This window comes from Biomphalaria glabrata, chromosome 9 (genome assembly GCF_947242115.1).
Source record: "Biomphalaria glabrata chromosome 9, xgBioGlab47.1, whole genome shotgun sequence".
Classification (NCBI taxonomy): domain Eukaryota; kingdom Metazoa; phylum Mollusca; class Gastropoda; family Planorbidae; genus Biomphalaria; species Biomphalaria glabrata.
In genome coordinates this window covers 44874698-44946786 of record NC_074719.1, presented here as the reverse complement: position 1 = coordinate 44946786, position 72089 = coordinate 44874698, and the positions used below count along the sequence as shown (strand labels likewise).

The 72089-nt window shown below is 38.6% G+C and overlaps 5 protein-coding genes across 10 annotated transcripts in view; all 5 read right to left on the bottom strand.

The window, feature by feature from the left end:
* The window catches only part of LOC106050445 (uncharacterized), a 5695-nt gene extending 665 nt beyond the window's left edge, over positions 1-5030 (bottom strand). Inside the window, exons 1-2 of one of the 2 annotated variants that reach the window (XM_013205408.2) lie at positions 4888-5030; positions 1-2865 (exon numbers count right to left, since the gene is read on the bottom strand). The exon at positions 1-2865 is cut by the window's left edge and continues 665 nt beyond it. In XM_013205408.2, coding sequence (XP_013060862.2) covers positions 965-2854 — 1890 coding nt within the window. In that variant the 5' untranslated portion in view covers positions 2855-2865; positions 4888-5030 and the 3' untranslated portion in view covers positions 1-964. Of the gene's footprint in view, positions 2866-4782 lie in introns of both variants that reach the window. The other variant, XM_013205407.2, reaches the window with a different exon arrangement.
* Positions 5031-23592: 18562 nt separating this feature from the next.
* LOC106050453 (uncharacterized) lies at positions 23593-31812 on the bottom strand. The gene is made up of 3 exons (XM_013205426.2): positions 31683-31812; positions 30433-30500; positions 23593-25674 (listed from the first exon to the last, which is right to left on the bottom strand). Coding segments are annotated over exons 1-3 (1866 nt in total). The 5' UTR covers positions 31685-31812; the 3' UTR covers positions 23593-23878.
* Positions 31813-38527: 6715 nt separating this feature from the next.
* LOC106050449 (uncharacterized) lies at positions 38528-43407 on the bottom strand. Of its 2 annotated transcripts, none has more exons than XM_013205415.2 (2): positions 43241-43407; positions 38528-40718 (listed from the first exon to the last, which is right to left on the bottom strand). In XM_013205415.2, the coding sequence occupies exon 2, from the start codon at positions 40705-40707 to the stop codon at positions 38890-38892; it is 1818 nt and encodes a 605-aa protein (XP_013060869.2). In that variant the 5' UTR covers positions 40708-40718; positions 43241-43407; the 3' UTR covers positions 38528-38889. The 2 variants fall into 2 exon arrangements, with proteins under 2 accessions (XP_013060869.2, XP_013060868.2); XM_013205414.2 differs by having other exon boundaries at positions 43297-43407.
* A 4202-nt stretch (positions 43408-47609) lies between these two features.
* On the bottom strand, positions 47610-51954 carry LOC106050466 (uncharacterized). 2 transcript variants are annotated; one of them, XM_013205437.2, is made up of 2 exons: positions 51585-51954; positions 47610-49909 (listed from the first exon to the last, which is right to left on the bottom strand). In XM_013205437.2, the coding sequence occupies exon 2, from the start codon at positions 49901-49903 to the stop codon at positions 48122-48124; it is 1782 nt and encodes a 593-aa protein (XP_013060891.2). In that variant the 5' UTR covers positions 49904-49909; positions 51585-51954; the 3' UTR covers positions 47610-48121. The 2 variants fall into 2 exon arrangements, with proteins under 2 accessions (XP_013060891.2, XP_055896499.1); XM_056040524.1 differs by lacking the exon at positions 51585-51954 and adding an exon at positions 51515-51536.
* Positions 51955-53872: 1918 nt separating this feature from the next.
* LOC106050463 (uncharacterized) lies at positions 53873-68221 on the bottom strand. 3 transcript variants are annotated; one of them, XM_013205435.2, is made up of 3 exons: positions 68084-68200; positions 58127-58227; positions 53873-56018 (listed from the first exon to the last, which is right to left on the bottom strand). In XM_013205435.2, exon 3 carries the CDS (start codon positions 56005-56007, stop codon positions 54043-54045), a length of 1965 nt encoding a protein of 654 aa, XP_013060889.2. In that variant the 5' UTR covers positions 56008-56018; positions 58127-58227; positions 68084-68200; the 3' UTR covers positions 53873-54042. The 3 variants fall into 3 exon arrangements, with proteins under 3 accessions (XP_013060889.2, XP_055896490.1, XP_013060881.2); XM_056040515.1 differs by lacking the exon at positions 68084-68200 and having other exon boundaries at positions 58193-58346; XM_013205427.2 differs by lacking the exons at positions 53873-56018; positions 58127-58227 and adding an exon at positions 63248-65436 and having other exon boundaries at positions 68084-68221.
* Positions 68222-72089: the final 3868 nt, after the last annotated feature.

Below are 72089 nucleotides of genomic sequence, written 5' to 3'. Positions count from 1 at the left end.
AATACTTCAAGCAATGGCTGAATAAAAGGAACAGTGAATAAAGAAGGAGGCTTTATTAAGCTCTATTTCTAGTACGCGTCTCAATATAGTATCCACCTGTACAGACGCTATAGTTCTAAGTTTGAAGGGTCTAGATCTATTATATCTAAACATTGCTATTAAATCTGGGGCTCAACTGAATAATCGACAAGTTTGCTACTTTTCCATATACTAGTAATGGTATTCTTCCTAAATTTTCGAGTGTGAATTTTAAGAGGATTTAGAAACTTATGTAAATACACGGTCACTCAATTTAAAATCAATGAGTCAGCATCCAACTATTTTTTATTTTTCAAAATGTTTTCTTTTAGAAGGAGACGCGATGGCTCAGAGGTAGAGCGATTGGCTTCCGAACCTAAGGGCCCCGAGTTCGAATATGGATGAAGGCTAAGATGTTTAATTTTGGCCTCCGGAGGGCGCCTCCGAGTCCACCCAGCTCTAATGGGTACTTGACATTAGTTGGGGAAAAGTCAGACATTTGATTAACGCTACCCCCGTTTAACGCCACAACCCAAAAAGCATCGTAATGATTTAGTGACGTGGAATATCATCCTCATCGTAGACGACAGAGTTAGTCTTAACCAAAATATTCTAATTAGAAATGGTCATCTAAACCAAATGAAAAGTAAATCTTAAGGATAATAACAGACTAAAGTAGAGAGCTGGGTTAGTTTCGAACTAATAACATGGTCAAGGCATGATAAGCCAAGTACGATCAATACTAATACGCCTAACCCGCTGGAAATATAAATCGTAAAAACTTACAACAGTTGCAATTATTTTACAATTCATTTTAAAACAATCAATTTTTGAAATGGAATCAGTAGTGGAATGAGCTTTGTTATACAAAGCAAAGAGACAGTAAAGTGTTTCCGAGCTCAGAGTTCATGTTATCAGACAATATAATTAGCCAATTATCCAGCATTTAGAATATATATAGATCCCTCTTCGAAACAGCGAAAGTAATAAAATTTGAAGACCAGTTGACATCGGGAATTTCCAGAAAACTTAAAGAGGAGAAAGGGCCAGGTTTTTTGTTGATATCTCTTTCCTCTTCTGGGAATCTCCCACAGACAATTAGATTGTTCCGAAACAGCACTGAGCCATTTATCTCTTTACAACTAAAACTCCACAGTCTTTCTATAAAGGTGAACTGAATAGTTTCATATTGTTTCACTTCGTAGAGGCGCCCGAGTCTATCTAAGATGTAGGTGGCTCTGTCGTCAGTGAAACTTGTCATACAATTGGCTGAGAACTCCAGGTCAATTAAATGGGACAAGCTGTTCTTGTCTGTATCCCAGCAACGAACTTTTGTCTTCAATGTTTCCTTCTTAAAAAGAAGAATGTCCTGGTAAAAACTGATAGCGAAATCGACTGGTCCTATATCAACGTCAACTTTACAACCTGTTGAAATGGGTTGATACCTATATACCAAAGAGTTCGGCGTTGTGATGATGTATATACTACAATCGTGTTGCAAAGAGAAACATGTGTGTTCCGCCATTTTCAAAACACTTACGGAAATTTGGTTTCCGAAACAAAACATCTCACTAGTACTCATGTAGTTAGCGAGCACGTAGAGTTGATTGTTCAGTATTTGTAAATTCATTATGATCACGTCTGCATTTCTAACGTACTGTAACAAACTGTCTTGGGCGAAAGAATAGGCCACAATTTTATTGCCACTGCAGACGACACCTACATTCTCAAAAGGACTACAATCGCGGTGAAAAGCAGCAGTTGGTAAATATCCGTTGATGTGTAGGGATTTCTTAAATGCCAAAGATTCAAACAGAAATTGTATGATCTGCGTGTTGTTTTGAATCTCCTTTTTTCGATAGAGATTCGCAATAGAAGCTTCAGAGAGCAAGAAATATCTGGAAGCCTTCAACAGCGGAAGTAGATGAACATTTCTTTGGTTCTCTATTTGATGCGTTGGTGCTGATGGGGCTCCTTCTTTTTGGTTTGCAGATGAGATGACACTAGTCTGGGTCAAAAAACTGTTTGACGCATCGATCAATTTACATTCTTCAGTGGCCTCCTTGAGTTCATTCACATTTCCAGCTGACACATTTATAGCTTTTTTGTCTTGACACAAATCCTCGAGTTTAGGCGCATGGGCAATAACCTCTGTTACAGATATGTCTTTAGGTGACGTTGTTACGCTAGAATTATCGTTCCTGACAGTTGAAGTCAATATTTCTCCGAATTTGATCCATTCGTAGACGGAGTGTAACACTAGATCTTCAGATGTAACAACCAGACCGTTACTATCGATAAGTTTTAGAAGGTCCTCAAACTCTAATCTCAAAAATGCCTCAGTGCTTCTGAGAGTCATAAAGTGTTCAAGCATGTATTTGAAAATTCCTTCCGAAACTCTCTTGGATTGAAGGATCTCTGCTTTTTTCTTGTAAATTTCCAAAGTTTCCAGAGAAATATTTTCCAAGGTAAAGTCTTCACAATGCTGAACTAAGAAATCAATTTGAAGCTGATGAACTGCAGACCAGACTTCCAAGACATTGTCTTTAGTTAACAAGTCACATCCGGTGTATAGAGTTTTGAGAATCAGCTGAAAAATATTCAAGGGGATGTTCTGTAAGTTAATTGCCTTTTCTACCTTCTCTTTGCTATTAGGTCGGAGTAAGCTTCTGAAATACTTGGAACAAGACGCAAGCATAAAACTGTTGCATTTGAAGCTTTCACCTTCAATGTTGATGTCCAAGTCTTCATTTTCATAATTATTCATATAATCCTTTATAGACTGAGTAATTCCTTTAGAAATATTCTGAAGAGGGACAGAGTCCCCACCTGACATTTTGAGATGATCTGAAACAAATAGGTTATAATTACTTTGAAGTTACAGTCAAATTATTTTTACATTCTTTATCCATCGTTCATCTATAGTGATGAACTATGTGGTATGCATGAAAAAAATCAAACATTTACTACATACAAATTCTGCTAAGGTAAGTAACTTATTGAGTGTGTGTGTGGCTAAGTGTTAAAACCCATGACGAGTCCAGGTTCAAGTATTGGTGAATACAAGGATTTTTAATTTTGGGGCATTTAGGACATCGCTGAGTCCAACAAAGTAAAATAAAACGGTTAACGAACAGGGTGTCATGTGGCCAGCACAACGACCAACCGCCTTTACTTTCGCCAGCTAAAGCCAGGTACCTATTAGAGTTGTGGACTCAGGGGCGACCAGAAAATCCGAAATTCAAAATGCCAGTCTTCACCAAGATTCGAACCCAGGACACTAGGCTCGGAAGCAAAGCATTGAAACACTCAGCCACCGCGACCCCTAAAATTAAAAGAGGTACCAAAAAGGAGTAAGGGAAAGTAAAGGCGTTTTTGTCTTTGTCTTGGTCACGTGACACCCTCATAAATCTTGGGCCATAGAAACAGAGTAGAAACAGGGTAGCATTACATTATCTGCTCTATAGGTCGCAAGGTCTGAAAGGAAGTACTATTTCTATTACTTGCCCAGGACCCCTTAGTATACAAACTGTTATATTATCATAATACACTAACAAACTAACACTAATACTGATGTTTAAAAGTTACACTCCATTTTTATGAACGCGAAACGAGGAGAGAGAACAACCAGCAGAGACTAATACACAGTGAATACACACTACTGACACACTTAAGAGTAAACCGTGAACACGGGAACATACTGAACAATAGAACAAGGGAGACTACAAGAAAGCAAACAAACACACACACACAACATACATAAACATAAATACACATATAAATGTAACACAAACAACATAAATGCATTCTAAATTAGTTCATCAAAGAATAGTAGGGATTCAAATTATCCGATGTTTACATAATAATAAAGAATTGACCTCCAGTCCAAAGATTACGTACAGGCGATTCCGTTCAAATTTCAGATCTTGAAAGATTCAAAGATAGAGACATTTTCTTATTCCTTACGCTAGAACACATTCGCACAAGTGCTCGTTCTTCGCTAGTGCCATTAGAGAATGGAATGGGCTGCCTGAATCAGCCAGGAAAACTAACGATTTAGCAGAGCCTAATTCATTGATTAACATGCATGAATAGTGACACATGAATTGCTTAGGGCGTAATTATCTTCTTTTTTGAAGTTAAGACAGTTACGTCTGTAATATATATATATATATATATATATATATATATATATATATATATATATATATACACACACATATATATATATATATATAAGATAAGATAAGATAATGCACGTGAATTCACAGACCAATCAAAATAAATTATAGCTTTTAAAAAGCGCAACTTGCATGCTCAAATTTGATTTGATTTTGATTTTAGGCACATCGGCAAAATTTAGGCCATGTCGTGCCTGCATTGCCTTAAGGACTACTCTCTCTCTCTACATAACAAGGGCTAAATTCTACACAGTTAAATCATTAAAATCAAGGTCTATTCACAGTTAAAAATTTTATAATTTGGTAAAAATTACAGGGTCTAATCTCTTTTGTTGACCAGTGAGGGGAGGGGAGTATCTAGGAGAAGGTTTTCCGTGCTGCCTTTAGGCTCTCAGTAAACACAACTCTGCTCGAGTCGGGTGTCGAACCTCGAGCCCCCTTCATAAGTAACCAATCCAAGCCAGGTTCAAGCCTCTTGACCCAGCCTCCCAAAATAAGCCAACTTTGAATTAGGTGAAAATTGAGGATGTGGGTTTGATTCGCGGTAAAGACTCGAAGATTTGACTTAAAATACTTAACGTACTTTCGTTCAAATCCAACTCAGACTGGATTACGATCTGAACGCAGGCATTCACATTAAAGTGGTTCACACTATAAGTTACAGCAACAAATATACCACACTATTTACCCCTGTGTGAAACGTTAAAACGTGAGTCTACATCACTATTAAACCGATTGGAGATAGAATCTAAATTCGAAGTCGTTAAAAAGAGAAAATTGCTGAAAAAAGTTGTTTCTACATCTCTACTGATAGAAGTTTTGTTCTTTTACAAAGCGATTTCCGTTCAAGTTTCACATCTTGTAACAAAAGATTCATTGGTGTGCTTTTTTTCTCAAAACATGTTTATCAGAGACGAACTAAAGTATTTAGAGTCCCCGATGCAGGATTTTTGTGGAGACCCCTACAATTTTAGAAAGCTTTAATAAAGACCCTCTTATGAATGAAACTACTAAAAGCATGCTATATTTTAAAAGAAAGAAATGGAATTCGTGCACATTTTATCTCCCTTTCCTCTAAAAAAAAATATTTAAAATGATATTGTAGTTTTAAAAGTATATTTTTGAGTTTGTGGAGAGTAAGGCCCTTGGTAGACGCACTGTCGTAAGTCCGGAGCTGTATTTACTTATTCCGAGCATGCTTCACGCCTACACTTCTAAACTCACGAAAAACAAAAATTACAATAAATAAATAATAAGATAAGATAAGATAAGATAATTTTTATTGATTCAATCAAATGGAAATTCAGTTTGACTACAATTGACAACCTCAGCGTAACTACTGTACAAAAATAATATTGATTAAAAATTCGAACAATATTCAGACACGAAACACATACACATTCACGACCAGCGCTTTATGAATTGTACTTCTATGTACTTCTCGATGACGACAGCTGATCTTGTAACACTCTGACCGAAAGTGGGATAAATAAACAACTGACACGTTTTTGACCAGTCTAAATTCTGATATATATATTTTTTTATGTGTGTGACGCCCACGGAATTGTAGCCCCTCCTGCCCTCCCTTTAATCCGCCTGTGTGTATCACGGAATATTTGAAATTAAGGGAAGATGTGAAAGAATAAAGAGTTGGAGAGTTCTCACAGAGGCCACGGGACAAACATTTGAGATCCCAAAAGACAAGACCTTACTGAAGACAGGCGCAGAAGACGAAGTTAAACCTTAAGTAGACAACGGCTTTGTCCTTCGGAAAAATAAGTAGGTCGCAGCTGGGTTCGCAGAGTCTTGTGAAACACTAAACTCGATCATAATCTTTGAAATAGAAGACACCGCAAATATTATTATATCATTCACCTGTATTCATTGAAATTCAATTCATCTTCTTTTCACTTTATTATAAAAGCAGCGGTTCTCAACCTTTTAGGCTCGGCGACCCCTTTTTACAACTCCCCACTCTGCCGCGACATCCCCTCCCCAGCCGCACACATACACAGCAACAGAAGAATGAACAAAAACAATTCATTTTTTCGATGTTCTTAGGCCACCCCCTAACAAATCGTCAATCGACGGAGTCGAGAACTACAGGTTGAGAACCCCTGTATAAGAGTTCCTCCTTCGTGATCGAAGATGAGCACATTTCTCATTTCCAATGGACTCCTATTAGACGTGGACTATATCTAACATTCCATGTCTAAATTATAATATTGATATATTCAATTCTTATATTTCTACGTAACTCTAATCTAGAATATATATATGTAAAATAAATAAATAAATTATGGCTTTTATATAGCGATACGTTCATGCTCAGTTAACACAACACTGCCCGAGTCGGGTGTCGAACCTCGAGCCCTCTTCATAGGTAGCCAAGCCAAGCCAAGTTCAAGCGCACTTAGCCTATCGACCACAGCGTCCCACAAATAAACCTAGATCTCTATACCATAGAGTGACAAAGTTTAGATATGCAAATGTCTTTTAGCTGCAGCCTATTCTGTCTCAACTTTTGTGCTATTTAGTTGAATCGTATGTACAGAAAGTGTGAGAAGCTGGGAAGCACTAGCTCTCGATCGCTCCTCATGGCGTGAAGCTGTGAGTCTCGGAGTCACGAGATACGAAGCAAGAAGAGAGCCAGGGTGAAAGAGCGCCGGTCCCCCCCAAAAAAAGCTGAGAGAAGAAGCAGGCCTATCTGCAACTGACTAGACCTACCCATGCAGCCGGCGTTTTAACGCGAGAATTGGACTTTACAGTCATACTCGAGTCCATAGGATATGAGAAATGTGTTCATCTTCGATCATATATATCGTATATATAGATACAGACAGTGTGAGTGAGAGAGAGAGCAACAGAGACTGAAAGAGGGGAAAAGAAAAGGGAGGAGATAGATCAAGAAAGAGAGAGAAAGCGAAACATTAAAGAAGCTTTTTTTTTAACGAAGCCCCATTCTATTACCCCCCCCCCCTTTTTTCCAATAACTAAATTTCGATTAAAAGAACATTAAAATGAAACACTAGCTTTAATGTAAACTTTATTAATAATTTGTTTAACCATTAGAATTCATAATCTTAACAAAATGAAAGCGATCGTTAAGTAAAAGACAAAAAAAAATGAAATTAGAATAAGGTCAGTTTCCCCCAATAACACTCGCACATTAGCGCAAAAGTCTCGACCCACTAATGCGTTGGACCTCTGGGTAAAGCGTACACTGAACCACTAATGTATTGGACCACTGGGCAAAGCGTACACTGAACCACTAATGTATCGGACCACTGGGCAAAGCGTACACTGAACCACTAATGTATCGGACCACTGGGCAAAGCGTACACTGAACCACTAATGTATTGGACCACTGGGCAAAGCGTACACTGAACCACTAATGTATCGGACCACTGGGCAAAGCGTACACTGAACCACTAATGTATTGGACCACTGGGCAAAGCGTACACTGAACCACTAATGTATCGGACCACTGGGCAAAGCGTACACTGAACCACTAATGTATTGGACCACTGGGCAAAGCGTACACTGAACCACTAATGTATTGGACCACTGGGCAAAGCGTACACTGAACCACTAATGTATTGGACCACTGGGCAAAGCGTACACTGAACCACTAATGTATTGGACCACTGGGCAAAGGTAAACTGAACCACTAATGTATTGGACCACTGGGCAAAGGTAAACTGAACCACTAATGTGTTGGACCACTGGGCGAAGCGTACACTGAACCACTAAACCAGCGAAACCATTGCGCCACCGGTTTATCGTAAGCAATAATGACAAGAACCATAATCCATCTTTAAAACACATAATCAAGACGACACTCTCTAGCAAGACTTAGTGGCAAAAAAAACAACAAACAAATGAGTCAGTGGTGCCACGCTGTTGTCAGATGTCTTTCTCTTGGAGATCACTCAGCATTTAGATCACTCTTCAAGATAGCACAGGGAATGAAATTCGAGGTGAACTCGGCGTTTAGAGTCTCCAGAAGACGTAGGGACGAGAAGACTTCCGGAACGTTTTCTTTATGGTCTCCTTTCTCTGAAAACTTGCCACAGACGAAGAGAGCTTTCCCATACAGAGCTGCTCCTTTCAGCTCATGAGCTCTTAAGCTCCACAGTCTATCTATAAAGATGAATTGAATCGTTTCGACTTGCTTCACCTCGTAGAGACGTCCAACTCCGTCCAGGACGTAGATAGCTCTGTCATCACAGAAACTTGTCATGTTGATTGCTGAGAGGTCTAGATCTCCTAAATCTGACAAAGTGTTCTTGTCCGTATCCCAAGAACGAACACTGGTTGTGAGATCTATGGTCTTAAAAAGTAGAATGTTCTGGTAAAAACTCAACGCGAAATCAACAGCTCCAATATCAATGTCGATTTTATAATTTGTCAAACTTGGCGTATATCTATATACCGTAGACTTTTTCGAAGCGATAATGTAAATATTGCTTTCATGTGCCAAGAATATTTTAATTTCTTTTTGTAATTTTAAAATTTGGACCCACTTTTGATTTTGTAAGGCAAACACCTTGCTTCCGCTTCCGTAGTTAACGCAACCAAAAATGTGATTGTTCAGTACGGTTAGCTTAAAAACAGTCAGCTCTGTGCTCTTCGGGAAACGAAACAATTTGTCCTTAGCGAAAGAATAGGCGGCAAGTTCGTTGACGTCATAGCAGACGACACCCATGTTTTCAAGCTGGCTACATTCACGGTGAATAGCAGCAGACGGCAGATAGCTATTAATATTGACGCGAGGCTTATATGCCAGAATTTCAAAGAGAAATCTGATGCTATTCACGTTGATTTGAATCAATTCTGTTTGGTAGAGATTCGCAACGCAAGCTTCAGAGAGCAAGAAGTATCTGGTAGCCTTCAAAAGTGGAAGTAGATGAACGCTTCTCTGGTTTTCTTGACATTGATTTGACGCTGATGGGGCGCCGTCTTTTTGGCTTAAAGAAGGGATGGCGCTAGTCTGGGTCAAACAACTTTTTGGTACGTCGTTTGATTGACTTACTTCTGCAGGCTCTTTAATTTCATTGGTATCTCCTACTGAAACATTAATATCGGCTATGTCTTTACTAAATTTCTTGATATTTGGAGCGTGCTCGATAACCTCTGTCAAAGATGTGTCTTTACATGACGTTGTTAATGTACTTTCGTTGTCGCTCTGGGCTGCTGCTATAGAAACGTCTTCAAATTTGATCCATTCGCAAACGGAATGTAGAACTAAATCTTCATATGTCACGACCAGACTGTCACTTTGAATAAGTTTTTAATAACATCTTCATAATCTAGCCGTAAAAAAGCTTCGGTCTTCCTAAAAGTCATAAAGTTCTTAAGCATGTAATTGAAAATTATTTCCGAAACTTTTTTAGACTGAAGGGAATCTGCTTGCTTTTTGTAATTCACTAAACTATCAGTAGATATATTTTCCGAGATATAATCTTCACAATGCTGAACTAAGAATTGAATCTGAAGCTGATGAACTGCAGACCAGACTTCCAAGACATTGTCTTTAGTCAACAGCTCACATCCGGTGTATAGAGTTTTGAGAATCAACTGAAAAATGTTCAGGGGAATGTTCTGTAAGTCCACTTTCATCTCGAGTTGTTCTTTTGCAATAGCTCTGAGTCTAGTTCTAAAAAACCCAGAGCAAGAAGCCAGCACAAAGCTGTGACATCGCACTGTTTCACCGTCAATATGTATATCTAGATCTTCATTCTCGTGGTCTTTCCAGAAACTTCCAACAGACTGATGAAACCCTTGAGATATATTCTTTTCGGAGACTGAGTCATCGTCTGTCATTGTGAATTTATCTGAAAAAAAACATTGTATTGATACTTTTAATGAAGTTACAACCAAATTACTCTGAACTGATCAGTGATATACACCTATTTTCTTCTCCAGTTTTTTAAGGTAGAAATGACATCGCTACAAATTCAGTTCAGGTAAATATCTTATTTTAACTCTTTCTCTCCGTAATTATTTACCACATTCTGGTTTAATCAACGCTGGTATCGTCAGTTAGGAGAGAAAGAGTTAATATTGACAGGTTACTATTGGGTAGGGGTGAGAGGCGTATCGTTAGAACTGTTAAGAATGTTTCAATAATACATATAACAATATATTAGTGGTAAGGGTCATATTTTCGAATCCAATGTCCCGGGTTCGAATCCTAGTGCCATCAACAAATCCAACTCTCAAACACATCTATTCAGTGTCAGAGATATCTGCATTTTCATTACCGAAATAAATCAAGAAAACGCAGTTAATTCATTCTGCTGCCGTGCTCCGCCGATACAAATCAACGTTGTATGATGGCAAGGGAAGAACCTTCTTATATCTCTTCTATCGTAAACTGATGGACGTGTTTCACCTGCTATTTACCGAGCGCTAACACTGACAGCAACTCCGCAAGAGGTAAATACATTTACCAAGGGGACTGCACTCCTCAATCTTGTTCCAAAAAACTTTCACATATATTAAATCGAAAGACAGCGGGCAAGGGTTTTTTCTCCAAGACAAAAAAAAAACAAACTTTTATCATATTCTAGGCCTTTACTAAATATATTTAAAAATTTAATGATATGTAAATTAAAACAAATCGTCACGACTAACGTGCAATAGAATATTGAATTGCAAGCCTATAATAAAGCGCACATGGTCAAACATAAACTGCAGATTAGCCTATTCTAGTTTATTGCAATAATAGCTTATCCTTATTAATTTTATTTTAGTGAAAGCACTAAATGTTAAGTTGCTTCCTAGCAGAAGTTAATTGATTTGAAGGTGTAAAAAACTGACTTAAAGTCGGTTACTCAGAATACAGAGGGGTGCACGGACATGGTCAGCCACCAATGCCTGATAAGCCTAGGCTAGTCTACTACAACTGTACTTCAGTCACCAGTGGAAGCACTACTTGTTCAGGTGCTACTTAGATTTTAATTGATTCGATGGTGCAAAAAAAATGGCTAGAATTTGAATGATCAGAATCCAGGCTGTAACATAGATGTCAAAGTTTGTATGCACCAGGAGGCCCATTGATTGTAATATAGATGTCAAAGTTTGTATGCATCAGGAGGCCCATTGATTGTAACATAGATGTCAAAGTTTGTATGCATCAGGAGGCCCATTGATTGTAATATAGATGTCAAAGTTTGTATGCACCAGGAGGCCCATTGATTGTAACATAGATGTCAAAGTTTGTATGCACCAGGAGGCCCATTGATTGTAACATAGATGTCAATGCAGTATGCCCCAGTAGGCCCATTGATTGTAACATAGATGTCAATGCTGTATGCGCCAGTAGGCCCATTGATTGTAACATAGATGTCAATGCAGTATGCCCCAGTAGGCCCATTGATTGTAACATAGATGTCAATGCAGTATGCCCCAGTAGGCCCATTGATTGTAACATAGATGTCAATGCTGTATGCGCCAGTAGGCCTATTGACTGTATCATAGATGTCAATGCAGTATGCCCCAGGAGGCCTATTGATTGTAACATAGATGTCAATGCTGTATGCGCCAGTAGGCCTATTGACTGTATCATAGATGTCAATGCAGTATGCCCCAGGAGGCCTATTGATTGTAACATAGATGTCAATGCTGTATGCGCTAGGAGGCCCATTGACTGTATCATAGATGTCAATGCTGTATGCGCTAGGAGGCCCATTGACTGTAACATAGATGTCAATGTTGTATGCGCTAGGAGGCCCATTGACTGTAACATAGATGTCAATGTTGTATGCGCTAGGAGGCCCATTGACTGTATCATAGATATCGATTTGTTAGGCACCAGGAGGTCTATTGACTGTATCATAGATGTCACTTTGTTAGGCACCAGGAGGCCTATTGACTGTATCATAGATGTCACTTTGTTAGGCACCAGGAGGCCTATTGACTGTATCATAGATATCGATTTGTTAGGCACCAGGAGGTCTATTGACTGTATCATAGATGTCACTTTGTTAGGCACCAGGAGGCCTATTGACTGTATCATAGATGTCACTTTGTTAGGCACCAGGAGGCCTATTGACTGTATCATAGATATCGATTTGTTAGGCGCCAGTAGGCCTATTGACTGTAACATAGATGTCAATTTGTTAGGCGCCAGGAGGCCTATTGACTGTAACATAGATGTCAATTTGTTAGGCACCAGGAGGCCTATTGACTGTATCATAGATGTCACTTTGTTAGGCACCAGGAGGCCTATTGACTGTAACATAGATGTCGATTTGTTAGGCACCAGGAGGCCTATTGACTGTAACATAGATGTCACTTTGTTATGCGCCAGTAGGCCTATTGACTGTAACATAGATGTCACTTTGTTAGGCACCAGGAGGCCTATTGACTGTAACATAGATGTCACTTTGTTAGGCACCAGGAGGCCTATTGACTGTAACATAGATGTCACTTTGTTATGCGCCAGTAGGCCTATTGACTGTAACATAGATGTCACTTTGTTAGGCACCAGGAGGCCTATTGACTGTAACATAGATGCCACTTTGTTAGGCGCCAGGAGGTCCATTGACTGTAACATAGATGTCAATTTGTTAGGCGCCAGGAGGCCTATTGACTGTAACATAGATGTCAATTTGTTAGGCACCAGGAGGCCTATTGACTGTAACATAGATGCCACTTTGTTAGGCGCCAGGAGGTCCATTGACTGTAACATAGATGTCTATTTGTTAGGCGCCAGGAGGCCTATTGACTGTAACATAGATGTCAATTTGTTAGGCACCAGTAGGGCTATTGACTGTAACATAGATGTCTATTTGTTAGGCGCCAGGAGGTCCATTGACTGTAACATAGATGTCTATTTGTTAGGCGCCAGGAGGTCCATTGACTATAACATAGATGTCACTTTGTTAGGCGCCAGGAGGTCCATTGACTGTAACATAGATGTCACTTTGTTAGGCGCCAGGAGGTCCATTGACTATAACATAGATGTCAAATAGTTAGGCGCCAGGAGGTCCATTGACTGTAACATAGATGTCAAATAGTTAGGCGCCAGTAGGCCTATTGACTTCTCCGACTTCAGCCTGTTTTCTTTCTTTCTATTCTTTCCCATATCATTTAATCATTAAATCATCTGCAAGGTAGCAGTTGTCCCTCCTAGGTGAGATGCTATCCCTAGCTAACGTCAACCAGGGTATAGAGTTAGACCTATACTCACTTTAAAAATCAATTCCCGTGATTTCTGAGATATTTTTAATGAATATTTTAGCCACTGGAATACACCACCTCATCCTCCACGACTGCAAACTAGTTGGTTATCGGCTGTTTATTTGGTATTCACAGCTAACTCTTTTATCTAAGCGTCTTTCCCCAATCCGACAGCTGGTGACGCTCTTGGTAGAAGGTGTTATCTCCCGTAACGGATTTCAACTGGATAACCCTAAGTTAAGAGGTCAAGCATTTCCATGTCCTACAAATTTGAATTAAAACATTCGAAGGAATGAGAAATGATCTGCGATTTTTAGAACAGGACAGCAATGAATCGCCTTTCTTCCCAGGTAGAAACTAAATACTTTAAAGCCCCACGCCAGGTCGAGGAACTTTGAGGACACATTCTTTCCAAGCCTAAAGACTGAGAAACTATTTATCTTGGAATGAAAGTATACAGATAAAAGAGAAGACTGAGCACTTGTACGAATTGGTTCTTGTATGTATGGAATACAATTTTTGGCTAGTGCCTTTAGAGAAGGGAATGCGTTGCCTGAATCAGCCAGGAAAACCAACGAGGTAGTAGAATTTAAGTCATTGATTAACCTGTATGACTAGATTGACACATGAAATTCTTAGGACATAATAATAATTATCTTCTTTTTTTGAAGTAACGTCTGCAATCTATAAGATAAGATACGTGTAGGACGTAATTATCATTGTTTTTAATGGAACGTCTGTGATAATTTAAAAGATAAGAGCATGAATTACCTTTGTTTCAAAACATTTCAAGATGACTCTGAATGTGAGACTTGTGCTGTCACAGAATATAGGTTCGAAAATAGAAGGACACAGTTCTCTCTCATCAGAGGGAATGTTTATTTACAAAAAAACAAAACAAAACTAACTTCCGTTCAAGTTTCCGATCGTGCGTTTTTGTTTTTTTAATTGCAGCATTGAGTTTAGGACGATTGGAAAAATGTGATTTCTGAAGGGAGCTAAGTAAAAATTTAGGGGACCAAGATAGTTTTAACCGATGCCAATTTTCAATGGACCTCATTCACCAATCGTAAACAAACAACATTTGAGTTTTTTAAGTTTTTAGCACATCGGCCCGTAGTTCTAAAAGGATTACTCCCCCTTTATATGACAAGGGCTAAATCCCGTACAGTTAGATTATTAAAAGCAAGTCGATTCACAGTTAAAATAGTTAAGTTAGTAAAAAGTTAATAATTTGGTAAAAATCTTTTGTAAATATTACATACTCACAAATTCACAAATCTCGTGATAATATTGACAAAGCAACGGAGTAAAAACTGTCACGTGATAGCCTGTGTGTATTACGTAATTTGTATAGAAGAGATAGAGAATCACATAGTTACATGCTGTTTGTTTACGATTGGTGAATGAGGTCAATTATTGGAAATGTTCACCATAGACTAAGTAATGTTAAAGACGCATAAAAAAAACTGAAGTTTATTAATATCCTTTATCACTATCACCACTAATTAGTTGCCAGTTTTTTTTTGTTTAAGTTATTAAATGTAATTTCTCCATCATATACAGATACGCAGATAACGCAGATAATGTTAAGGTCGTCTGTTTCTGTGGCCTAGGGTCAACAAGGATGTCATGTGACAAGTACAGCACAGCGACTAATTTCAGGTATTATAGGCGCCCTAAAGATCTCGAGATAAAAAAAAAAAATTCCCGTCTTCACTAGGATTCGAACCCGACTAGGCTCACAATTTGGGGTCAGGTGGCTACCGCAGAGAGCAGCAGTCTTGTCACTGTCCCTCCGCCCACGGGGCTCCAAAACCGGATTTTCTGTAAGGGCTTACTCCCCTAGCTTTAGACCCTACAGGGGCACACACGAAGGAGTGCGGCTATTAAGCAAGGGGCTTAGTTTGCGGGCAGCAGGACGCATCCGCAAGCCGACGGGCCATGACTGCTTCCGGCTTCTTCGTCTGTTTCCGTTTGTCACAAGGAGGTGTGGCATAAATGTCTATGCCTATGATTATGTCTATGATTATGTCTATAATTACGTCCATATGTCTGATCATAAATAGCATTGCTTGATATGGATAAAATTATTTAAACCAAAACACGGTTGCATTAACGCCTTTAATTTCTTGTATAGGCCACTAAGACTTTAATTTATTGTAAATTCCAAAGCAAAACAAATTATTTTTAAATATTTAAAACCTTCTAAACTGCCAAATCGTAATATTGTATGCCTAAAATCGTCAACTGTAAAAATGCTTAAACTGTAGATTCTAATACAATAAAATCAGCAGACATGCACCGTCTTATTAATATCAAATTATTATTATATTAATATAGCTTTTATATAGCGCTACTTTTCTGCTTATAGCATGCTCAGAGCGCTTTTGGTCCAATCTCATCTAGGGGGTATCTAGGAATTAGTTTTAGGCGCTAAGTAAACACAACTCTGCCCGAGTCGGGTGTCGAACCTCGATCCCCTTCTAGGTAGCCAAGCCAAGCCAAGTTAAAGCGCACTTGGCCTCTCGACCACGCTTACCAAAGATCATCAAAATAGACACATCATATTTACTGTAAACTCAACAAAACCATTACAATATATTTTCCGAATCAATCAGAATTGTTACATCTTCTTTACCGTAAAGTCATTACAATTTTATAGTCATCAATCGCCACAGAAATAAACATGCATGTAGTTTGTAGGGTTTGAAAACTCGTCACACTTTTTTCTTTTTCTCAAAGGGAAGTAGAACATTAAGGACAATATAAAAAAATGGACGGGCGTACCATTGATGGAGGTTCTAAACAAGGCAAAAGACAGGGAGGAATGGAGAAAGACGGTTGACGAGTCTTGCGTGGTGCCACAACGGTCCATCAGACTAAGGGATAGGTAAGGAGGAGGGTAAAGGGAATGACATTGAGAACCTAGCAAGAAAATCACATCTCGGGCTGGACCAATCTGATTCTAGAACTTCTTTATCTTTGTGATGATAACACTTTTGAAAATTAGCCTCTTAAGAGAATCAATTTGTCGACCCGTTTAACTTTGAGTGAGAGTCGTTAGGCATCTCTAACTGACGTTCGTCAAAATAAAAAAAAAAGATGGACTAATGTTTATTTTCGTTTCTCATGTTCAAAGACATTTCTTCAATTGTATGATGGAGGATCGGTGGCTAAGTGGTAAAGCGCTTGGCTTCTGAACCGGGGGTCCCGGGTTCGAATCCTGGTGAAGACTGGGATTTTTAATTTTGGAATCCTTGGGCGCCTCTGAGTCCACCCAGCCCTGACGGGTGCCAGACATTAGTCGGGGAAAAATAAGGGCGTCCAGCTCGTTAATCGTGGGCCACAGAATCTGTCCTATGGGTCTGAAAGGGGGAGCTCTATTGTAAACAGAATGATCACGTGATGTGTACACCTGAATAGTTCTACACTTGTTTTATTGAAGATACAAGGAAAAATTACAGAGTTGTTTTATTAATGCTTTTCATTTGTGTATCTCAAAATAGCAGCACTGTCAGCAGACGACATTAGGATGTTATCTGGACCTGACCAATCAAATCATTGCTCTACAAATCTAGTTACTATCGGAGCTTTTTTTTTCCCGCTCGCAACAATAGACTTAAGCCTATATTAAAATTAGTCGGAAATTTCCTTGAGGTGTGTTTAAAAAATAATTTCACAAAGTCTTCTGCATAATATCTACTTACATCGTTATAAGGTCACTAATAAGCAGTTTAAAGGTGACCACCAGCAGACAATGGTCTGCGTTGGATGTGACAATATATGTAGGTCACAGCTAGGAATCTTCAGAGTAAGGACATGCTTCATTATTATCATTATTTCTCTGTTTATGACTACTCAATTACACTACTGCACGTAAGTTCAATATATACACAGTCACTAATCGTTTCTTTTATGGTAGGGATGTGCATAAAAAAATAATTTTTATTTTGACAGGATTGAGGTTTTACTCATAGTCTAGATCAGTGATTCCCAAAGTGGTCTATATAGACCTTCAGGGGTCTACAAAGACTTCCAAGGGGTCTACGAAAGGGAAAAAAATTGGGGGTCTATGAGATGTCCACGGGGGTCTACGATAATCGATTTCTTTTAAACTGATCGTGACTTTAACTTAACATCAAGTTAATGTAACTCTTTCATACACCAATAAATGATTTGTACCTTTAAATATTTATCCTGCTATTCAAACGAAACATTGTTGTATCTAATTTAAATATTTATTTAAATAGCTAAAACATGTAACTAATGTTTAATAAAAGAATGTAGACTGTACAGAGTTGATTATTTAAAATTGAGATTTATTCTTTCCTTGTCAAACATGCGGTTGCCTAAGTGATTTTTTAAAGATGAAATGTAACCAATTACGCTGGAGGATCATTTGAGACAATGTCACCCTGATAATAAAGAAAAAGATTTGAAAATCTTTCGAACACTCAAAGATAAAGTTCAGAATAGACCTACAAAATCTCTCTTCCTCATCATATAGAGAAGATGATGGTTTGTGTGAGTCTTACAATATCTCTTTACTTATACAAAAATACGGAAAACACTATAGGTAAAACATCGATTTTACCAGCCGTTGTAATTTTAAAAACTGTTTTACAAAAACCTACTTCTGATATTATTAAACGAATTTCTTTAAGCAACAATACAGTTCAATGTCATATCTGTGGCATAAGTTATAAAATTAAAAGCTTCTTATGTAATTCTTTGCAAACGACATATATACAATTTGGGGTCAGCATCGTCGCAGGCTCTGACAAGGTGTAGCGCTGTGTGCTGCAAACTGCCTAAGGGTCGTCTGCTCCTTATTTTTAACTCAAGAGACCTTTCCCATGTTTGGGTATAGCTGCAAGGCAGTACAGTTTGAATTCTATTTTCCATCTGCTAGGTAGGCTGCAAGCCAAGTCTAATGAGCCCTTCCTACCGAAAGCTTACTGGTCTAGGTACTCATTAGGTACTCACCTTCACCCTTGTTAGTGAAAACAGTTCTCCATACCCAATATTTGAGCCACACGTGAAAGATCAAGACATATACGAGAAACTGCACTTTGCGAAATCTTTTACAATCGTACATAAGACTAATTAATTAATTGATTGATTACTATTTAATGTTTGAAGACTACTTCATAGAACAACAAATTCCCATATGAAAAATGTATCCGTAGCAATGGATAATAGATGTGCAAAAAACAAAACATTTCCAGTGTGTTAGGTGATTCCAGTAATAAATATAAATTGTTATTTTAATTAGTTTAAATTTGAATTTTATAAATAAAAAAAATAGATCTCTATAACTTCATGTGTAGCTTTAAATTACTTTTGCACTCTTTAACTCATTACAGTTAGAAATTTGTTTTAAAAATTATTTGATGAATTTGCAAAAGTTAAGTAGGGGGTCTAGCGAAAACCAGAAAACATGGCAAGGGGTCTACGAGACAAAAAAGTTTGGGAACCACTGGTCTAGATTGAAACATAGCAAATATATAAGAGAGTCTAGAAGTAATTTTGAAATCACCAATCAAAATCTTCTTGAATATCTAAATTGGAGTTATAAAAAGACAGCTATTAATATTCTGTGCAATTTTTTTAAAAATTCTAGATTGATGATAGTCGACTACAGTGAAACACATATATGAGGCCCAAAGAAGCCATTAGCAAAGCGGACAACGACTTTGTCTACATTTGAAGTGACAAAATATATAGGTCGCATGGGTCGCTAATTAGTTTGCAACCAATCACACGCACTTTCTACAGAGGTCCAGCACAATAACCACTAGATCACTGGACCATTAAACCATTAGAACTCTGGACTTTTAGACCATTAAACTACTGGACCACTGGACTATTAGACCACTAAACCACTGGACCACTCAACTGAATAAATATACCACTACACCACTAAAATACTAAACAAATAGTCCGTTAGACCGAAAGATCACTTGATCACAACAACTTTGCCGCTGGACCAGTTGACCACTAGGCCAGAGGGCTGATCGAGTGATAGAAACATTAAAAATCATATAATTCTCTTGAATCTTAGGTTTATAGTTCTACATCTATCTTCCTGTCATTCTCTAGCAATACACAGCGACAACATTCTGTAGCAACACCAACAACGACAACATTCTGTAGCAACACCGACAACGACAACATTCTGTAGCAACACCGTCAACGACAACATTCTGGAGCAACACCAACAACAACAGCATTCTGTAGCAACACTAACAACAACAACATTCTGTAGCAACACTAACAATAACAGCATTCTGTAGCAACACTAACAACAACATTCTGGAGCAACACTAACAACAACAGCATTCTGTAGCAACACTAACAACAACATTCTGGAGCAACACCAACAACAACAGCATTCTGTAGCAACACTAACAACAACATTCTGGAGCAACACTAACAACAACAACATTCTGTAGCAACACTAACAACAACATTCTGGAGCAACACCAACAACAACAACATTCTGTAGCAACACTAACAATAACAGCATTCTGTAGCAACACTAACAACAACATTCTGGAGCAACACTAACAACAACAGCATTCTGTAGCAACACTAACAACAACATTCTGGAGCAACACCAACAACAACAGCATTCTGTAGCAACACTAACAACAACATTCTGTAGCAACACCGACAAAATTGATCTAGCACTACCAACAATAACATTCTAAAGCAACAACTTCCTCATTGTATAACAACACTAATCTTAAATCTTGCGGTTACTAATGGACAATATCATCCAATTTTTTTTCATCCTACAATAAATCAACGATGACATAACTTAAGACACAGAAGTTTTATCCTTATAGTGAAGACAAACTTAGTAGTTTTTTTTTTGTTTTTTTTTAAAGGCAGTGAAAGGTTTTTTTAATGATTCCCGTTGGATTTCCTCATAAATCTGATGCTTCGATTAAATCTCTCTTCAAAATATCACAGGCAATAAAATCGGAGGTGAGCTCTAAATGTCCAATCTTCAGAAACCTTAAGAATGAGAATACCCCCTTAACTTTATGTTTGTGCTCAGGGTTTTCTGGATACCTGCAACATATGAAAAGCGTCTGTCGAAAAAGTACTGCCCCCGTTATTTTATATTTTGTTACAACCCCAGAGTCTAGCTAGCGAGGTGAACTGAATGGTCTCGAACTGGTTCACTTCATGGAGATGTCCAATTGAGTCTAAGATGTAGGTACACCTGTCATCACTGAAACACGTCATGTTGGACGACAAGAACTCAAGCTCGGTTAAATGCGACAAAGTGTTTTCGTCCGTATCCCAGCAACGCACAACTGTTGTTACAAATAAGGGAGAGTAAAAGACTAGAATGTTCTTGAAAAAACTTATTGCAGAATTGATCTTTCCTATGTCAAGGTTAATCTTGTCATTCGGACAAAAAGGCCGATATCTAAACACCAAAAAGTTTGGCAATGTGATAATGTATATGCTGGTCTCGTGTGCGAATAAAGAGAAATATTTCTTCTTCCAATTTCAAAACACTTGTCCATTGTTGATTTTGTAAAACAAACACCTCACTGGCCAACGCGTACTTCACATAAGCGTACAGTTGATGGTTGAGTACCAAAAATTTATAAACATTCAAGTTTGTAGTTTTCGGGAAAAAGAGCCATTTGTCTTTAGCGAATGAATAAGCGGCAATTTTATAAAAGTCGTAGCAGACGACACCTACATTCTCAACTGTCTACGGTCTCGATGAATTGCAGCAGGCGGTAAATATCCGTTGACATAAATGGAAGTATTAAGTGCCAAACATTTAAAGAAAACTTTTGCGCTCTGAATGTTGTGTTGAATCAATTTTATTTCGGTACAGATTGGCCACACAAGATTTAGAGAGCAAGAAGTAGCTGGTAGAAGTGGAAGTAGATACACGATTCTAGGGTTCACTTTTTGCTTCCTTGCTGGCGATGGGGCTCCGTCATCTGTTTGGTTGACAGAAGAAATAGAAGCAAGAGCGACAGAACTGTTTAAGAATTCATTTGATTTACTTTCGTCTGTACCCTCTTCATGTTCATTTTCATTCCCAGCTGAAACATTAATATTATTTATGTCTTTACCAGCTTCATTGATCTCAGAAGAACGGGCGATAACTTCTGTAACAGCTTTATTTATTGAGAACTCCTTATTATCAATATCATTATCGTTCTTGGTTGTTTCTCCATATTTCGCCCATTCATATATTGAGCGAATAACCAAATCTTCAGAAGTAACTGCCAGATTGTTACTTACAATAAGTCTAGAAATGTCTTTGAAATCTAATCGTAAATATGACACTATATATCTCAGCGTCATAAAGTTATCAAGCATGCATATGTAAATTCTTTCAGAAACTCTTTTAGACTTCAAAGATTCCGCTTGCCTTTTATAAGTTTCCAGAGAAATATTTTCCATCACAAAATCTTCACAATGTTGTATCAAGAAATGAATTTGAAGCTGATGAACTGCAGACCAAACTTCCAAGACATTGTCTTTAGTCAACAGCTCACATCAGGTGTAGAGAGTTTGGAGAATCAGCTGAAAAGTCTTCAAGGGAATATTCTGTAAGTCAACTTTCATTTATAGTTTTTCTTTCATCTTAGAATTAAGGAGACTTTTGAAAAACTCAGAACAAGAAGCGACTATAAAACTGTGGCATCTGATACTTTCACCTTCAATGTTGACTTCAAAATCTTCTTATTCATGATCTTGCCAAAAATGTCCTATATTCTGAACGATTCTTTGGGAAACACTCCTCTTGGGAAAATCTTTGCTGCTGTTCGTTGTGAGTTGACCAGAAAGAATCTAATAAACCCTGTTTTACTTCATAAGATGTAGATATAGAATTAAATAGAGTCCTCTTGTGTCGTCCAGTCAAGATATTTGCTGATAAAGTAAAGTAAATCTCTGTGAGTCTGTGGTTTTTTTTCTAAATTAAAACTACCGTTCAATTTGAAGATATAGGATATCCAAAAACCAAAAAAATAAAAAATATTAAATAAGCAAAATTTTAAAAAATCCTTTAAAAAAAAATCCAAGGGAAATAACTCCGCACTAACAACTATACCTCTCAAAAAGTTATTTTCCCTTTTTACCAGGATTTGAACCCGAGACCCAAGCGCTTTACCGCTCAGCCACCGCGCCTACAGGTGATATCTAGAGCCCTTCTATAGCATTCTATCCATGGCTAGGATCCTACATTCTAATGCTGCTATACGCATCGAAACTTCGCAAGAGCATACAGGAATGTTTGCATGGCCAAGAAGCAGATATGACTAGAGCAGGGGTTCTCAACCTGTGGATCGCGACCCCCTTGGGGGTCGATTGACGATTTGGCAGGGGTCGCCAAAGACATCGAAAAAAAATATTGTTATTGTCTATTCTACTATTGCTGTGTTTGTGTGCGAGAGGGGGGGGGGGTCGCGGCAGAATGGGGGATTGTAAAGAGGGGTCTCCAAGTTAAAAAGGTTGAGAACCACTGGACTAGAGGGTAACTTCAGTGTCTTTCCTCGTTGTCATTGCAACAGCTGCTATGGACTCATCTCTGGACGGCTGTTTCAACTTGAGTTTTACTCAATCAAATCATTCACTACGCTGTGTTCACAGTGGTATTATAAAATTAGGTATTTCTGTGTCACTAAAATTATTAGCAAACTTTTGCTTATAGAAAAAGACTTGATTCGAGTGAATCAGTTCATTACTGAGTGGCCAAATTATTTAAGGACGGTCCTTTTGATGAAGGATAATCAAATTCATCCTAGCAAGACAGACAGACAGACAGAGAGAGAGAGAGCGAGAGAGAGAGAGGGAGGGAGAGAGGGAGAGAGAAAGAGAGAGGGAGAGAGAGAGGGAGAGAGAGGAAGAAAGAAAGAGGGAGAGAGAGAGAGGGGGAGAGAGAGCGGGAGAGAGAGGGGGGAGAGGGAGAGAGAGAGGGAGAGAGAGAGGGAGGAAGAGAGAGAGGGAGAGAGAGAGAGAGGTAGAGAGAGAGTGAGAGAGAGAGAGAGGGGGAGAGAGGGAGAAAAAGATAGAGAGAGAGAAAGAGAGATGTGGAGGAGGAGGGACTATCTACAGATCATGTGTGGTGCCCCCACGTTCCAAGGCACAGATGTAGATGCAACTATACTTTTGACATGAGACAAACAAAACAAAAATCTCAAGTCTTTTTAACATGTCCTTTTAAATTCTGATTTATCAGTGTTTGGAACAGATTTTATTTTTATAATCATTCTCCAAGCTCATATTTTAAAAGCATCGAAATATCGTTTGAAAATTATTGCCATTCATTATCTAGTCACAATTCCCCTAACGCTTACAAATTACAATGTTGATGAAACAAAAGATGATATGCTGTCACGATGTTCGGTGCTAGGAATAAAGTCTCAGTTATATTATGTTCCTTCCCTTGCGAAGTTATTCGCCTTGTTTTGGGGTAATTTCGTCAGAAGCTTTCACCACACTCATTTCAGAAGAGTTTTTGCAATTACAAAAGGAACAAAGTTTGACCTCGTTCTAAACATTCTCAGAACTTTGAGCGACGAGTAGACACCCTTCACTTCGTGGTAATATTTCCCATTCTCAGGGAAAACGCCGCATAAATACAATTTGTTCTTAAATAGAAGAGCTCCTTTCAGCTCCGCTTCGAAATCCCAGATCTGTACAATGAATGTGAATTGAATTTTTTCAGAGTGCTCCACGCGGTACAGATGCCCAAACTTGTCTAGAATGTACACGTATTTCTCGTCTTGAAAGTGGGTCATATTGTCAGCAGATAAATCAAGCTTAACTGAAAGTTTCCAGACATTATCAAGCTTAACTGAAGGTGTCCAGACATAAGCTTCCGTTTCCCATCCATGGACTCGTGCTTTGGCTGTTTGGCCGTTTTCCACTTCCTCAAAGACAAGAATGTAGCGTTTAAAACTCATGGCGTACTTTGCATTTTTTAGAGAGTGATGAAACTGTTCAGTTGTTGCCCCTGGATTGTGAGGTTGAAATCTTTTTATAGTTAAATTGTCAGAACTGAACACGTAAATGTACTTATCGTGTGACAGAAACAAATTCATTGTTTCATTGTCAGAGTGAAACACGCTGACCCAGCTATTGTTCACAAAATGTAAGACCTCCATTTTATTATTCTTGTTGTTAAGCGCATAGAGTTGGTCTTTCAAAGTTGTTAGCTGGAGATTTACATTGGCTAAATAAGAGCCCGAATTGTAAAGCCATCCATTTCTTTTCAAGGAAAAAACGTCCAGTCCATAATTATACATGACCCCAACTTGTTCTGAGGTACTGCTATCACGATGTATGGCTGCAGTTGGCCAAAACCTGTAAGGATTGTTACTGTTTTGAAATGCTGATGCTTCAAACAAAATATTCTTAACATGCGTGTTATTCTTTGTTAATTTATTGCAAAAGAGATTGTTGATACAAGGTTCAGAGAGCAGAAAATACCTGGTCGCTTTGACAAGTTGATGCAAATATTTTTTTCTTTCATTGGCTTGACTTGGAACTGCCGGAGCTTGTTTTTCTTCTTTATAATTACCATCCATGTCATTAATAGATGAGTTATCATCTGTGTTATAGCCAGCACCTTTCGCTTTTACCATTTCTTGGACATTCTGGGTTGTCAAGTCGCCATAATTCACCCAATCATAGATTGAATATAAGACTTCATCTTCAGAACTCGCATTGAGTTGGTCACTTTCAATAAGTCTACACAATTCTTTAACATCTAATTGTAAAAATAATTCAGTTTGTCTTAATGTCCTAAAGTTCTCTAGAATATATTTATGTGTTCCTAAAAAAACTCTCTTAGACTGAAGGAAATCCGCCTGCTTTCTGTAAGTCTCTACAGTTTCTTGAGTTATGTTTTCAAGAATAAAATCTTCACAGTGTTTAATCAGGAAATGAATCTGAAGCTGATGAGCTGCTGACCAAACCTCCAAGACATTGTCTACATTTAACAACTTACATCCGGTGTATAGAGTTTTGAGAATCAGCTGAAAAATGTTCAGGGGAATATTCTGTAAGTCAACTTTCATGTCTAGTTTCTCTTTCATATTAGATCTGAACAAACTTTCGAAAAACTCCGAACAAGAGGCGAGAATAAATGAATGACACTTGATGCATTCTCCTTCGATGTTCACTTGAAAGTCTTCGTGCTCGTGATTTTTCCAAAACTTCCCTACGGACTGAAGAATTCCTTGGGAAATATTTTTATCAGGAACGTCCTCGGAGCTGTTCCTAGCGACGTGGGCTGAAAGAAACATTATATAAAAGTTTATAGTAAACAAATATAAATAAATCAATAGGTTATAGCGCTACTTTCATGTTTATAACATGTTCAGAGCGCTATGATCCAATCTCGTTTGAGGACCAGTTGTGTTTTTTTTTTTTTTTGGGGGGGGTCTCTGCGAGAATATTTTCCGTGCTGCCTTTAGGCGCTTTGTGAGCACAACTCTGCTCGTGTCTGGTGTTGAACCTCGAGCCCCTGCCCCCTTCATAGAAAGCCAAGCCAATTTCAACGGGTACTGAGCCTCTCGACCACGTTTCCCCCTAATACAACGATATTTGTAAAATTTCACTACGTTTTAGATACAAAGATGCAAGTCAATGACTTGGCTGAAGAATTTTTACTTTCTTTAGTTCTTACTATCACTATCTAGACTCTTTTGGTCACTTCCAAATGAGAGAATGACAGAACGGGTCTCGTTAGCCTATCAGAAAACTCAAGATCCATAGAAGGTATAAGACAATTGTTCTCACCACAATTATATATGGCTTTAAGACCTCTGGGCGCCATGAGGGATATTGAAAACGCTTCCATATGATGGCAAGACTATCTTGCAAATAACCGTGCTCTACCGGAGGCCGGTGTGGAAATGTAGAGCTCCTACCAACTTCAAGAACTGAACAGGGTAGTACAGCTATCCCATAGAGAGGATGACCGCACAACGATGGCGATTTTTTGGGGGGGGCGGGAGTTTCCAGTGCGCGATGTGGGTGCTATAAAGGTCAATTCAGTCGCCTTGCTACATCACCGGCATACAGAGAAAGCAGATAGCTGGATATTTGGCAAGCCTCACACTTGAGACCTTCCCCAATCCCCCCCCCCCAAAAAAAAAAAAAAAAAACCTTGCTAAAGACAGGCGCTTGCGACAAGAAGAAAACTTAAAAATAATCCCGGCTTTGTCATCAACAGATGTGGCTACAGTAGATGTGGCTAACTATGTAGGTTGCAAAAGGGTCTGTGGAAAAAAAAAGTAACATTCACCCTTCAGACCTTGCGACCTAGAGGGCAGATGATGTAAAGATCATCTGTTTCTGTGGCGCAGCTAACGAGGATGTCACCTGGCAAGGACAACGACCAACCGCCTTTACTTTTCCCCAACTAATGTCAGGTAGAGGCGCCCTAAAGATCCCGAAGTGTGGTCCCGTGATATAGCGCTCTCGTCCTGAATCTTGGGAAGCGAAGAGAATGCCTGAACTTTGAACTACATTTCATGTTTACATTAATAGGTTCAGCTTTGAACTCCAGCTTACAGGAATGAGCTCAACAAAAACAAAGTTTCGGTCTACAAGGGTGTTTACTCCAATTTTTCTTTCTATCAGTTGGAAATCCGTTTTTAGAAAGCAGCGATGCAATGGATACTATTCATACAATGGATACTATGGATAGTATGGATACAATGGATAGTATGGATACAATGGATACTATGGATACAATGGATACTATGGATAGTATGGATATTATGGATACAATGGATAGTATGGATACAATGGATACTATGGATAGTATGGATACAATGGATAGTATGGATACAATGGATACTATGGATACAATGGATACTATGGATAGTATGGATATTATGGATACAATGGATAGTATGGATACAATGGATACTATGGATAGTATGGATACAATGGATAGTATGGATACAATGGATACTATGGATACAATGGATACTATGGATAGTATGGATATTATGGATACAATGGATAGTATGGATACAATGGATACTATGGATAGTATGGATACAATGGATAGTATGGATACAATGGATACTATGGATACAATGGATACTATGGATAGTATGGATATTATGGATACAATGGATAGTATGGATACAATGGATGCTATGGATACAATGGATATAATGGATAGTATGGATACAATGGACACTATGGATACAATGGATACTATGGATACTATGGATACAATGGATACTATGAATACTATGGATAGTATGGATACTATGGATACTATGGATACAATGGATACTATGGATACAATGTTGTTTGTTGTAAGTAGAATAACAATGAAGTTGAATCCTAATCGTGTTAGCTGGATTTCAATCATTTCCTAGACGTGTAGATTGCGCCGAGGTTTGTAATCTTGAGGGTTTTGAGTTCGAACTCTGCCCTCACACTCTGCCCTCACACTCTGCCCTCACACTCTGCCCTCACACTCTGCCCTCACACACTGCCCTCACACACTGCCATCACACTCTGCCCTCACACTCTGCCCTCATGCTCTGCCTTCACACTCTTTCCTCATACTCTGCCCTCATACTCTGCCCTCACACACTGCCCTCACACACTGCCCTCACACTCTGCCCTCACACACTGCCCTCACACACTGCCATCACACTCTGCCCTCATGCTCTGCCTTCACACTCTTTCCTCATACTCTGCCCTCACACTCTGCCCTCATGCTCTGCCCACATGCTCTGCCCTCACACTCTGCCCTCACACTCTGCCCTCATACTCTGCCCTCATACTCTGTCCACATACTCTGCCCTCATACTCTGTCCTCATACTCTGCCCTCATACTTTGTCCTCATGTTCTGCCCTCATACTCTGCTCTCATACTCTGCCCTCACACTCTGCCCTCATACTCAGCCCTCACACTCTACCCTCACACTCTGTCCTCCTACTCTCTCCTCATACTCTGTCCTTATACTCTGCCCTCATACTCTACCCTCATACTCTGTCCTTATACTCTGCCCTCATACTCTACCCTCATACTCTTTCTTCATACTCTGACCTCATACTCTGCCCTCATACTCTGTCCTCATACTGTGTCCTCATACTCTGCCCTCATACTCTGTCCTCATACTGTGTCCTCATACTCTGTCCTCATACTCTGCCCTTATTCTCTGTCCTCATACTCTGCCCTCATACTCTTCCCTTATGATCTGCCCTTATGCTCTGCCCTCACACTCTGTCCTCATACTCTGCCCTCATACTCTGTCCTCATACTGTGTCCTCACGCTCTGCCCTCACACACTGCCCTCACACTCTGCCCTCACACATTGCCCTCACACACTGCCCTCACAATATGCCCTCACACTCTGCCCTCATGCTCTGCCCTCATGCTCTGCCTTCACACTCTTTCCTCATACTCTGCCCTCACACTCTGCCCTCATGCTCTGCCCACATGCTCTGCCCTCACACTCTGCCCTCACATTCTGCCCTCATACTCTGTCCACATACTCTGCCCTCATACTCTGTCCTCATACTCTGCCCTCATACTCTGTCCTCATGTTCTGCCCTCATGCTCTGCCCTTACGCTCTGCCCTCATGCTCTGCACACATGCTCTGCCCACATACTCTGCCCTCATACTCTGCCCTCACACTCTGTCCTCATACTCTGTCCTCATACTCTGCTCTCATACTCTGCCCTCACACTCTGCCCTCATACTCAGCCCTCACACTCTACCCTCACACTCTGTCCTCCTACTCTCTCCTCATACTCTGTCCTTATACTCTGCCCTCATACTCTACCCTCATACTCTTTCTTCATACTCTTTCCTCATACTCTGCCCTCACACTCTGCCCTCATACTCTGTCCTCACACTCTGTCCCCATACTCTGCCCTCATACTCTGTCCTCATACTCTGCCCTCATACTCTGTCCTCATACTGTGATCTCATACTCTGTCCTCATACTCTGCCCTTATACTCTGTCCTCATACTCTGTCCTCATACTCTGCCCTAATACTCTGCCCTCACACTCTGCCCTCATACTCTGTCCTCATACTCTGCTCTCATACTCTGCCCTCACACTCTGCCCTCATACTCAGCCCTCACACTCTACCCTCACACTCTGTCCTCCTACTCTCTCCTCATACTCTGTCCTTATACTCTGCCCTCATACTCTACCCTCATACTCTTTCTTCATACTCTTTCCTCATACTCTGCCCTCACACTCTGCCCTCATACTCTGTCCTCACACTCTGTCCCCATACTCTGCCCTCATACTCTGTCCTCATACTCTGCCCTCATACTCTGTCCTCATACTGTGATCTCATACTCTGTCCTCATACTCTGCCCTTATACTCTGTCCTCATACTCTGTCCTCATACTCTGCCCTAATACTCTGCCCTCACACTCTGCCCTCATACTCTGTCCTCATACTCTGCCCTCATACTTTTAAGTTAAAAAGTCCGAAACTTTAAAAACAAAACAGTAACCCCTATACAATTATACCTATAATACTACCCCTATGACACTATTTCTATAATACTATCCCTATAACACTATGTATTCCTATAACACTATATCCATAATACTATCTCTATAACCCTCTATATATAATACTATCCATATAATACTATCCTTATAACACTATCCCTATAATATTATTCATATAACACTATATCTATAATACTATCCCTATAACACTATTTCGCTATAACACTATCGCCATAACAATATCCTTATAATACTATCTTTATAATACTATCCCTAAAACACTATCCTTTTAATTAACATTATCCCTAGACACTATCCCTTTTACACTATTCTTATTATACTTTCTTTATAAAACTATCAATATAACACTATGCTTATAATACTATCCCTATAACAGTAACATTATCCCTATAATGCTATCTCAATACTATTGCCCCTCTAATTAACACTATACGTTCCTCCAGTTAATGACAGGTATTGGAATTGGTTGGACAAGTGGGCGACCATACATCCCTAACTAAAAAAAAAAAAAGACCTACCGGGATTTGAACGTTGGCTCCTTGTTTCAGAAGCAGAACCCTTTACAATACATCGACAAATATACATCCTAGAAAAAAAAAACAAGGTTAACCGTATAATTAGAGATGCAAAAGCTAATCATATTCGACAAAAAATCGAAACTTCTGCTTCTTCAAAGGAGCTATTTAGGATCACCGCTGAAATGTTAGGGGGAGCTAATAACGAACGTTTGCCGTCATCTATCCCAGTATCTGAACTTCCTGATTCCTTCAATAGATTCTTCATTGGCAAGATTGAGCAGATCAGAAATGACATGCCATCCCTCTCATCACAGCTTGACCACTCTCCAATCTTTCAAAATTCTTCTTTTTGCGAGTTTCAGCGTGTATCTGAAGATTATGTCAAAAGTACTATTTTAAAGATGCCCAATAAGTCATGTGACCTAGATACCCATTCCAACTTCCTTGCTCCTTGAATGTTTTGACTAAAACTTTTTTAGATTGTCATTTTAGCTTGTTTGTTTAGCTTTAGTTTGTATTTGTAATGTTATTACAGCGCCTTGAGCCTACATTTTGTTTGTTAACAGCGCTTTATAAATAAATATTTATTAATTAGCCACCACTGACAGATGAAAAGAGCAACCATATCGTCTTTGTAATCTTGTTAATTAAAGTTTTCGATACAAAATGATTGACCTCAATTCCAAGCTGATTTACTCCTGCTACAAGCGTATCTTTTCTAATTAGGTAGGTGAAGTTGGTTATTGGATTGGCCTCCGGCTTTGTGGTGGTTACAAAATAATGATATTAAGAAATTCCCTGTAGCAGGAGCTGCCGAATAGCCAACAGGCCGGATCAGGAGGCTATTTAGACATTATCAATAGTTCCATTGACATAGCTGCATGTAATACAAAATTAAATATCAATCCACAAATATTAGTCATTCAATATGATGATAAGTGAATAGGAAATGTCATAGGATATATTATATACAAATACTCTTTCTTCCCTAGTGCTATTAGAGCATGGAATGGGTTGCCTGAGCTAGCCAAGAAAAACAAGTGACTTGGCAGGATGTTAAGTCATTGGTTAACATGAATGACCAAATGCATGACGCGTAGGACGTAATCATCTTCTTTTTTGAAGTAACGTCTGTATTGTATAAGAATAAGACATAGATACAGAGCTTCTAGGTGAATGCTTGTTGACTAATCTATGGCAATATTAGTGGTACTTTTGTGTGTTCTCAATAGACGAATTTATATATTTACATTGCGGTCTGTCTGGAACATTGATGTTTTAAATCTCGCCTTTGTGTACAAATTATTTAACACTCCTAGCTGATGAAATGATGCTTCAGTCAGTAGCTCAGATACGGATGTTGTTGTTTTATTACGTAGATCACTTCCGTTTATTAGCAGATTTATGTTCAAGACACAGATCTAAAATTAGTATAGTTCCATGGTTCCATGATTATAAACCAGCGGTTCTCAACCTTTTCAGCTCATCGACCCCTTTTTACAATTCCTCACTATGCCGCGACCCCCCCAACAGTAAATCATTTTCGTTTATAGATATAAGTAACTGCTTAGGCTAATGTTACAAAATTATAATTGTAGGCCAAATGTAAATCTCTGGTATGCATCGACAAAGCTTTATGTTTAATTATGAAACAAATGTTATACTATGTTACTATATCATAGTCTTGAATGACGTTATTCTCTTTATCCTCCAATTACAAATAAATGAAATAATATCCTTATGACATGCTTTTACTGACCTTTCTATTTCTTAGTCACGTTATCCACATTTCATACACGTGACACGATTTTCTATATTTAGACTTGATAATGAACAGGCTGTTATGCAAATAATAATAGTTGTGGGAAGCGTGGTCGAGAGGCCAAGTGCGCTTGACTACCTAGAAGGGGGCTCGAGGTTCGACACCCGACTCGGGCAGAGTTGTGTTTACTGAGCGCCTAAAGGCCATTTAGATACCCCCCCCCCCACTGGTCCACAAATGAGATTGGACCAAAAGCGCTCTGAGCATGCTATAAGCATGAAAGTAGAGCCATATAAAAAAGCTATAATAATGATCTATTATTGTAAAATGAAGGTGCAACACAGACAAAGTGGGACATGACTGCAAACGCTTGATTCAGATTTGTGTAATTATAGAGAAATGTTTCACTGCATCTGTATGAATGAGTTCCATCAACTTTTTCTGTTTCCTAAACATCTTCAACTTTGACTTTCATTGAAGTTCTGGCAAGTGCATATGGAATGTTAAGTAAATTTAGAAAGTTTGATGTGTTTGCAAATGTTCCTTCACAAAATTATCAATTGAATTTGATCCTTGCTGTGACTTTTTTCATTGCCTTTTGCAATTTTAATAGCATTGTCCTTGTTATAACCATTCGACGAGGATTCACAAACTGAGTTCCGATGACTTTTGGTGACTTATTCAGTTGAAATTGAGACCTACATACTTCAATACTTGGGGGCACATGACAATTCGTTCACTGACATTTCCTTCACCCCCCCCCCCACCTCAAATTAAACACGCGATGAAAATATATGTCGGTTAACAAGTTGTCGGTGAACAAGTTGTTGGTGAGTGATATGTCGGGTGAACGAATAGTCGTGTGAACGAATTGTCGGGTAAACGAAATGGTGGGTGAAAGAATTGTCGGGTGAACGAATTGTCGTGAGCGATTGGTCGTTGAACGAAATGTCGGTGAACGAATAGTCGTGGAACCAATACTTGAAGCACCATCTGTCCAGACACCACTAATATTGTTAAAAACTAGTTGACACTTTTCCGAAAAATGAACTAATTTTCGTTAACGCGTACACATAATTTCGTGGATTGCGAAAATCTTTAAATGGCCAACATCTAGATGCCTAACCATTCCTCTAACATACTGGGACGACAAAGTTCGGAACCTAGCCATCAAAATGACATGACAGTTCTATCGGCTCCATAGACTTAAAGTACTTCGTAACACATGACGTACTGGAGGTGTTCAATTCCTGCTTTAATGGAGCAGGCAGAGGAAACAGCGGTGCATGGCTTACAACAGTGTCCAAGAAGTGCGGGAGGACAACTAAAGGGTCACTTGAACTGCATGGGAGCTATGAGGCACCACCTTCAACATTAGAGTTACTTACCAGAGCACTAGGGGAGGCCCACAACAGAGTTCCTTACCAGAGCACTAGGGGAGGCCCACAACAGAGCTACTTACCAGAGCACTAGGGGAGGCCCACAACAGAGCTACTTACCAGAGCACTAGGGGAGGCCCACAACAGAGTTCCTTACCAGAGCACTAGGGGAGGCCCATGCTTTCCTGCCCTGCTACCATTAAGACTTCATCGAAGTTTCATGCTGTCCAATACGTTATGTATTTCTATACAAAATTTACGTATTAAAATTGAAATATTATGGATGCGTTGTTCCACCTTTTTCAAAACATACACATTTTAGTTTACATATTACAGTTTTAACACATTTGTTAGGTCCACTACAATTGCGTGCAAGCTTACTTTATTAGTGACGCACCTAACACTTCACTAATATCTTATTAATTTAGTGACTATTATTAATAATAATAATTATTAATATTATTACTTTTAATAATGACCTTAAATTTCAAAAATATTCATTATATGCTATTAGAAAAAAAATAATAACGCCATATACAAAGCAATTTAAAACGTTAAAATATTATGACAACCTAAATGTAACTATTTGCATTGCCATGTTTGCAATTATTGTACTTTAAAATGTAACTATTTAATTTGTACGCTTACTAATAAAATATGCATCTTTTTGTTAATAAAAAAAAAAGCCCAATAAAGAGGCCAATAGCCCAAAAAAGAGGCTATGCCCCAAAAAGGGGCAAAGAAAAGAGGCAAAAGCCCAAGGATTCCTAGCTAGGATGTAAACAGCTCGACAACTGAAGTCAAAGCTAAAAAGCTGAGGTATCCTAAAAACAAAAAACAAAAAAAAAAAATTAGTGACTATTAATAATGACTCTTGACCTTACAGACGAGAGTCCAGAGCTTAACAATACGACCAGACTTAACGAAACGTTATGCTTTTATGCACATTAACTTATACTATTTAAAATATTTTTGCTGCGATCATTAAAATGTTTGAAATCCATTCTAATTCAGTCGTCTGCAACATCTATCCTCGAAAAACAATAAAAATACTAAATTCCAATGAAAAAAAAAAACTTAGCATGTGTCAAGTTTTACATGTTAGAATTGACCCAGAAAATCCACATTTTCAATGATCTTAAGCGACCCCTGACAAATCGTCAATCGACCCCCAAGGGGGTCGCGATCCACAGATTAAGAACCCCTGTAATATAAATGGTCTGTGGTACGAGGCTTAAGTTTTACGGCTCAGGGATGTGTTTGATCCATTTTAGCGCTGTTCTATTTTCTGTATCCATTTTGAGGGGATACTGACAACTGACCCTACCTTTAAGGCCCTTAACATTCCTAGAAACATTCTCGTTGCCTGTCAGAGGACAGTACTGCTGTAGACCTGCCACATCACCAGAAAATTTCTCAGTGGAAACTACCATGAATTTAGTTTCTCTTTAACGAAACTCGACCTTGGCAGGGCCAGAGAATGACTACTCGCTCGTTTCTAATATAATATAATAATCTGTATTATCCATAAGGGCATACTTTGCCCGGTTCCGCACGAACTTTGACTCACGATGCCGTCACTGTGGAGAGAGCGTCGAAACAGTGTCGCACGTCTTGTACGAGTGTCCCCAGCTCCGCGAGCTAAGGGGGGACCTGTCTGAGCAGTCACTCGACTTGTATGGTAGCTATGAGGCACTACGCTGGACGGCTAAGTTTCTTGCCAGAGCACTACGGGAGGACTAGTCCTTCCTGCTCTGATAATAAGGAGTTAATCTCAGGTATTATCCATAAGGAAATTTGTCTTACAATTTGTGTATTACACGAAACAAAAATAAACATGATTACTGTAGAAAACCAAAATATATATTTACACCAGACTCACTCAAAATGTATTTGTGAAACGTGTCATTAATGGTATCATATTAGTGTATGACTTAGACTAACGGCACATCCGAATCCGCATGTCTAAGACTAAGAGTATGGACATTTGTTGTGATTACAAGGACACTTTTCTCATATAAAACAACACTACAGAAACACATAAGTAGAACTGACAAGACATAAAGAGTTCATTCAGCGACTACACACAGGCATCTTGGTCCTTTTCATGTTTCCTGATTCGACGGGTGGCGTTGATATAGTCTGACCGAGTAAGGAACGAACGAGTTTTTGTACCGCTCTGTTCTTGTCTTGATCGACATGAGTCGCCCACTTCGCGACGACTTGACGTAGTTATTATGGAGCGGGTGGCTGCTGTGTTTCAAAATTTTTTCGATTTTTCTTAGACATTTTTGTTCAAAAAGTTCATTTAAATATGGTAATGTTGTGCGTATGATTTTTTTTTGATGCCCTTTTTATGATGGTTTCTAGGCGAAGGATATACATCACAAGTCGATCTCTTCATGTAACGTGGTACCAGCAGCAATGCTGAGCTGGAGCATTGTAAACTAACTGCATTTTCATCTGTTTGGATTGATAAAAGTATCTTATTTCAAACTTTTCGCACATTTCAGACTAAAACGTGGCCATCAAGCCACCTGCTTACCCATCCTTAAACTCAGTGGAGTAGCTAGGGTGGTGGGCAAGGGGGAGAATCTGAAAATTCCCCCGGGCCCCTACTTGAGGGGGGGGCATAAATGAGTGCTGGAAATCGTTTTACATTAAATATTACGCAAAATGCAGGGGTCTCCAAAGAAGTCAACCTCCCCCCCCAGGCCCCTAAACGATGGAAATTTCCTAGCTACGCCACTGCTTCAACTCCATTTCTAAGAGTGGATGTACCTACACATCTTTAACCTGTCCTTCACTCTCTTGGACCGTTGGGGCACCACATTTGATCTTTTGACAGTTTCTCTCCATTCCTTTCTATCCTATATAAGCACTAGTCTGTCATAGATAAGCCCGTCCATTTTATCACCACGTCTTCTTTTGTATTTTCTTAAATTGTGAACTCAAGTCTTCTTTTATTATTATGGATGGCTGCCTGGTCGTGCGGTTTGCGCGCTGGACTGTCGTTCAGATTCATCGATGGTCCCGGGTTCAAACCCTGCCCGCTCCCATCCCCCGTCGTCCTGCGGGAGGTTTGGACTAGGAAGGAACATCCGAAACATGCAAAACATTTTTCAAAACATTTTTTTATTAGAAGTAATTTAAATTATTTGCCTCTGCTAGGCAACAGCCTGACCGGCCCTTGGTAACCCAGGCAAATTCTGGGGTATACAATGTAGCTAGTAAGCTTTTTTTCGCTGAAACAAAAAATAAATAAATCTGACATGTAACATAGAATAATATGTGATGGATGCCTGTCTGTCTTGTGGTTAGTTGTTGACGCTTGTCAGATTATGACAAATTACTCTGCAGATGTCTGGGTTTCTTGTGCGGGTGTATTACAATGCGATTAACTCACAAGTAGACAAGCACATCAGTTTTAACAGTGGGGAGACGAGTCGGGAACTCTGTTAAACAGTTAAAAAAATGTTTCATCCACAAAAGGTCACAGTCGATGTCTCTGTCAATAAAGTACGTCCTAACCCTTATAAAATCCTATCACCAACTGATTTTCTGTCTCTAAGTAGCCTCCAACCCAACTAATTCCCGAGCGTCACTAGTCACGTTCAAAATGCGTCTACAATGGTGCGTCTCTACATAGCTACAAATGCAAACTAAGTGTCTAACAAATAACAGCACTAAGGTAGCAAGGTTATTAAGAAGAAGTGGAAAACACTACGGCGACTATTACGGATAGAAAGTGGTGCGGGTTCTGGGTGAAGGTGTGTAACTATGTGTGCCTGAGTGGTGATGCAGGACCTTATGACTATACTCGTTTGAAAGCTCTTTTATCAGAGAGACGGATGGCTAAAGTGGATGTACCTCGTCGCTTCTAGGTCGGGGTCAGTGGTTCGAGTCCTCGTCTGGTCTAGTCTAGATTTTGCCATATTTTCATGAGTTGATATAAGCTTTGTACTAAAGCAGGACTATATTGTATGATATTGATGGTTATATGTCGATAAAACAACATGATTCCGAAGATTATATAAAATCAATTAACTGCCGTAAGATAGATGCCGGATCAGAAGGGAGGGGCTTCATTTTACCATCTCGATGGTTCCAAGTTTCTAGTCTGTTCGCTTCCAGGTTTTGACTTTCAGGTTTTGACTATGAGGTTTTTAACTACCAGGTTTTTACTACCAAGTTTGGACCTCAAGGTTTTGACTACCAGGTTTGGACCTCCAGGTTTTGACTTTCAGGTTTTGATTACCAGGTTTTGACTACCAGGTTTTGACTACCAGGTTTGGACTTCCAGGTTTTTACTACCAGGTTTGGGCTTTCAGGTTTTGATCACCAGGTTTGGGCTTTCAGGTTTTGATCACCAGGTTTGGACTTCCAGGTTTTTACTACCAGGTTTGGGCTTTCAGGTTTTGATCACCAGGTTTGGGCTTTCAGGTTTTGATCACCAGGTTTGGGCTTTCAGGTTTTGATCACCAGGTTTGGACTTCCAGATTTTTACTACCAGGTTTGGGCTTTCAGGTTTTGATCACCAGGTTTGACTTTCAGGTTTTGATTACCAGGTTTGACTTTCAGGTTTTGATTACTAGGTTTGGGCTTTCAGGTTTTGATCACCAGGTTTGACTTTCAGGTTTTGATTACCAGGTTTGGGCTTTCAGGTTTTGATCACCAGGTTTGACTTTCAGGTTTTGATTACCAGGTTTGGGCTTTCAGGTTTGACTTTCATGATTTGACTACCAGGTTTGGACTTCCAGGTTTGACTTTCACGTTTTGACTAGTACGTAATAATATTCATTTGTCAAAAAACATCCAAAACTTAAAAAAAAAAAAAAAAAAAACTAAACTTAAGCATTAGACCGAATTATTAGACTTAATTATTAGACTTAATTATTAGACTTAATTGTTAGACTTAATTATTAGACTTAAGAATGAAAAGAAAAAAATCATATAACGCAAAAAATAAACATTTTCTTTTATTATTGTAAATATAAGAGATACAGTGTACATCTTTATATAATAAACATTTTCCGAAATTAGTGATAAAATCATAAACATTTTAAACGAATCGAAATACCCTTATATAACTCGTTTAATTCAGTCATAAACGTTCCCAGAATATTTGTTTAAAAAGTAAGACCTAAAATCTAGTTGCAGCGAAACGAAATATGTTTGAAAATAATGATGATCCCAGTGAATACAATACATAGGTCATGTTCCCTTAAAGCTCTAGCACGATGTTAAATGATCATGATTGAATTGAATTCGAGTCGTTTAGTTGCGCTCTGGGCTGGTTCAGTAGAGGTTTTTTTTTTAATCTGTCTGAGAAAAAGCGCAGTTGGGTTGGTTTAGGAGAGTTTTTGGAAGCAGAAAATGAAGGAAGTTAGACCTTCTAAATAGAGACACTTCCAATGAAAGTAATTCTATAGAGAAGTTATTCTTTACTTTTTTTTTGTGTTCCAGATTTTGTGGGAAGAAGCCGCACAAGAAAAGCGTTTCCTTAAAAAGAACAGCCCCTTTCAATACAGGATACGCATTCCAGAGCTTTTCTATGAATGTGAATTGAACTGTTTCAGAATTCTCAACTCGGTACAGATGTCCAGATCCGTCTATGACGTAACCGTATAGCTCATCACTAAAGCTTGTCATATCGTCTGCTGAGAAATCTAAATCAGCTAAACGAGTCCAGACGTTTTTCTCAGGATCCCAACTTATGACTCGTGTTTTCACTGCGCTGCTGTGTTCCAGCGTCTCAAAGAAGAGGATGTACTGATAGAAACTCATGGCGTACTCCGCGTTTCCCATAGCATGGTTTAAATATTCGAACGTCGCCATTGGGTTGTGGGGCTGAAATCTTTCAATGCTGCTGTTTTCTGGACTTATAGCGTAAATACATTTCTCATGGGACAAAAACAGATCTATTTTATTGTAAGAACGGAACACGCTGACCCATTTATTATTTAAAAAGTGGTACACTTCACTCTCGTACTCATCGCTTGTGCAACCGTACAGCTGACCGTTGAAAATGATTAACTTTGTCAAACTGACCAGTGTCCGAGCTTCAAGAATCCGAGACCATTTGTTTTGCTTAAAAGAAAAAGCCTCAAGTACAAACCCACTCGTGATACCGACGTGTTCCAGGTAACTGCAATCACGGTGAATGCCTGCGTTCGGCCAAAACCCGGTGAGATTGCTGGAAATTTTGAACACAGACGTTTCGAAGAAAACATTTTTTACCTCCGTGTTGCTCTGAGTTAATTTATTCCAAAACAGTTTCTTGATGCAGGACTCAGAGCCAAGACAATACCTGGTGGCTTTTAAAAGTTGTAGTAAATATTTCGTCCTTTCATTAGATTGAATTTGATTCGATATTAGTGTGCCATCTTGTTCTGTCTCTTTATCTGCAGAATCCTCAACTAGGCCCTGAGTGACACCGTCAGCATCTTTTTTGGCTAAAGTCTGGACGTTTTTCTCCATAGCACTTTTACCGATTTCCTGACGTTTTGGAGTTGTCAAGTCTCCGTAACTGACCCAATCATAGACTGAAAATAAGACACAATCTTCGGAACTCACGATAAGCTGGTCATTTCCAATCAGTTTTAGAATGTCATCAAAATCTAATCGTAAAAAGGCTTCAGTATTCCTGAACGTTGAAAAGTTCTCGAGCATTTGCTGGAGAATTTTTTCAGAAACTTTGTAAGACTGAAGGAAATCTGCTTGTCTTTTGATTGCATCCATTGTTTCCACTGAAATATTTTCCAAAACAAATTCCTCGCAATGCTGAACTAAGAAATGAATTTGAAGCTGATGAACTGCGGCCCAAACATCCAAGACATTGTCTTTCGTCAACAACTCACATCCGGTGTATAGAATCTCGAGAATCAGCTGGAAAGTCTTGAAGGAAATGCTTGGTAAGTCAACCTTCATTTCTAGTTTCTCTTTCATATTAGATCTGAGCAAACCTCCGAAAAACTCCGAACATGAAGCGAGAATAAGACTGTGACATTTGATGCTCTCGCCTTCAATGATGACCTCAAAGTCACCAGCGTTATCTTCTTTGCAAAATTTTCCGATAGACTGAATTATACTTTGGGAAATAGTTCTATGCGGGATTTCTTCACAGCGACTCATTGTTATCAAACCTGAAAAAAAATGCAAAATTATTTTTAGAGATTTTCATACAATTTATAAATACATTATTTTAGATACTTAGATAATTTAAAAAAATAAGGCCTTTATAAATGTGTATCAATTAGTTTGGATCGGTCATGTCATTAAATTTGTAGTAGATCTAGACCAGCAACAATAAATCTGTACAATTAGAAATGTTTTTTACCAGTTGTTTTTGTTTATCGTAATTTCATGCTTTTAGCGTTCTCAATACGCTATGGTCCTATCACTTGTCTGGACCAGTTGGAAAAGGGGAGAAAGAACGAGGTATTTGGTTGATTGCTTTTTGAATGTATTTTTTTTTCAGTGGAACGACCTGAATATGAACTTGTGGGCTAAAACCTTCTCAGGCTTCTCAAGCCAACGCGGTAGCCACTCTACTAGCGAGGAGTCTATGAACATGGAAGATTGTATAGTTATCTATTGTTTCTATTTCATGTTTGTGTTAACTAAGCCTTAGACCAAAGGGGAACAATTTTGCTTAATATTGTACCACCACTTCGGTCAAGCACTATTTTTTTCCCTTTTTTGAGATACCAAGCAAGTTAGTTAACTAATTGGTTAATTTGTTTTTACTATTAATTCTTGTGTTGATTCTTGAAGAAATGATTGTGCAAAATATCAGCTTGATCCGAGAGAAATATGGTGTACAAGCTTTTAGCCAGACAGAAAGACAGACTTAGTTGATATAAGCTTTGTAAAAATACGGGAGTATTGATATGTGAAGTACCTTAATAAGCCAATTGATAATTTTTGTGCACTTTTTAGTTCTGTGAAATCTTAGCACTTTCGCTTGTAACGGGAGATTATTCTTATTACAAGGCTGATATCAACTCGCTGAAAAGCTGAGAATGTGCATGCTCATTTCTTTTAGCTGACAACACAGTTTCTCGCCTCTGCTAATTACAACAGTTCCACCGGACTCAATATGGAGGCCACACATGAGAGTTAGGATTTGGGTTTGTTGTCTGAGGTTATGTGGGACGCATGCCATTGGAGCATTTTATGGGTAATGGGGCCCTCGAAACCATTACCACTTCGAGCGATAACAAGCTTTGGATCCCCTTTATTTATCTGTACCACTCTCATGATCTTGTGAAATTCAAACCTAAATAATCATCGTTTTCAGTTTCATTATTGGTCTAGTGTTGGTGAATATATTAAAATAGAACAGATCTAATTGCTTTATGTTTGTTAACAGTGTTTCTGCCGTATAAATCTATAGCTTACACAAATCTATTGTTCAAAACTACAGTATAGAGATTTTACTCAAAGCTACGTGTTTTAAATTTTGGCTTATGATTAAAGCAAGATGCGTTCCGGCCTGTGATCTCCGTGGTTTCTGGTTCGAACCCTGCCTGTCACCATCTCTCGCTGACCTGTGGGGAGGTTTGGGCTAGGATGTAATTATCTTTAACTCTTTCTCTCCTAAATGACAATACCAACGTTGATTTCACCAGAATGTGGTAAATAATTACGGAGAGAAAGAGTTAATACTGAAGGAAAAGCCGAAACATGTGAAACAAAAACACTATTATTATCAAATTCTAGGGGGCGCGGTGGCTGAGTGGTTAAGCGCTTGGCTTCCGAACCTGGGGTCCTGGGTTCGAATCTCGGTGAAGACTGATTTTGATTCCGGGATTTTTAGGTCGCCCTTGAGTCCACCCAACTCTAACGGGTACCTGACTTTAGTTGGGGAAAGTAAAAGCGGTTGGTCGTTGTGCTGGCCACATAACACCCTGCTCTCGTTAAACGTTGGCCAAATAAACAGATGACCTTAACATCATCTGCTCTATAGATCACAAGATATGAAAGTTGTTCTTTTATTATCTAGTTCTACACTACTTATTACATTTCGATGTCCTTAAAGATATAGAATAGAAGCCGTCAGATTTATAACAAACGAACAGTCAAGTATGACTGCAGTAAAGCCATTAGTGAGTTCATTTAACTTATAGACACCTCAGGCCAGAAGATCAACAAGAGAAGCATAAATAAATACATTTTTTTGAAAAAAAGATAATACGTCCATTATTCAACTTATAATGCAATAAAATATAAACTAAAATATTTGGTTCAAACCGGGTACCGATCGTATGATTTTTACACCACCGGGACTATGCACTAAAGTCAGTATTTATTGATATTGTCATTAACCCTTTAGACGCGTGTTGTAGCTTAGCCTGTAAACACTAGAATAGTAATTCCATTTTGCATGCACTCTTTAAAAAAAAAGCTCAGCACTTTAAGGGCTTAAATGGGCGTCTAGATCTAATGCTAGAACTAGACTTCTGATTAAGATCTCTTAAGACCTAGTCTAGATCTAGAGCTACTTCTAGATCTAGAATCTAGATGTAATCTATATTAGATTTCACATTCACAGCTAAATTAACACATTTAGTTATCTTCTTTTTCGAAATGTCGTCTGTATTTATAAGATAAAATATTACATTGAAACTAGAATCTATCTAGATCTAACATATACAGGCCTTACTTTAATATAGTTGACACGTATGCATTTGAATTGAAGATCTAGATCTAGAAACTTACATCAGTCTATATATCCAAGAGATGCACACCAAAAATGCTTTCAAAGTCTTTCACAATCATTTAGTCTACACCCTAGGTATGTGGGTGATATGTAGAGAGCTCGCAAAGACGATTTATAGAGAGGAAAAAAGGTGCACTTCCGTTCAAGTTGTAGATTTTATATTTTAGAAGTAAAGTTTTAATGATGCGCATTTCTGGTTTCATTTTTCATTCTTTGACTTTTGGCTTCTACAGGTCCCGCGTCATTGGCTGCACAGCGCTATAGAATAACACACAAGCTAATAAATCCAAAAGAAATTAGTGTTATAATATTGCCTTAAGATAGAGGCACATTTCTTATCCCATAATAAGCCTTGTCTTCGAGTCCAGAGATTAATGAGGAATGCAGTATTTCCCCTTGGCTGTGCAGCCCCAGCAGTGACATAAATATTTTTCCACAAGCACCACAGGCATAACCATTGTCCGCAGGTGGTCGATTTAGATTTTTTTTTCGCCATCTGCGTCTGTCCTCGGCAGCGGACTTTCTTCTGGTCTCAAGTGTGTATCCCGCGGCCTTTGTGAGTGACCTCTAGCTGTCTCTTTTCGAGACCGCATGTAACCAGGTGCTCTCTTTTATGTCAGCTAAGGCAAGTTGGCGCCTAAGCTGGTCTTTGAAGCGTTTCCGTGGGGCGCCTCTGTTACGTCGACCACTTTTAGCTCACCAAAAAAGACTGCCTTTGGCATACGTTCGTCTCCCATACGGGATACGTGCCCTGCCCAACGTAACTGTCCAACCATAAGAAGTCCCTCTATACTGTCTATACCGGCGTTGTAGTGCGGTATTGCCACCGTATCCCATAGTAAAATAAAGTTCCCCTTTCAGACCTCGTGGTCTATAGGGCAGAAGATGTAAAGGTCATCTGATTCTGTGGCTTACGGTTAACGAGGGTGTCATGTGGCCAGCACAACGACCAACCGCCTTTAATTTTCCCCGACTAATGTCAGGTACCCATCAGAGCTGGGTGGATTCAGAGGCGCACGAAGATCCCGAAATTAAAAATCCCAGGATTCGAACCCCGGACCACGGTTCGGTAGCCAAGCGCTCTACCGCTCATCCGCCGCGCCTCCACCGTATCCCATATGCCAGAAAAAATTCGTACAAGTGCCCCTTCTTCGCTAGTGCCATTAGAGAATAGAATTTGGTTGCCTGAATCAATCAAGGAAAATCAACGACTAAGCAGAGCCATTGATTTACATGCATGACTAGATTGACACATGAAATGCGTAGGACGTAATTATCTTCTTTTTTTTTTTAAAGTAACGTCTGTAGTGTATAAGATAAGATAAGATTAGATTTAGTACCAGGAAAAAGAAGTAGAGGCAGACTGACAAAGCCCCATGGGAAACAGGGCTGTTATTTAAAGACTGAGAGGAATGGAGAAAGATGGTCGACAGATCTTGTGTGGTGCCCCAAACCTTTAATCAGACTAATAGATATTGTGAAGGTGAAGATAAAAGTGAATGATACTAAGGTTTGTCCCTGAGTCCGAAGATTAATGAGGAGTACAGCAGTTCACGTGGATACGTTGTCCCAGCCTCGACCTACATATTTTGTGGACGAACGACATGTAAAAATAGTGTTCTACTTAATGAACCATTGTCATTCTTTGAGATGAACAATACATCCTACGAGATGAACCATTGCGTTCTTCGAGATGAACTATTGTCGTTCTTTGAGATGAACCATACATCCTACGAGATGAACCACTGCGTTCTTCGAGATGAACTATTGTCGTTCTTTGAGATGAACCATACATCCTACGAGAAGAACCACTGCGTTTTTCGATATGAACTATTGTCGTTCTTTGAGATGATCCATACATCCTACGAGACGAACCACTGCGTTCTTCGAGATGAACTATTGTCGTTCTTTGAGATGAACCATACATCCTACGAGACGAACCACTGCGTTCTTCGAGATGAACTATTGTCGTTCTTTGAGATGATCCATACATCCTACGAGATGAAACACTGCGTTCTTCGAGATGAACTATTGTCGTTCTTTGAGATGAACCATACATCCTACGAGACGAACCACTGCGTTCTTCGAGATGAACTATTGTCGCTCTTTGAGATGATCCATACATCGTACGAGATGAACCACTGCGTTCTTCGAGAGGAACTATTGTCGTTCTTTGAGATGAACTATTGTCGTTCTTTGAGATGAACCATACATCGTACGAGATGAACCACTGCGTTCTTCGAGAGGAACTATTGTCGTTCTTTGAGATGAACCATACATCCTACGAGATGAACCATTGCGTTCTTCGAGATGAGCTATGGTCGTTCTTTGAGATGAACCATACATCCTACGAGATGAACCATTGCGTTCTTCGAGATGAACTATTGTCGTTCTTTGAGTTGAACCTTACATCCTACGAGATGAACCATTGCGTTCTTTGAGATGAACTATTAGTCGTTCTTTGAGATGAACCATACATCCTACGAGATGAACCATTGCGTTCTTCGAGATGAACTATTGTCGTTCTTTGAGATGAACCATACATCCTACGAGACGAAATATTGCGTTCTTCGAGATGAACTATTGTCGTTCTTTGAGATGAACCATACATCCTACGAGATGAACCACTGCGTTCTTCGAGATGAACTATTTGTCGTTCTTTGAGATGAACCATACATCCTTCGAGACGAACCATTGCGTTCTTCGAAATGAACTATGGTCATTCTTTGAGATGAACCATACATCCTACGAGATGAACCACTGCGTTCTTCGAGATGAACTATTTGTCGTTCTTTGAGATGTACTATTGACGTTCTACGACTGCAGGAGACACCATTCCTTCATAGACTTATTTAGACTGAAGTTATTCCGCTTGTGTTTTATAAGTCTCTAATGTTTGCAGAGAATTTTTTTTTTTTTAAAACGAACTCTTCACAATGTTGAATTTAGAAATAACATATCTCAATAAAACAATATGTGTCCAATACCACTTTTACTTTAATTAGTATGCCCAATAAAACATCGCATTATACTGTGTCCATTGACACTTCTAATTATGCTTAGTGTCTGATTACACTTATTATACAAAGTGTGTCTAATGACACTTCCCATTATACTGTGTCCAATGACTTTTCCCATTTTACTGTGTCCAATGACACTTACCATTATACTGTGTCCAATGACACTTCCCATTATAAGGTGTCCAATAACAATTCTCAATACACTTTGTCCAATAACAATTCCCATTATACTGTGTCCAATGAAATTTTCCATTATACTGTATCCAATGACACTTTCCATTATACTGTGTCCAATGAGTCCAATGACACTTTCCATTATACTGTGTCCAATGACACTTTCCATTATACTGTGTCCAATGACACTTTCCATTATACTGTGTCCAATGATACTTCCCATTATACTGTGTCCAATGATAATTCTCATTATACTGTGTCTAATGACACTTCCCATTAAACTGTGTCCAATGACACTTCCCTTTATACTGTGTCCAGTGACAATTCTCATTATACTGTGTCTAATGATAATTCTCATTATACTGTGTCTAATGACACTTCCCATTAAACTGTGTCCAATGACACTTCCCATTATACTGTGTCCAATGATAATTCTCATTATACTGTGTCTAATGACACTTCCCATTAAACTGTGTCCAATGACACTTCCCATTATACTGTGTCCAGTGATAATTCTCATTATACTGTGTCTAATGACACTTCCCATTAAACTGTGTCCAATGACACTTCCCTTTATACTGTGTCCAGTGACAATTCTTATTATACTGTGTCTAATGATAATTCTCATTATACTGTGTCCAATGAAACTTCCAATTATATTGTGTCCAATGACAATTCTCATTACACTTTGTCCCAAGGACACTTCCCATTATACTGTGTTCAATGATAATTCTCATTAAAGTGTGTCCAATGACACTTCCCATTATACTGTGTCCAATGGCAATTCTCATTAAAGTGTGTCCAATGACACTTCCCATTATACTGTGTCCAATGGCAATTCTCATTATACTAAGTATGTCACAAGACACCTATCATTACTATGATTGACCTAAGTGTTTCTGATGACACATCTCGTGACACTGTGTCCGAGGCATATTTTGACTTCACTAAGCGTGCATACTGATGCTTATCACTAACCTGGACATTCATTTTAACCTTTTGTTTGCATAAATAATTAAATAGACGTCACCTAACCAGGACATTTTAATTAGATTTAAAAAAACAACAAATAATTAAAACTTTTCTCCAAAACAAACAGCGAGTATTTTTTTTAATTATTTTATATAAAAAGAATAAAAAGTATAGCTTTAAAATTATAAACTTTCTTTAAAATTGAATCTAAATCATATAAACTTTAAAATCATCAAAAAATAATTGTTAACTATTTCCTAATTTCTTTCTTGTCAAATGTATTTTACAACCAACTCTTAAAAAGTAAGACTTAATAGCTGGAACGAAACAAATTCTGATTTTAGAGTAAAAATGTTCATCATCAAGATTTTATATAGGAAAGTAACATTGTAAAGAATGTATGAAAGTGTCAGCCATTCTAGAGAATACCGGACTTTGTCTGTACCATGTTTATATTTGTGTATATAGACAACAGCATAGTCCAGATTCTTTCAATCAGACAAGATTGACACGTATGACGTAATTATCTTATTATATTTTTTTTAAAGTAACGTCTGTAATATATAAGAAAGGAATTAGTGGATTCATTGTTTACATTTCAGATCTGTCAAAAATTATTCACATTTTTTTTTTTTGCTTAAAATTATTTCCAGCATATTTATTTTAAAATTGTTTTGGGAATAAGAAAAGGAATAAAATTAGATTTTGGAGCTATCAAATCAAGGAATTTCAACGAAGAGTAGATGCTCTCAACTTCTGGTATATACGTGCCACGCCCTGGGCAAGTGCCACAAACATAAAGTGATGTTTTGAAAAGTACAGCGCCCTTGAGCTCCACCTGAAAGTCCCAGATTTTTTTGATGAATGTAAACTGAATTGTTTCAGAGTGCTCTATTCGATAAAGATGTCCAGATGTGTTGAGGATGTACGAGTCCTGCTCGTCACAGAAGCTTGTCATATGTTCAGCGGAGAAATCCAGCTCTGCTAAACGTTTCCAGCAGTTCTTGTCTACGTGCCAGCAGTGAACCCTTGCTTTTGAGGTGTCGCCTTTCCCCACGGCCTCGAAGACAAGAATACTGTTATTAAAGCTCATAGCGTACTTGACGTTTGGCACAGAGTGATGAACCTGTTGAGTTGTTCCCCCTGGGTCTTGAGGTTGAAATATTTCTACAGTTTTCTTTCCTGAGCTGAACATGTAGAGGCACGTATCATGTGTAAGAAACAGATGCACTTCAGTATTTGAAAAAGTAACGATGTCCCATTCATTGTTCAAAAAATGAAAAACCTCCGCTCCGTCCCTGTCGCTGCAACAGGCGTAAAGATGATCCTTTAAGGTTGTCAATTTAACATTCGCACTAAAGCCGCAGTCTGGAACATACAGCCATTTATTTCTCTTGAAAGAAAAAGCTTCAAGTGTGAATCCACCGACTATACCAACGTGTTCAAGAGTACTACAGTCGCGGTGAATGGCTGCAGTTGGCCAGAATCTATTCATATTGCCCAAAACCTTAAACATCGACGCTTCATACAAAATAGTCTTCACCTCCGTGTTACTCTGTGTTAATGCATTCCAAAAGAGATTCTTGAGGCAGCCTTCTGAAATGAGACAGTACCGTGTCGCTTTCAGAAGCTGCAGTAAATGTACAGTTCTTCCACACGATTCAGTTTGGTTTGAAAATGGTGAAGCTGTTTCTTTTTTGGAATCATCGTCATTAACAGTAGAGATAAATTTAGAGTTGGCATTAGCATCGTTTTCAATTGCATCAGTCAATAAGTTGTTTGCTGTTAAACTTTTATCGGTTCCCTCATCTATTGCAGTTGTCACGTCTCCATAACTGACCCAATCATAGACTGAATACAAGACTTCATCTTCAGAAGACACAATAAGTTGGTCACTTTCAATAAGTTTAGACAATTCTTTGACATCTAATTGTAGAAATGTTTCCTCATTACGTATGGTCATGAAATTCTCAAGTAAATATTTATCAATATTTTGAGAAACCTTTTTCGACTGAAGGAATTTTGCATGTTTTGTGTATGTCTTCAAAGTGTCCGGAGAAATATTTTTCGAAACAAAATCTTCACAATGCTGAATTAAGAAATCGAATTGAAGCTGGTGAACTGCGGCCCAAACTTCCAAGACATTGTCTTTAGTCAACAGCTCACATCCGGTGTATAGAGTTTTGAGAATCAGCTGAAAAATGTTCAAGGGAATGTTCTGTAAGTCAACTTTCATTTCGAGTTTCTCTCTCATGTTCGATCTAAGCAAGCACCTGAAGAACTCAGAGCAAGAGGCGAGCAAGAAGGAATGGCATCGTATACATTCTCCGTCGATGATGACCTGAAAGTCTCCATGCTCATGATCTTTCCAGAAATGTTCAAACGAATGAACGATTCCCCGGGAAATTTTCTTATGAGGGAAATCTTTGGTGTCGCTCATAGTGGTCTGAGATGAAAGAAACAAAACAAGAAGAAAAAAAGGTTAAAAAATACTTTTTATAAAGTTTATATTAAGTGTAATTGTATCAATTAGTTTGGACCAATCATTCAGCGATGTTTCATTGGCCGCTCATCATAGCAGAACTCTATAGCTCTATGTCTGGTAGCCTCGTTCTCAACATAGCAGAACTCTATTAGCAAGCTTGATGTTATATTTGTCCGTCATCCTTAACTGCAAGCTTGATGTTATATTTTATAGTTAACTGGTGCACAAACAATTTAGAAAAGTCTTCGCCAGAATTCTAGCTATCGGTCAGTACTTTGCCAAACAAACAAACAAACAAACAAACAGACAAAACAGCGTATTACGTGGGAGAACAGAGAGATTTTATGCTTGATTAAGATGCTTGACAAATTCGACCCAACCATGCAGCAATAGTATCTTCAACGAATTAAAAACGCTTAGACTCACGACCAGAACCTCGGATGTAGGATTTAAAATGAACTTTTGGACCTGATGATACTTTAGAACCATAAAGGCTAAATGACCGCCACGTCTAATGTAAAGACAACAAATGTTGTTCAACCATGTTGAACCAACTGGTGTTGAACAATAGAGCCATAGAGTTCTGCTATGTTGAGAACGAGGCTAGTAGACATAGAGCTATAGAGTTCTGCTATGTTGAGAACGAGGCCAGCAGACATAGAGCTATAGAGTTCTGCTATGTTGAGAAGAGGCTAGTAGACATAGAGCTATAGAGTTCTGCTATGTTGAGAACGAGGCTAATAGACTTAGAGCTATAGAGTTCTGCTATGTTGAGAACGAGGCTAGTAGACATAGAATTATAGAGTTCTGCTATGTTGAGAACGAGGCTAGTAGACATAGAGCTATAGAGTTCTGCTATGTTGAGAACGAGGCTAGCAGACATAGAGCTATAGAGTTCTGTTATGTTGAGAACGAGGCTAGTAGACATAGAACTATAGAGTTCTGCTATGTTGAGAACGAGGCTAGTAGACACAGAGCCATAGAGTTCTGCTATGTTGAGAACGAGGCTAGCAGACATAGAGCTATAAAGTTCTGCTATGTTTGAGAATCTATCCATGTTTGGCAATTTTTTCTCTAAAAAAAATATTTCTTTGAGTCATGTGCGAAGCCCCTAGCAATAGGAGGCCCTAGGCGGCTGCCAAATTAACATATGCCTAAGACCGGCCTTGCCAGAATCAGTCGAGAGAACCAATGACTGCAGTAGGTCTTTATCTGTACGACTAGATTGAAACATGGATATAGGCGAAGGACGTAATTATCTTCTCTTTTGGATGGATGTCGCAGGTATTTATAAGGAAATGTACTATAGAGTATAGACTATATATCTAGATCTTTATCACTAGGTATAGTTTAGAACTCTATATAGAATTTTAGACTCTTACCAGACTAGGTATAGTTTAGAACTATAGAATTTTAGACTATTACCAGACTAGGTATAGTTTAGAACTCTATATAGAATTTTAGACTCTTACAAGACTAGGTATAGTTTAGAACTCTATATAGAATTTTAGACTCTTACCAGACTAGGTATAGTTTAGAACTCTATAAAGAATTTTAGACTCTTACCAGACTAAGTATAGTTTAGAACTCTGTATAGAATCTACACTATTCTACACTTTGCTCTTAATCGCCTTACCGTGCTATCCCAATAGTCGAATAGTTTCCCAAGCCAGAAAGATGTACGATGCTATTAGTAGATCTAGATCTATCATCTAGAATTAGACTAGAGACAGAGATCTTTGCTAATTCTTAGACTTTCAATTTGCATTGTCACATTTATACAATCTTGCCCAGTCTGGGAAATAGAATTTTAATCTCCTCCATAGAGGAGCTATAGCCATCCTCCATAGCCATCCAACACTCCTTGCTGATTAAATCTAAATCTAGCTTTGGTTACATTTGTATCTAGTTCATCTTGTCAATTTAGATATTTGCTCAAGAAAGCCAAATAGAGACGATAGTGACTGATAGTCCTATTAAAGTTTGATTCACAAACCTATATATATTTTATAGCTCTGTGGTTTTATTTTTTTTTTTTTTGTTTTAAGACTTCCGTTCAGTTAGCTCGTTTAGGTGCGATGTTTAAATTTAAATATTGTTGTCATCGTTTTACTTTTACTTTTTTTTTTAATTCCTCCTATTAGCTTGCAAATTCTTCTTGGGTGCAGGGCCGGCCTTAGATAATTGGAGGCCCTAGGCGAAATGAAATTTAAAAAAAACATCGAAAAACTAAAATTATCAATTTATTTAAAATCTAGTCACTCCAACAACATCACCGACCACAAGTTTCGCTTTTTCTTCTTTATTTTTTGAGGCCTGTGCATAAAGCCGGCTCTAATGGATGGGTAGACACTGGTATTTTGAAAACGGATTCAACGATTCTCCAAGCAAATTTACATTTTATTTAATTCTTTAGGGAGGCGCGGTGGCTGAGCGGTAAAGCGCTTGGCTTCCGAACCGGGGACCGGGGTTCGAATCCTGGTAAAGATTGGGATTTCTTAATTCGGAATCTTTGGGTGCCTCTGAGTCCACCCATATCTAATGGGTACCTGACATTAGTTAGGGAAAAGTAAAGGCTGTCGGTCGTTGTGCTGGCCACATTTAAATCTTTCAAAATGTAATCATCTTAAAATTCAATTAGGTAAACGTCTGTTTCATTTTGAGTACCTCAGCGGAAATCCCCGCACTCGACTCCAATGTTCTGTTGTCTTCTGTCAAGAGTTGAACAAATAAATAGATGTTCATGAACATTTTGTCCCCCGTCTCATGCTGAAAGCATTAGCTGGACTGTTAACAGAACAACATCTGCTAAACGCTCAATGGAAAGAATCCTAGCAAAAATGAATAATTACATAAAATGTATAGTGTGAAGCGTGGTCGAGAGGCTAAGTTCGCTTGTACTTGGCTTGGGCCCTATGAAGAGGCTCGAGGTTCGACACCCGACATTAAACAGAGTTGTGTTTACTGACACCTATACTGAGCGCCTATAGGCAGCACGAAAAACTTCGAGATACCTCCTCCATACTATCAATTGAAATTGACTAAAAGGCATTTGTTAATTACGACATTGTCACGTAATTTTCTGCATGCGGCCTCAGAAAGAGGCAGCTGGAGGTCACTCACAAAGGCCGCGGGATACACATTTGAGACCAAAAGAAAATCCGAGGACAGACGCAGTCGGTGAAAAGAAAATCTTAATCGACCACCGGCGGACATGGATGCCATGGATGTCGCAAAATATGTAGGTCACAGGTGGGCTGCGTAGCCTCGGGAAATACTGCATTCTTTATTAATCTTCGGACTCGACGACAAGCCTTATTATTTTCTACATTTCTGATCCAATGAAGTGGCTTGGTGCTGTTAAAAGGCATGAAATGCTATTGACTAGACCCAAAAACACTTATCTTCGGTCATCTACCATAGCGGGCCTAGAAATGGGTTGTCCTGCTTCTCGGGAGCGCGACCAATCGTTATTAGAAGGCCTGAACACTGACCTGCGACGTCTTTGTCTCGTTTGGAGTGACCACGCCCTTCATTGGATGTCTCTGTGGCATTTTACGTCTAGAGGGAAGATCTTTTCCCTTTGCAACTTCATGTGTGAGAGGCCAATCCTTGATACACAGCTGAGGCTCTCGTTTTTTACAATAATAATCGAACGGACTCCATAAAAATGTATGTATGTCTTATCAATTAAGATAAATTAGTTAATTATACAACATTTTTACTCTAAAATACAAAAAATCAACAACCTTTTTTTTTTTCAAACCTTTATTTTGTAAATTTAAATAAAATATGCAAATATAAATATACAGTTCATAAATGATTTTAGAAAAACAAATTTCAAAACGAGAAATTACATTTATACCTAGTTTTAAAAAGTTTCGAAACATCATTAGGTGTTTATTACACTTCTGGTACTTTGTCTAAAAACACATGCTAAATGAAAGAATTGAAATTTGATCGATGAGAAATGAAATGCAGTCTAAAATGACATAATCCAAAAATGTAGACCATGCTCTGTTCAGTTTTGCAGCGTGCTAACGATGGCAGACCTCTTTTGATTTATCCTGCCTGAATTTAGTAGCTAAGCGCAGTTAGCTTAAGAAAGTCTTACAGATTGTAAAAGGGATGAAATGAGACCCTCCAAGAGGCATATGGATGTACGTCAATGATGAGTACACATTCTTAATCTCTGGCGTATAATTCCCAGACTTCGGGAAGTAGCCGCAGACATAGAGTGTGTTTTTAAAGAGCACGGCGCCCTTCAGAAGGGCGCGAAAACTCCAGATCTTTTGGATGAATGTTAATTGAATCGTTTCAGAATTCTCCAGTCGATACAAATGTCCGTTTTGGTCAAGTAAGTAAGTGTGTTGTTCGTCATGGAAGCTGGTCATGTTGTCAGCGGTGAAATAAAGGTCCACTACATGTGTCCAGACATCTGGCTCCGGATCCCAACTTATAACCTGTGTGCACGCTTCGCTGTTGCTGTTGCATGACCCGAACACGAGAATCTTCTGGTGGAAACTCATGGCGTATTGTGCGTCTTCTATATAGTGAGTAAACTGGTCAGGTTTTGCCGTTGGAATGTCAGGCTTAAATCTTTCAATTTTGTTCCCACTGGTGAAAAAGTAAATACACTTCTCGTGTGACAACAACAGATTCGCTTCAGTGGGCGACAAGAACACGCCAAGCCATATTCCATTGCAAAAATGAAACACTGCCTTTTTATTGTTGTAGTTGATGCAGCCGTAGAGCTGACCGTTGTGGTCTATATATTTGGAGTTCCGACTGAAAATTTTCAATTCCGAAATTTGAAACCACATTTGTCTTTGAAAGGAAAATGCCTGAGCGACAGAGCTGAACATGATACCAACGTGTTCAGAGAAACTGGTATCACGGTGAGTGGCGGCAGCCGGCCAATACCTATTTGGATTGTTAGAACTTTTAGACAGTAATGCTTCGTATAAAATGTTTTTAGCACGCGCGTTGCTTAGAGTTAACGTATGCAATAAAAGTTTCCTGATGCAAGCTTCAGAGAGCAGATAATATCTCGTAGAGTTTACAAGTTGAAGCAAATATTGACTTCTGTCATCTGACTTTTGACTTTGACTTAGGGCCGTTGAATTTTCTTGACTTAGGACCGATGAATTTTCTTGACTTAGGGCCGATGAATTTTCTTGACTTAGGGCCGATGAATTTTCTTGACTTAGGGCCGATGAATTTTCTTGACTTAGGGCCGATGAATTTTCTTGACTTAGGGCCGATGAATTTTCTTGACTTAGGGCCGATGAATTTTCTTGAGCTAGGGCAGATGCATTTTGTTCTCGTTTATTTGAATCCTTGTCATTGACAACAGAGACATTAGCGACATATTCTTTTGCAGAGGTCATATCGGTGGTCGCCATAGAACGTCCATCACTTTTCTGGACATTTGGAGTTGTCAAGTCTCCATAACTGACCCAGTCATAGATTGAATATAAAACATCATCTTCAGAACCTACAACTAGTTTGTCGCTTTCGATAAGTTTAGTCATTTCTTGGACATCTAAATGATAAAAAGTCTCTGTTTTCCTTATAGACATAAAGTTCTCCAGTATAAACGGGAATACTTCTTCACCAAATCTGTCACACTGAAGAAATTCAGCTTGCTTTTTGTAAGTCTCCAGCGTTTCTATGGAAACGTTTACAATCGCAAAATCTTCACAGTGCTCAATTAAACAATCAATTTGAAGCTGATGAACTGCAGACCAAACTTCCAAGACATTGTCTTTAGTTAACAGCTCACATCCGGTGTATAGAGTTTTGAGAATCAGCTGAAAAATGTTCATGGGAATATTCTGTAAGTCAACTTTCATTTCTAGTTTCTCTTTCATATTGGATCTGAGTAAACTTCTGAAAAACTCAGAACAAGAGGCAAGAATAAAGCTGTGGCACTTGATGCATTCATCTTCAATGTTGACCTGAAAGTCTTCATTCTCGTGATCTTGCCAAAACTTTCCAATAGACTGAACAATTCTTTTGGAAATTTTGTTTGTAGTACTAATGTATGTGTTGCTCATAGTGACTCGAGCTGAAAAAAAAAAGCAAAAAAAAAGTCTGTATTAAAGAAATTTGTACAAAATTTATTTCAGATCTCATAATATGCATGATATTCATATTTACCATCAAAGACTTGGGACAAATAATTGGTGTCACCGAACAAAATTTCTCTTTACTCGGCGAACACCAGCAGTGCTAGAAATCAAAAGACTCAGATTTAAAAAAAAAAATTAAAAAAAGCAAACTTTGCGAAGCAAGATCTGGACGGGAACTCACAGGGAAAGATAAAGACTTGAGTATCAAGCAGAACATGGAGGATGTCGGAGCACCTAGAAGCGACGACGACAGGATGGCTAGGGATGGCTATAAACTCAACTGAAGGCAAAGGCCAAAAATCTTTTTTTTTTTTAGCTGTAGAATACTATTATAGCTTTTATATAGCGCTACTTTCATGCTTATAGCATGCTCAGAGCGATTTGGTCCAATCTCTTTTGTGGACCAGTGGGGGGAAGGGGGTATCTAGGAGTTAGTTTTCCGCTGCCTTTGCTGTCGGGTGTCGAACCTCGAGCCCCCTTCTAGGTAGCCAAGCCAAGCCAAGCCAAGTTCAAGCGCACTTGGCCTCTCGACCACGCTTCCTACTATAAATAAATCTCAAATGAAATTAATTTATCAATGTACTATTTTATTTGTTTCCTTATATAGTGGATGTAAGCACTTCACTACCTATAAAAGTCAGGATGGCTGCCTGGTCGTGCGGTTTGCGCGCTGGACTGTCGTTCGGATTTATCGACGGTCGAGGGTTCAAACCCTGCCTGCTCCCATCCCCCGTCGTCCTGCGGGAGGTTTGGATTAGGAAGTAAACTATCTTCAACTCTGAAGGAACATCCGAAACATGTAAAACATTTTACAAACATTTTAACATGTAATTAAATTTGTAATAGATCTAGGCTAACAATAATAAATCCGTGCGAATATCGATATTTTTTTACCAATGTTTTTGTTGGTGTCATTTCATGCTTTTAAAGTTTTCAATACGCTATAATCCTATCAATTGTTTTGACCATTTGGGAAGGGGGAGATAGAACGGTATATCTGTGTGATCGCTTTTTAAATGTATTTTTTTTTTTATGGGGAACGACCTGAATTCGAACTTGTGGGCTAAGGTCTTCTCAGGCTTCTCAAGCCAAAGTGGTAACCACTCTGCTAGTGAAGAGTCTATGAACATGGAAGATTGTATAGTTATCTATTGTTTCTATTTCATGCTCACTAAGACTTAGACGGCAGCCTAATATAAAGAGGATTGATTCATCTTATACCACTACTTCGGTTAATTCTACTTATTTCCCTTGTTTGAGATACGAAGCAGAGTAACTTATTATTAATAACTTGGTGGTTTGTTTTTTTTATTGATTCTTGTGTTATCATGTAAAATAAATAATTGTGCAAAATTTCAGTTTGATCCTAGAATGGTTGTGGGAGAAATAACGTATACAATCTTTTACCAGAGTGACAGACAGATAGAGTGAGTTGATATATTATTGTTGTAAATTTAAGCCCTCAACGAAAGGCAAGAGGTAATAATAGCCGAGGGATTTATTTACAGAACAAAAAGGGATGGACTTTAGCCATCAAGTCCCAGAGTGTCTTAAGTGACAACAGTGCTTTTCTACCTAAATCCAGTACAGACCACAGACACACTTCCCAGTGCCGACCCAGGTCCTCAACATAGATAGCACCAATGACGTTCTCTTGAGCCAAGACAGCTCAGACCTCAATAACTTGCAGATCACTCCAGCCGGATCTACAAAAGTCCTACTTCCTAGTATAAACATGTCCTATACTACTTGTGTTGAATGGCGCTCTGATGCACACCAGCAGTGTGGCTCTGGAGCGGAGTTACAACATTATTAATGGACCTTATTCACCAATCGTAAATAAACAACATTTTGCCAAGTGGTTCTCTATATCTTTTATACAAATTACGAAATCCATTAAGGCTGTCACGTGATACGCAATTTCCATTGTTTTATCAATATTATCACATAGCTAAATGTTGTTTGTTTACGCTTGGTGAATGAGGTCTATTATTATAAGGTTTGTAAAAATATCTAGATCTATATTTCCACTCATTTCACTCACTTTAAAGCGTCATGAGAGCACTGTGTATAATGTTTTAAATCTAGTTCAAGAAGTAGACTTTCCAACCTTATTGTTCCAATTCTTTCTTTAGTTCATGTCGTCTGCAATGAAACAAAACTTTTCAAAACCGATGAAAATGAAATAAAGCTTTGTAATATTGGCATTCAGTTCATATATTCGATAATTCAACGCAGGCAGGAAATAGTTTTTATTTAGAACTTCCGTTCAGTTGACTGTTGAATCATGGTTAGGGTTAGGGTCAGAATCAAATTTTAAAAGCTTGTTGTTTTGTTTCCGATTGGTAAATGAGGTCCATTGTTTTTTGTTTAGCACAAGTTCTGTCAGCAGTCATCTTGCACACAGCTAATTCTTGTTTCGGTCAGCATAGGAGGCCTAGAGGACTTCAGCTTTGTCTGTTTGGCTAGTTCTAATTGCGTAATTATTTAGGTCAGTTGTAACTTACCTGTTATTTTTACTTCGATGAGAAAATTTCATGGAGGCCAATACGAGGAAAGCGCAGACAGGGACGTCCTCGTATAACTTGGCTGCACGCTTTCATGGAGGACCTCAGAGCAGTGGACACCAGGTGGGAGGAGACTTCAGATATTGCCAGTGACAGATCTTTGTGGAGACATCTTGCCGCCCAACGCGCGGGAGGACCTAAGTCTAAGTAAGTCTAAGCCAAAATGTAAAATCTTCTTAAGTGTCAACACATCAAATGGTATGTCAAAAGATCTTCAAGTAGAAAAGTGCCTAAATTGTAGTTTCTAATTTACTGTAAAATTATCATCTAAATAGTTACATCATATTTACTGTAAAATCATGAGCATTGTAGCACCATATTTAACATACCAACATCAGCATTGTTCCATGTACTTTACTGTGCAGTTACGGAGTGTGTGTGTGTGTGTTTCTACGGTTATGGTGGTAAGACGTTAGCGATTGGTTCTGAAGGACGCATCCTAGGTGGCGTTATTGTCTTTTTGTCTGAGTTAGTGGAGACGGCTCCAGACCGTCAGACTATATAGTTATGTAATTGTAGAGAGTTAGATTTTTTAAACTAAACTAAACATTACTAAACTCGATTACATTTATTTTAGCTCATATTAACATGATCTTGTCAATATTATTAATAAGGCTATATTTAGTATTGTTCACGAGGAAGTCATTCAAGTTATTTGAAGTTTGATTAACTAAGATGTAATAATCCTGCAACGGTTTAGTTGTCTACCAGCAGATTGGTGCGACAAGTCAACGACTGTTATTAACAAACACAACCGCGACAAAATTCTATAGTAACACCAACAGCAAACACGTTCTCTACCGCCTATCAACTATATAGATCTCACTTTGCCTAATGAATCTAAATCTAGGCTCTATCTAGATGTCATTGATAACATATAATTAGAACTAGCACGATTTGTAATCAGTGTATTATTCAAAGCTCATTATTCAAATATAATGTTGTAACTCTAGGTTAGGCACTCAACGAATAGGCATGCAACTCAACACAGTTTAACAGGCAATAATAGTTGTGTTTATTCACTAGGGTAAACACATAACATGATGATTCATCCTTCAGCTTCCTCAGAGTCTCACTACTAAGTATACCAGTCCTTTGCTACTTAACCCGAATGTGGACCAACGACAGCCTTCCCCGCTTCGCTCCAGGTCCCTACTACAACCTTCAGGCAGCACCAAAAGCTGGCTTCTTCTTAGTTTCCCAAACATTCAGACTCTTCACAATCCCTGATGCACTGTTATTCTCTCCGTTCTAGTCTCTTCCTGTTTTCGTTCACTTGTGCGCTAGTGCGCACCTCAAGCACTGGTGCAAGGCAGGGTTACAACAATAATAATTTCAAAAATGTAGACCTGGGTTCTAGGTATGATAAAAGAGGCTTCAGACATTGCCAGTGACAGATCTTTGGGTTTATATAAATCAAATAAGAACATAAAACTAAAATGTTATTTAACCTTGGTTAGGCCAATAATAGAATATGCATCATCTGTTTGGGACCCTTCAACTCAAGAAAACTTTAAGAAACTGGCTGGAACAGACACAAAAAAAGAGCAGTGAGATTAATAATAATAATAAGGCTAGTCTTCGAGTCCGACGATTAGTGAGGAATGCAGTATTTCCAGTGGCAGCTTTGAGATTAATAACAAACGAATATTCACATTTGACTAGAGTAACACCTTTAGTAAAATCACTAAATTTAGAAAGCCTTCAGGACAGAAGGCTCAAAAGTAAAGTAGCAATTATACATAAAACACTGAACCATAATCTTCAAATACAAAAACAAAATTTAATAAAATAGAAAGTTACAAAGATAAGGTCATACTCAACATCCCATATGCTAGGACAAATTTGTACAAATACTCCTTCTTCCCTAGTGTTATTAGAGTAAGTTGCCTGAGCTAGCCAGGAAAACCAGTGACTTGGCAGAATTTAGGTCATTGGTTAATATGCATGACTAAGTAACGTAGGACGTAATCATCTTTTTTTTAAAGTAACTTCTGTATTATATAAGATAAGATAATGTTGTAACTCGTAAGGTAAGCACTCAACGAACAGATAGGCAACTCAACGAACAGATAGGCAACTCAACGAACAGATAGGCAACTCAACGAACAGATAGACAACTCAACGAACAGATAGGCAACTCAACGAACAGATAGGCAGCTCAACGAACAGATAGGCAACTCAACGAACAGATAGGCAACTCAACGAATAGATAGGAAACTCAACGAACAGATATGAGGCAATAATAAATTATATATTTATTATATAAGCTATCAACACATAGTTGGACTTGGACTTCCACTATAAAGTCACAAGGAGTAACGTCTTAAGTCCTAATTAATACCAGAACACAGAACAGACCACCGACACACTTCCCAGTGACGCTCCAGGTCTCCCAAATAGTTCCCTAGTATCACATAGGACAGCACTTTGCCAGACTGTTCAGACTCCAATGACTTCTTCAGCCGGATCTACAACAGTCCTTCTTCCTGTCTATACATGTCTGCCACTACTTGTGTTGAATGGCGCTCTGATGCGCACCATCAATGTGGCTCGGGAGCGGAGTTACATGATAAGATAAGATCTTTGTGGAGACAGCTTGCTTCCCAATGAGCCAAACGACGCGGAGGGATCTAAGTGTACGTAGGTCAATGTGTGATATAATGTGCCTGCGCCATAAAACACGCAAAAGAAAAAAAATCATTTTTTAAAGACAAGGCTTATCTAAGGTAAAGAACCGCTAATTACTGTCATTTATCTGAAAATGGCAGTGTTTAGCTCCCTTTCTGCCATATAAACAAAATGTATTAAGTAGTACTAATTAACTGGGAAACGCTGTGGCAGAGCGGTAAAGCGCTTGGCTGGGGTCCCGCGTTCTAATCCTGGTGATTACTGGGATTTTTAATTTCGGGACCTTTGGACAACATCCAGCTCTAATGGGTCCCTGACGTTGGTTGGGAAAAAGTAAAGGCGGTCAGCCGTGGTTGGTCGTTGCGTTGGCCACATGACACCCTCGTTAACCGTAGGCCACAGAAACAGATGACCTTAACATCTTCTGCTCTATAGATCGCAAGGTCTGAAAGGGGAACTAATTCACTGTTTCATGTTTTTATTGATTCGTGTTATGTCATCCACTAAAAATAATTATGATAGTCAATGTGGTACTTTGTAAAAAAAAAAAGTTGTTTTTTTTAATACACCTACAATTGAAGCGAATGCTCGGATCAAAAATGTTGAGAATATTTTATTATTTTGCATTTTATTAATTAATGTAATAAATACATTTAAAAGTATATTAGGAGTCTTTTTATATCCTTTCAGTGTGATCTTATTCTAATTTCAGTGTGTACTGATGCGCGGAGTCTATCAACAAATTATCATTGAAAACGTCAGTGAACTGTTTTAAAGGCTTGCTTCCCTGATTTTTTTTTTTTTTACTTATTTAATCTGAGAGTGACAGACGACAGAAGGACAAACAGACTACACCAGACTAATAGCGGATTTTCCCCTTGCAAGGGCAGTTAATCAATAGTACGCTAATAGTTTCTAGAATCCGTTTTATGACAATATTTGTTTAATTTGATGTGACCAATTACTGGATTACATAGAATTTCTCTTAAAAGGTAGTTCAATGACTCGGTGTGCAGGTTTAGGTGTGGGTGGGTTCCTGAAAACGAAACGACTCATCTCAGACAGACACACTAGACGATGCATGACAGACCTTTCCACTGCTTGCATTTCACGAATTGACCGGCCCCATTCAAGGTACATTTTAAATGCTGTAGGTATTGAACTGAGAAAGTCTTGTATTTTTGTATCTTCTCTTAAGTAGGAATGTCTTGTTTTAAGTAGACATAATTATGTTCTATTACGAAGGAATGTCGTTTATTTTTAGACATAATTATCTTCTCTGAAAGAGTCAATGGCAGAGCTCTTACAAATGTGGCTGGCCAAACAAATCATTCCTACGACGACCTTCTGATTCACACAGGCTCAGACAGCTAATAGAAAATTTAGACGCCGGAGAGACAATGGCTTTGTTTGTCTGCATCGGGCGTAATATGTAGGTCTATAGCAATAGTACAATGTCCTCAGGGCTCGCAAAGATCTTCCTTCAGGGAACAGTACCAGGAAAAAAAGACGAAGAGGCAGACAGAGAAAGCGAGGGGAATACAACATAAAAGAATGAACGGGTCTACATGAGGCGCAACGGCTGAGTGGTAAAGCGCTTGGCTTCTGAACCTGAGGTCCCTGGGTTCGAATCCTGGCGAAGATTGGGATTTTAAATTTCGGGATCTTTAGGGCGCATCTAGATCTACCCAGCTCTAATGGGTACCTGACATTAGTTGGAGAAAAGCAGAGACAGTTGATCGTTGTGCTGGCCACAAGACACACTCGTTGACCGTGGGCCACAGAAATAGATTACATTACATCCTCTGCCTTATAGATCGCAAGGTCTGAAAGGGGAACTTTACTTCTAACTGGGTCTGCATAGTCAAGTAAAATACTTCTCCCATTCTTAAACTTCGGATTCGAAAATGTATCCTTCCTTTGTTTCCATTAAAATTAACACGTTTTATACGGACAAGACAGAATCAGTTTGTTTATCAACATTTATTTTGTTATTTTAAATAAAATTTTAAAAAATAATTGTACAACTTTTATATGATAAACATTCCATTATATTAAATCTTATACACATTTTAAAAATAGCAAAAAAAAAAAATATCATGTCATAATTAGAAATTATTTACTTTTTAAACAAACCCTCAAACAGTTATTAAAAAGTTAAAACTACAATTCTAATGAAACAAGCTTTATATATATATATATATATATCAGGCACGTAATACGTTTAAAGTCAACACTGTAGGTCAAGTTCGTTTCGTATTTTGTTTAGCTTGAGGGTTAACTTTTATAGCCTTGAGAATTGCGTAGTTCTGTTACCTCCCTTAGTAGATGTCATCGATCGGGTATGTCAGCAGAGAGCTATTCATTAGAAACGGAACAAAGCATGGCCCAAAATGTGTTTTTTTGACAAATGTTAAGGAGGTATACACGCCTTCAATTACTTGAAAATACTCTCCCTCCCCCCGATCCTCCCCACAAACATACAAGCATTTCCTGAAAAGTACGACCCCTTTCATGTCAACGCGGAAATCCCAAATCTGCTCGATAAATGAAAATTGAACAGCCTCGGCTTCGTCCACGCGGAACAAATTTCCCGCCTTGTCGAGGACGTAGGAGAAATGGTCATCGCTGAAGCTGGTCATTTTGTCTGCGGAGAAATCCAGATTGGCGACGCGGGTCCAGACATTGCTTTGTAGGTTCCACGAGTGGACTGCGGTGCTGTCTGCTCTGTTGTTTTTAACTGACTCAAAGACGAGGATGTGGTTGTGGAAACTCATGGCGTACTTCGCATTGCCAATAGTGTGACTGAAATGTTCAGTTTCCAAAATGTAAGGTTCCGATGTTGTCACTTCGCTGGCGATTAGATATTTGGTTATGACATTTTCAGAGCTAAAAATATAAATGCTCTTGTCGTGTGGCAAAACAAGATGAATTTTTACGTTAAGGGTTAGCATGCTGACCCAGTTACTATTAAAATAATGAACCAACTCCGTTGCGTCCTCGTTCCTTTTCAGACCGAATAATCTGCCGTTCAAGTTGATGACTTGAGCGTCCCGTTGGAGTCCCCCGATCAGATGACTAAACCACTTGTCCTTCTTGAAAGAATACATCCCTATTAAGGATCCACACATGACGCCAACATGCTCCAAAGTGCTGCTATCACGGTGAATGGCCGCTTTTGGCCAAAAACCATTAAATTTTCCGGAACTTTTGAAGGCTAAAGCCTCTGATAAAATATTGCTTATCTGAGTGTTTTTCTGTGTTAGTGTTTTCGTTAGAAGGTTCTTGAGACAGTCTTCGGAGGCTAGAAGGTATCTGCTACTTTTAATAAGTTTATGCAGATGAAGAGCTCTCTCATTACATTGATTGTCCTTTGAAAGTAATGGACACTGGTCCTCTTCCTTACTTTTTAACTCATTGTTAATAACATGAGAGATCTTGTCAGAGTTAGCATTAGCACCTTCTGCTTTTGCAACTAGGTTGTTGGCTAAAGCATTTTCATCCATTTTCTGGACTTTTGGAAAGGCTGTTTCTCCATAACTGACCCAATCGTAGATTGAATAAAGCACGAAGTCTTCGGATCTTACGTCCAGTTGGTCACTTTTAATAAGTTTTGTTAACTCGTTGAGATCTAGCTGTTGAAAAAATTCTGTTTTTCTGAACGCCATGAAGTTCTCGCAAAGGAAGGGGAAAACTCTATCGGAAAATCTCCGACACTGAAAGATTTCAGCTTGCTTTTTGTACGCCGACACCGTCTCCACAGTGACATTGTCAACGATAAAGTCTTCACAGTGCTGCATCAAGAAATGAATTTGAAGTTGGTGAACTGCAGACCAGACTTCCAAGACATTGTATTTAGTCAACAACTCACATCCGGTGTATAGAGTTTCGAGAATCAGCCGAAAAGTCGTCGAGGAAATATTCGGTAAGTCAACCTTCATTTCCTGTTTCTCTTTCATGTTAGAGTTGAGCAAATTCCTGAAAAATTCGGAACAGGAGGCAAGCATAAAGCTATGTACCTTTATACTTTCGCCCTCCACGTTGACTTGAAAGTCCTCATGCTGATGCTTTTGCCAATAATGTCCAATGGATTGAACTATTCCTTGGGATATCTTCTTACGGGGGATGTCTTCACTAGAGGTCATTGTGGGTTGGTCTGGAAAAAATAAAATTAAATTTCTACAATACACAGCATGAACAGCATGTATGCTCTCCTGACACAAAGAAGATTACGCTGGCTCGGACATGTCACCCGCATGCCAGATGGCAGAATCCCGAAAGATATCTTATATGCTGAACTTGTGGAAGGAGTCAGACCCAAGGGCCGCCCAAGACTAACATATAGAGATGTCTGCAAGCGAGACATGAGAGCCTCAGGCATCAGCGAAAGTATGTGGGAAAACATAGCCAAAGACCGGAGTGCATGGAGACAGACTGTGCGTGCTGGGACAACCCTTGCTGAGAACAAAAGAATTGAAGCGGCTTTAATCAAGAGGGATAAAAAGAAAGCTGCCCTGTCTGCTAGCCCTAAATCAGAGGCATACACATGTACGAATTGTGGCAAAGTCTGCCGTTCTAGAATTGGCTTGATTAGCCACACCAGATTCTGCCCCGTCTCAAGATTAAGCCAAAACCAGTGACTCATTTGGGCGCATCCATTGCCTTTCGAGACAAAAGGAGCCATATACACACACACACACACAGCTTTGAGATTTTTTAAATCTTATATCTACTCACTCTGTCTGTCTGGTAATAAGTTTAAACTCGTACTTTCTCCTATTCCCGTACTCGGATCAAGTTGAAGATTTGCACAATTATTCATTGGCAAAGACAATACATTGATTAATTTGAGTTTGAGTTTTGAGTTTAGGCACATCGGCACAATTTAGGCCATGTCGTGCCCGTAATCCTTTAAGGATCACTCTCCCTTTACATAACAAGGGCTAAATTCTATACAGTTAAATCATTAAAAACAAGGTCTATTCACAGTTAAAATAGTAAAGGTAGTAAAAAATTTAATACTAAAATTATAACGAAACAATCAATCATTTGATGGTAATTGATTATTTTGTTTGATACCAAAATGGGAAATTAATCTTGCGAATAAGGTTCAGGTCCATTTTGGTTATTTCATATTTTTTCTAATGTATGTATATCCGATGAGAGACAGGATTGTACAGCGATTGGGCCCCACGACAACCAGATAACCACTGTCAAAAAACTCAAACCAAAACTCTATAGCAATATTACAATGTCCTCAGGGCTCGCAAAGATCTTCCTTCAGGGAACAGTACCAGGAAAAAAGACGAAGAGGTAGACAGAGAAAGCGAGGGGAAGACAACATAAAAGAATGGACGGGCCATGTCATTGACACAGATTCTAAGTTAAAAGGCAGAGAAGAATAAAGAAAGGCGGTAAAACAGATCTTGTGTGGTGCCCCAATAGTCCAACAGACTAAGGGAGAGATAAAAGTGAAGAAAGTTTATGTCAAACCCATGATAATGCAATATGTCAGAATGACACTTTTAAATTCATACAGTACTTCTCATTTCTTTCCGATTTTTTAAAGTGCCCTTTTGAGCCCCCTGATTGGTATTGATCTTATGCTTATTCAACCCCTTTGCGCCATGGTTGTTACGCCGCTGCTGTAGAGAAAGTACTCGGTTACTTACACCAATTTTGAAACTACAGAAGACGACGTCTGCTCAGAGGAGCTTGCAGAAAAATTGTACAGACCTATTAACGATTACCAATCTAAAACAGATTATTTTTTAAAAAAGCGCAAAGAACGGCAACTCCTTATAATTTAAAACTGGTTTGACGGTCTCATTTATCTTCCCTTAAAATGCAGCTTTAAGTTTGAGGCTTTGGGTCATAAGTGGTAATAATAATATAACAACACAACACCTGTACTAAAACTAAAACTTTAAGCTATAGAATCCGGTATTATAATTATATCAGTATTTCGCAAATGCACTCTAAAAATCAGAGTAGCATCTTATCTTATAAACTTTAGATGTTCCTTCCAAATTGACGATAGGCCTACATATAGTCACGTCCTACTTGTATTTTATGTGTCAATCTATTCATGCATTTTAAATAGAGACTTTAATTCCATTAAATTGCATTGGTTACATCGGTTTTCCTGTCTGATTCAGGCAACCCATGCCATCCTTTAATTGCAATTTCTCATAAATCACAGACGTTACTTCAAGAAATTATATCATTACGTCCTACTCATTTCACGTGTTAATTTAGTCAATGAATTAAACTCTGCCAATCGTTGCCTTTTTCTGGCTGATTCAGGCAACCTATTCCATGCTCTGCACATAATAATAATAATAATAATAATAATCTTTATTATCCGTAAGGAAATTTGTCTTACAATTTGTGCATTACACCAAACAGAAAACATTATAACTATAAGAAACTAAAATGTACATTCACACCAGACTCACTTATAATTTACATGTGACAAAGTTTATACCAGCTTGTTCTTATTTAATGATTTGATTGCCAGGGGAACAAAAGAGTGTTTGTGTCTGTTTGTCTTTGCTATCGGTGTCTTGTATCTCTTTTGTGATGGTAAAGGGTTATTCTTTATTTCGAGGAAGAAGGAGCACTTGTACGAATTCGTCTTAGTATATGACACTAGAAATGTGTCTTTATTTTTGTGATTTTGTATCTTTCTGGAGCATTTTATTAGATCTAGATCTAGTATTTTTGAATTATGGGTCAATAGGGAAGATGTAGCATATGTAATTAGCCCTAAATTTCATTTCTAAATATCAATTCAAACCTACGTTAGACCATCACAAACAGGTGATAAGGTGTAATGAATCTGCTCACTATTGTTCAATGTTGCCTCTTTCAATATTGTATTCGCAGTAAAACTATGGCCTTAGCTTATCAAATCTAACTTGTGGTTTATTCGCGGATCTAGTACCAATGTTAAATGGTGCATTTTTTTTTTAATTTATTTTAGAATACTTCAGTGATCTTGAGGGGAGATATAATTAACTAGAACGCTCTATGAAGCATTGGATCTTCTCTTTTTCTTATCGCAATTCCTCCTATGAGCTTGCGAATTCATATGTGGAACCAGGAACCTGGACCCGGATTTCATAAACGGTTCTATATATTTTTCTGAAAAATTAGACAGGCTATGTATATCTTTTAGAAAATAAAAATTCTAGCTAATTAACAGCTCAGTGAAAACTCTGGATTGATCGTTTTAATTGTTTAAAAGATAATCATCTTAAAATTAATATGGTCACTGGGAATTCCCGAATGTATTCAGTAAAGGTGCTGATGTCAGAAGTCATCCACCAGAGGAGATAGAGAATGGGTCGTTCAACAAAATGCTGGACCGGCCTCTGTTTATATACTTCTGCTAAGAATAACTGCCAACCTTGTAAAGTACTGTTACGGAAGTATAGTTATGGTAACTGCCACAGCGTCATTACAACAAAAGTCAAGGGGCAGACGAGAGTGTGGATTCAGTAAAGAGATTAATAAATAATTTGGCATCCATGATAATTTTACGCAATGTCTTATGTATTATGCAAAAAGGCCCTACCTAGATTGGAACTTACAATGAAAGAGAAAAAGCCAGAAGACCAAAGCAAACATGGATTGTATGACTCTGTAAGGAGGCCAAGATGGCAGCATGGAAATGGACCAAGCTGAGGGGAAAAACCCAGAAAGCCAAAATCTAATAAATACTCAGAAAGACACAAAGATAAAGGCACATTCCTCGTTCCATATGCTAGGACAAATCTGTACAAATGTTGCCTAGTGCTATTAGAGCATGAAATGGGTTGCCTGAGCTAGCCAGGAAAACCAGTGACTTTAGGTCGTTGGTTAGTATGCATTGTAACGAACTTTGGTTAGTTCTTGCTATAGACAAATAGCTCGATATACTAAGGGGTATGAGTCTCCAATGCCGGTCCTTAAAACGTACAAGTATTATACAATACACGCGATGAAGGAGAATAGAATTCGTATTTATTTACAGCCAACAATAGGTTACACATATATAATAATAATATTGAATACATCATCTTCAATAACTAAAAGTACTAAAGGCGCCCAAATTAAATACTACAGGGCGCTTAGACTAGGTTCAATTAACAAAGGCCATCAATGCCACAACATAATATTACCCCCAAATAGTCAGTTCACACAACGCGGAAATAATATCTCTCAATACAACAGACAACAATCACCAACACCCTACTCAGACCAGGTCAGCGCTCCAACAGCTAGACTGACCACAGGAAACCTTATTGTCTACCCTTGAAAATCCCCAGCTAAAACAGTTCACCACTCACAACTAATAAAATAGACAAACACACACACAATATCACATCTTACAACCCCCCCACCCCCGCTCTTGACAGCATGACTAAATGCATGACGCGTAGGACGTAATCATCTTCTTTTTTTTTTCTGAAGTAACGTCTGTATTATATAAGATAAGAAGATTAAGCCAAGTAATTATTATGTATAAATCATAAGCTGGACTGTTAGACTATGGTCTTTAAATGTCTGGATCAGTATGTCAAACTCGAATTTTATAGTCTCTAAATAGGCTTATACATGGGCGTAACCAGCATTTTTTTTTTGGGGGTGGGGTGAAGGAAATCAGGGCGGGGCACACAAAAATCCTTCTTTTTTATCTTTTTACCTTTACCTTTACCTATCCCTTAGTCTGTTGGACCGTTGGGGCACCATGCAAGATTTGTCGACGGTCTTTCTTCATTCCTCTCTGTCTTTGGCCTTAGTTAGAACCTCTTTCAACGGCAGGCCCGTCCATTATTTTATGTTGTCTTCCCATCGCTTTCTCTGACTGCCTCTTCTCCTTTTTCCTGGTACTGTTCCATGAAGGAAGGTCTTTGCGAGCCACGAAGACCTTGTAATAGGGCTATAGATTTTTAGCTTGCCGTTTGTTTTAACGATAGTTAGCATGTCATCATGAGGGTCCGATCGCTGCAGTAACCCTGTCTCTAATCTCTTGTTTTTTTTTTATGCGGTATTTTTTTTCATCTGCCATTTATTAATTATTAGCATCTTAAAAATGAATTGATTCAAAAGAAAATCTTGTTCACTGTTGATCTTTTGTCTTCGTTTATCGTAGCTTCTGTGTATTCCTTGCTCGAAGCGTGCCAGAAAGTTTGAATGTTGGTAGCTCAAAATAAAAGAACTAACCTCTTTATTTGTTTCTTTAGAGGCTTCCAAAAGTAAAGTCAAAACCTTTTGTGTGGTCCGTCTGTCTGTCTGTCTGTCTGTCTGTCCAGTCTTCCTTCCTTTCCGTCAAGTTTTATCACTAAAACTAGAAAATATTGAAAATCCGATACCATAATGAGGTCTTGCAAAGATCTTGTCCATCGGGTCTGGACGAGCAAAACCTGCCCTTGTAGAGCATCTCCAGAGAATGCTGACCATGTCCTTCAAAGCTGCATACTATATCAAGAGGCCCGAACAAGACTCTGGCCCCAAAAACTTCCTATAGAAGAAAAAAACTATACGGAGAACTGCCTGATCCGGAAACCACTGCGCGGTTCATCTTAGATATAAGATTACTGATCTGAACCCTCCGACATGTAAAATGATAACGAAGAAGAAGAAAAAGGCTACTTTATTTTTTTTTTTTTTTTAAACAATTATTGGCAAAACAAAAATGTAATTTAAGCCTAAAATCTCATTATTGATAATAGGTTGTTTAGTTTTGTTTACGATGGAAAAACGACGCCAGGTGATTCTTTAAACCCCTTTTTTTCTGATTAATGTTATATTTATTTTTACCCTTAAAAAATTAAAAACTCCAAATCCCCCCCCCCCCCCGCAGAGGCTGTGAAGTGAAGATGAACAATCTACTCTTACTGATATAAAATAAAACAGATGGTTTGATTGGATTTGGTTTTTTTTTTTTTTTGGCACATCAGCACAATTCGGGCCATGAAGCGCCTCAAGGGTTACTTCCCCTATACATTTAAGTTCTAAACATAGACTATATGTATATAAATAGTCTATGGTTCTAAAGAAACTATACCGCCGAAGACAGGAGAAGACGGCTGAGTGATATTATAAGTAGTCCCCGTTTTCTTTTTTTTTTTCTCGGATGTGACAAAATATGTAGTTCGTAATTGGGTCAGTGTATTTATGTGGAATTCCTTCGCTAAAAGTAAAGTTCCCCTTTCAGAGCTTGAGATGATGTTAAGGTCATCCGTTTCTTTGACCAACGGTTAGCGAGCAGGATGTCATCTAGCCAGCACAACGACAAACCGCCTTTAATTTCCTCAACTTAAGTCAGTACCCATTAGAGATGGGTGGACTCAGCCCTAATAATCCCAGTCTTCACCGAGATTTGAACCCAGAAGGTTCGAAAGCCAGGCGCTTAACCTTTCAGCCACCGCGCCCCTGGAAATTATTTTGTTCTCATCCTTAAAAGAAAATATATTTAAATACAAGCTTTTTAGGTGAAAGAGCCTTAACTCTTTCTCTCCGTAATTATTTACCACATTCTAGTGGAATCAACGTTGGTATCGTCGGTTAGGAGTGAAAGAGACTTAAACGGTTAGAGTTCTACAGTGATTCTACACCATGAAGAGGTCGCAACACAGGACGTGAATCTACGCCCCCCCCCCCCCATGACCCAGACAAAACCAGAGCTTAACCCAGTAGATTAGTAGCCATTTCCAAAGCGCACCTTCTCTAGGTCTCGATATTATCATTCATGGATCGCTCGGAAGACTGCATAGAAATAAAATCTTTCACAACACGTCTGTACAAAATATCTTGCGGTAT

Bases quoted from the DNA above. Each gene is read 5' to 3' on its own strand.
- LOC106050463 (XM_013205435.2), bottom strand. From the start codon at position 56,007: ATGAGCAACACATACATTAGTACTACAAACAAAATTTCCAAAAGAATT.
- LOC106050466 (XM_013205437.2), bottom strand. From the start codon at position 49,903: ATGAGCGACACCAAAGATTTCCCTCATAAGAAAATTTCCCGGGGAATC.
- LOC106050453 (XM_013205426.2), bottom strand. The intron at 25,675-30,432 runs GTAGGTCTTTTT...TGTTTCTTTCAG, and splicing joins GAGCCAACGTTCAAATCCCG to CCCACGTCGCTAGGAACAGC.
- LOC106050449 (XM_013205415.2), bottom strand. From the start codon at position 40,707: ATGAGTCGCTGTGAAGAAATCCCGCATAGAACTATTTCCCAAAGTATA.